The 72,089-nt window shown below is 31.7% G+C and overlaps 1 protein-coding gene across 1 annotated transcript; it reads left to right on the plus strand.

The window, feature by feature from the left end:
• Window positions 1–18,493: 18,493 nt before the first annotated feature.
• LOC125823074 (uncharacterized) lies at window positions 18,494–29,785 on the plus strand. The gene is made up of 6 exons (XM_049502488.1): window positions 18,494–18,917; window positions 19,477–19,585; window positions 19,692–19,783; window positions 19,870–20,128; window positions 23,359–23,502; window positions 29,450–29,785. The coding sequence occupies exons 1-6, from the start codon at window positions 18,571–18,573 to the stop codon at window positions 29,543–29,545; spliced, it is 1,047 nt and encodes a 348-aa protein (XP_049358445.1). The 5' UTR covers window positions 18,494–18,570; the 3' UTR covers window positions 29,546–29,785.
• Window positions 29,786–72,089: the final 42,304 nt, after the last annotated feature.

Here is a 72,089-nt window from a genome sequence, read left to right on the forward strand (position 1 = left end):
TTCGTGCAATCCTCTATAGTGAATGATAGGCTGGCATAGTGGGCACGTGCAAGCGTTATAGCGGGATGACAACCTCTATAGCGGGTTAGACCGTTATAACAGGGTAAGTCGAGAATTTATGCAGAAAGATTCAAAACCTCCTATTTTTTGCAACATTACATTGTTCTTGGGTTTGAGAGGGACAAATTAGGGTAGTTTCTACTCTCAATTTTTCACCAAATTCTTCCGTAAAGGTAAGTTCATTACTCTCCTATTTAGGCCATTTTTGATTGATTGTTATAAACATTTATTATTTTAGACCAAGAACAAGTCAAAGCAATAACAAGGGGAAAGTTCAGATCCTTTAGAGTTTTCAAGAGGCTTTTTAGTTTGATGTAGGTGCTGGGTTTTGTGTTTTTTAAATTATGTATATATGCATGTCTACTGGTTTATAATATCACTCGTGCAATGCATGTTGGAAAAAACATAGGGAAGGATATGAAATGACATCATGTCGATAATCTTATGCAATGAACTTGTTTACTTAGGTTTCAAATGTTATTGTTCATTGTGATTGTGATTTTGTAGGTTGTTTGTGATTGTTGGTTGGCTCTGGTTTCATGTCGGTACAAAAATACTAACGGTTGGCTCAGATACCACACCTGATATAAATACTAACATTGGTTAGTTCGAATATCGCGCTAGTATACTAACAGTTTGTGTGTAAATTCCGTAAAAGAATCGAATATGTGTATTGGTGATCATGTGGGATATGTTTCAGGTGTTGGTTGATTCATGATATTTTCACTTGGAGTCTATGGGTTGTGATTGTTGTTATATGTGTTGGCTTGTGTTTATTGTATCGTATTTGTTTGTTTACATTCATAGTTTGGAGCTGGCCATGTGTGCATTGTGGTTGTGTACTGATATTGAACTTGCTCTTTTCTTGTTTGAGTACATAGCATATTCAAGCGGCTGATACGAGACATTAGTTGAAGGAAGCGTGACCAATCGAATCAAAGGGTGAGCTACTCTTTCAGGCTGCAATGGGTTATTCTATCTTTTTTTGTCCTTCTTTTCGGACATAAACACTTTAAACTATTAGATTTATGTTTGGTTGCATCCTCATTCTTGAGTATTTAGAGTTTTGGTGCAATGACTTTCAGTTTTTAGGGATTAATTTCTCCATAAATTTTTTGACTATTAATTGAGTTTGTGGAGACTCAATCTTTTTAATTACTTTAAAATTGTTTTCCTATTATTTTATTTTATGACTTGCTTTAGAAAATAGTGTTTAGTTTAAGATTTGGGTTGGTTAATTCTTCCACCAAAGGATGAATGTGAGTATCATTCACAACGGCATGGATGACTAATGTGTTGACCAGTTTCTGCAGAGGCGAATTCAGAATTTGAAGACTTCAGGTATACTAATATTACATTAGCTCAAATATGAGCCTTAATCTAAACTTAAAATAAAAATAATGAGCTTTAAGCTAAACTTTAAAAAAAAAGAAAAAAAAAGGCTTTAGCTGAATTTGATCCATGGTCTCAAGGGTGGTTTCACTAGTTTATACCAATAACACAATGTCAATCTTATGTTTTTCATGGGTACACAATTAACTATATTCTAATTTCTATCAATTTCTCAAAATAGATATATATATATAAATATATATATATATATATATATATATGATTTTTTCAAAGTTGACGAGTACACGTGCAACCCTGAGATATGAGTCCGCCTCGGAGTTTCTGAATGATGTGTTGGGCAGTTTATTGCTATTCCTGTCTCCAACAAGTGAAAGATGAAGTCGAGACTTCATGAGTCCAAGTAGCATATATTATTATATAAATGTCGGACGTTAATTAAGTCGAATTTGAGATAATATTTTATTGATAATTTATAAAAATAAACAGCAACATTTATAAATTTATCTTTATCTTGCATTTTATACTAATCTATCATAAAGTAGTAATTTTGAGTCATTTTGTTTATTAGTTTAGATTTTATTGATACAAAAATTTAAATTGAATGATTTTACTAGAGATTAACTTCTTTCCAGATTAACTTCTCTTCATGTATAGTGGTTAAGAAATACATCGTCGGTTCATTTTTAGAAATACTTATTTTATAAGTATAACATAAAATTTAATGACTTTGCTACATTAATTTTCAAAATTGAGTGATCTTTTGAGATATTAACTCGAAAAAATCTCAATCAGTAAGAACAATAAAATGCTGACAATTTTTATGTTTTATCTGTTTTGACGGGAAAATGTAACCTTAAGAATTACAATCCTCTAATTTTAGTGTTGCTGGACATGAATTAAGACCTGTTCTTGTACCCCCGTGTCTAATAGTCTGCTTGGATAGGTAAAAAAAAAAATAGTTTTTAAGTTAAAAATAAAAAAGACAAATATTAAGTGACTTTTAAGTAAAAAAAAAACAAAAAGTAGGAATCCTACTTTTGGTTTTTAAATTTTCTTAAGTCATTTCAAACTTATTTTAAGTTACTTTTAACTTTGTCAAACGTTTTGAAAAGCTAAAAATGACTTAAAAAGTAAATTTAACCAACTTTAAGTCAATTCAAATAAACTCATGCGTTGTTGTCCTGTAAAGATAATTTTGTAAGTTCACATATTCTGGCAACTTTTAGAAATATGAAAATAATATTTGGAAATATAAATCAGATGAGCATAGACTGGCCTATTTAGATAAACTTTAAAAATTATGTTGGAAAATATTTTTTTTAGGAAAATATTTTTTGAGAGACGGGGGAAAACTAATTTTTTAACTTTAAAAAACGCCTGTTATTACTCAAATACTTGAGAAGCCAAACAACCCGTTTGAACTGGTGAAAGGAGAATATAAAAGAAAGACTTTCATGCCATAACCTCTCATTTTGCTTGTTTAAACGGAAATCTTTATTATTATTTTCATTCAAATATATGCATGATACTCCCTTTTGTTTCTTTTTAGTTATCATATTGTAATTTTCAAGAGTTAATTTAATTAATTTTCAACGCTAAATTAAATTATATTTATTCCATATTTTTAAAATAAAAATCTAGACATTCAAAAATTATATAAAAAGTACTACAAATTACCCTCTCTTTTTAATAATATATATATATATATATATATATTTGAACTTTGATCGAAATTGCTGTAACAATCCAAACTTTGGGCAAGACCTATTACCTCCGGCACTATTTAATAGTGTATTTTAAAGTCATATAAGTGCCCAGCTGGACAAGTTACTATTTATGATGATGCAATATTTATGATGTCCAATAAACACTTATATATCTTTAAAATACACTATTAAATAGTTCAGGGATAATAGGTCACGACTAAAATTTGAGATTGTTATAACAATTTCAATCAAAGTTTGGATATAATTAAAATTCATATCATTTTAATTCTAGAAAAAGAAATTGTGTAAAATAAAAATGAACAGAGGGATGAGTATAGTTGAACAAAAAGATACATAAATGAGGCGATAATTGCTTGGTAAAGAACAAAAATGACAACAGCAATATTTGTTTCACATGGCCAAAAGTGTAAATATTAAAAGTACAAGGACTAGCTAGCATTAGTGATTATTATTATTAGTATGGAAAAGGATCAAAATTACTCTCAAACTATTCAAAATAGCTCATATATATCCTTTAATTATGTTTGAGATCAAAACTATCCTTGTCGTCTATGTTTTGGACTACAAAATACCCTTAAAACATTATTTTTGCCATTAGAGCTGATATGACAGTCCACCCAGGCAATCCAACATGGCAAAAATACCTTCCTCTCAATAATGTTGTTCTTCCTTTTCATCCCTATCACAAAAAGAAAATCTAATATAATTCTTCTATTGTTCTTGTTTGAGTTGTTGTTCCTACTTTAGAACTCCAATTTCAAAGTGTGCTGAAGTTTGTTTGAGGTTGTGATTGTGTGTTGAAGGATCGAGTTCATTGTTGGTTTTAGGGTCATGGATTCTCAAAATCGATTTTTAGATTTTCAGGCTTTTAAGAACTCTTTCATATATTTTTTATATTTTTTTGGGATTTCAACTCAAATCTTCAAATATCAACAATCAAACTAAGAAATTAGTTGTTAAATGTTAATTTCCAGCTTCAATTGCAATATCCAAGCAATTTTTAGTAACATTCAATTAAATCTCTTCAAATTTTTGCACTTCAAAAATCTACAAAATCTAGAAATTTCTCACCAACAAGCTTTCAAATGAGTAGTTATTTTCGAGTTTCAACACAAAAAGAATGACTTCAAGAGTTCTTCAACATTTTCAACCTTGAGAATTAAATTTTCGGTCTCAAATTCGATGACATAAAAAACTCAAACAATGAACTCGATCATTCAACACACAACTACTATCTCAAACGAACTTCAGTGCACTTTGAAATTGAAATTTCAAAGTCCAAACAATAACTCAAACAAGAACAATGAAAGAGCTATTTTTGATTAAAAAAAAATTAAAAAATTGTGATAGAGATGAACAAGGAAGAACAACACATAATTGAGAGGAAGGGATTTTTGTCATGTTGGACTACCTAGGTGAACTGTCATGTCAGCACATATGGCAAATATAACATTTTAAGGGTATTTGTGGTCCAAAACAGACAACAAGAATAGTTTTGTTCCCCAACATAAATAAAAGATATTTATGAGCTATTTCTAATAGTTCGATGATAATTTTAACCCTTTTCCGTTATTAGTAAAAGATGAAATTTCATGTCAAAGGAATCAAGAACAATTATAAAAAAGAAGGCAAGATCCACCGGAAGTCCACAAATATGTCAAATTATTTTAAAGAACCTAATTACCTCAACATTCAAAATAAAATTATGAGGAAAAAAAGATGTAAATTCTAATTATATTTAATGGACTAATAGAGAATAAAATAAAACATATTAGGATAACAGTTTGAGGCGTATTCAGGAGAGGGTCATCAAGTTCACGTGAATTCATGCTTCCTTTTTGAAATCATTTATAGAAGTGTTATATATTTTTAAGAAATATTTAAATATAGATGTGTGAATCCACACTCAAAGTTCATATAATGTCGTGTGATTATAATTGGATGCACCTCTCTATGTGATGTTAGAAATTTGAATATTTTATCTATCTTGTTTTATTTTCCTTCCTAAAATTGGATAGATAAAAAATATTTTGGACCTATAATTTTAAAATTTTAATATTTTAATATTTTAGTGACAAAAGCCTAATTATTAAACCGATCAAATTTATATTTTAAATTTACTTTTTCAAAACAATACTTCCATCATTTCAAAATCATGAATACGCTTCTGATAACAACTATATTTGTATTGCATGACCAAAAGTGCAAATATAGTAAAAGTAGAAGGGTAAGCTAGCATTAGTTATTAATCTCCCAAAACATAGTGGAATAGGATGAGACAAACTTTCATGTCAAAGGAATCAAGAACTATTATTTTTATTATAAAAAGAAGCAAGATCCATTGGAAGACGACAAATATGTCAAAATTATTTAAAAGACAGAGAGTAGAAGATGGTGAAAATAGGAAGGGACTTTATTATAGCCTATCAAATAATTAACAGTGGATGGGACTTTATGGGACTGGGAGTACCGCAGCAAACAAACACATGTGCACCTACTTCGTGTAAGCAAGCCGTATATATTTGATAATAATAGGGGCCATTGTCTTTTTATCAATATGAAGGGGCGGATGAATTATAATATGTGGAATCGGTAATTTTTGTAGAGAATAGCAAAAGAAAAATATAATGGATAAGATATTCTGCTAGCCCAAGATCGTTAACTAAGATCGGAAGATTCAACTAAAGAAGAGGAAGGTAGAAGGTTAAAGGAAGAATTTGGAAAGAAGAATTTTGTAATTGAAAGAAGACTCTTTAATTGGATTTGTTTTTTTTTGTTTTGTTTAGACTACTCTATGATTTTCTACAAAATATCATCTCTAAAATATCTACAAGAAAGTTCTAGTGAACTTATATTCTAGCAATTTCTCTAGAATATCTAGATATTTCTTCAACATTTTTCTATGTTTCTACATTGGGATATTCTAGAGAAATCTATGTTATTCAAAAAATCATCTTTAACTTTTTTTCACACTCCCCCTTAAAGTGTTTTTTTGAAACTACGTACCCCACACTTGTTGTGGAAGAACTCAAACGAAGCTTTGAGCCACGCCTTGGTGCAAATCTCAGCAGTTTCTCCAGATTCCTCTTGCTTCTTCAAATGATAAAGATTCTTTATCATCAGTTGATCCATGTAGATTATCTCCTTGTTGAGTTCTCACACTCCCCCTTTCTCTTAACTTCTCGATAATTATATTATCCAGAGAAACACTATCAATTTCCTGGGAAGTCTCAACATCAACATAGGATCCACTTCCATATTCTCTTATCATGTCCTCGATAAATTTTTTAGTAGCTTCCGAGCTTTCAAAAATCATATTGTTTGCCTCTGAGACTTCAATATTAGCTTCTTCCTCTATTTGATCTCTATCTTCTCTCTGCTACCAATGTTTGATCTAAGCTAGTGATTGACCTCGATATGACAGACGATTGACCAGATACTTCAATTTTCAATACATTTCTGTCAATGCTTTCTTTGTTAAGGTCGCCACTAGCACATATACTTTTAGATATTGCATGTTCAAGATTTCTTCGATAACAACTACCATATCACCACTATAAACATCTTCAGATGTTTCTTGCTTCATACTGATGACATTATTGTCTTGCTCCTCCACGTGATCAACCGTATTATATTTTGAATCCTCGATTCAGTCTCTTTCAAGATTGATGGAAATCATGGCATCTATTGTTCGAGCCTCAGCTACTAAGAACTTTTCCCACTCTTCTTCTTCTTCAGCAGCAACCTTTTGATCCATATTACTTTCCTTGGCTCGGCAATATCTTTTTATGTGTCCTATTTTTCCACATCGATAGCATCTGGGAAGCTTCTTACCATAATAATTAGAAGGTTCTTCCTTTTTTCCAGGCAAACTTGAACCACATGATATTTCATATTGCAACATATCTCTTGATTTTCCTTTAAAGTTCCTTTTGTCGGCTACAAGAGCATTGCCTTCTCCTTCGACAAATACACCAACCAATTGTTTGTCTAGTAATTTCCGTGACGATAACAAATTCTCAAATTCCTCCAGGGATGGATATTGAGTCCATTCTTGAAGTGATGACACAAATGGAATATATTCTGGTTTCTGACCACGAATGACTATTCTTGTTATTCATGCTTCAGAGATAGCCTCATTCGGAGTCAACAAAGATATCTCAAAACATAAGTTCTTAATCTTTAGAAAATACTTGGCGATAGAAAGATTACCTTGAGTGGTGTTGGACAATTCATTTTTCAGTATCTGTAATTGAGTTCCATTCTTCTTGTTGAACAACTGATAGAGGGTCTTCCATATTTCATAAGCTGATTTATACCTTATAATATGATCAAATAAACCAGAGGAGATTGTCCTCTTTAGAATGAACTCCACCTTCTCATTAATCTTCTTCCACTTCTTGTATACACTGCTATTTTCCGGTCCATCAACAGGAGGACTTGTGTTACTCCCATTCATAGCATCCCACAAATCCTTGCCCACAAGGTATGATTCCATACATGTTTTCATATTTTGTAATTGGACTGATTCAACAACTCCATCCCCAGTCCATTAACACAACAACTTAAATTCATCTACACAAACTAGTTGAATTTATCAACAACCCAATCTTGAAATAACACCACAAGCCAATCTACGACTATGGCTTTGATACCATGTAGAGAATAGCAGCAGAAAAGTATAATCGATGAGACTTTCTGCTAGCCCAAGATCATTAACTAAGATCGGAAGATTCAACTAAAGAAGAGGAAACTAGAAGGTTAAAGGAAGAATTTGGAAAGAAGAACTTTGTAATGAAAAAAAACTCTTTAATTGGATTTTTTTTTTTTTTTTGGTTTAGACTACTCTATAATTTTCTACAAAATATCATCTCTAAAATATAAGTTCTAGTGAACTTATAGTCTAGCAATTTCTCTAGAATATCTAGATATTTCTTCAAGATTTTTCTGTGTTTCTACACTAGGACATTCTAGAGAAATCTATATTGTCCAAAAAACCATCTTTAAATTTTCTCACAATTTTTATAGGAAAAATATATTTAATTATGTCTTAATTTTCTAAAATAACAATTATTTTGAAATATCTAGCCATTTATTACAAGAATAACAAGTAAAATGGTTCGGAGAGAATACTTCATGAACACTAGTTTGGTTTCTCGATATTTATAACTGCCGATGAAATGAGCATAAAATTCCTTCGAAATGCTTGTACATAAAGAAGTTTTCGCAAAGAGAATGAATTGTTAAATGTTTTTTCGTGTCCCTCTAAAGTGAACATATGGTGAAAAATCTCTATGTATAGTTAGTTAGATGATCGTTTTGGATAAAGTATGCTATTAGTTTAGATTCTACCAGATGAATTTAATCTTAATGGTTGACATCAAATCATTGCTAGATTACTTTAAAATAGTGATGATATATATCATGATAGGAGTTATGATCGGGAACAAATTCAGCCTCCATCTGTCTACTTAATTATGGGATTGTCGTATGAGGCTTGTCTAATACGATTTATATTTTTTGTGTGATTGTGAGTTATTGCACAGTGAACAAGGTAACCACATAGTGCTCACCCGATGAACTGAAAATGTGACAAAGATTGTGGGTTCGCATGAGGTTTTCCAAAAGAAAAAATGTTGGGAGTTATTTTTTTAACAAAAAAGTAAAATCATTTTTTGGGATATTATCTCTAATTCCAAATGTGATTTAACGACGAAACTATATATAGTTGACTTCAATTATTGAAAGTAAGGATCCATTTGGCTATGAGATTATTTTTTGCGAATTTATTTTTTACTTTATTTGAAAATAAGTATTTGATCATGAAAATTTTAAATTGTATTTGAAATTTGAAAAACACTGATCAAAATCTTGTTCACTTTCACTATACTGTTTTTTTTTTCAAATTTTTCCTTAATTTTTTTTATTCTTATAAAAATGACCCTATTTAAATTGTATTTCATATTTAATCTTATTTAATATTTTTAAAGAAAAAATACATTCAAACAATCGTTATTATTTGTAAAAGTTATATTTACAACCCCACCCTAAGGGGGTGAGTTCAAGTCATCAATGGAGAAAAAACGTGAGAGCTCCCAAGGAGGGGTTAAAAAAAATATAACTTAGTATTCAATTTCAACTTCAATAATTTCAAATAAATTGAAAAAATATACTTATAATATTATGTAATAACTTGTATATGGTATCTAATCTATGACATTATGTAGCTATTCATTTTGAGATATTACTCCTTTAAAATAGATTTTATTGTATATTTCATGTAAATTAGTCAAGTTGAGTAATTTTGCTAGTTTTTAGAAATTGCGGGTGTAAATCATATTTAGAAAAATATATTCAAATTCTAAATATTACTTGCAAAAACTATAATCAAACACAACTCCAACTTTAAAAAACTTAAATAAAGTAAAAAATATTTAATTTTCATGGTAAAAAAACTCCCACTAAATAAGTTTCTTTGCATCCGTAATAAATGATAAAAGAATTGGTGAATGCGTTTTCCCATTGTATGTTTGACTTGACATTTTTTTATCCAAAGAAAAAAAAAAATGATATACTCAATTTGAATGTTTGGTGTTTATAATCGGATATATGTAGATAAGCCAAGCCTGAGCCCAAAACTATATTGACTAAATTTTTGTTTTAGTTCAAACAAATCAAAATTGCCCTACACTCCATACATATAGCTTGGTGAGTTGAAAGCCTCCTTACCATTTGAGTATTCGTATAAGTTCTTATAAGGAGCAATTTCAAACAAGAATATATCTCCTAAAATATGAATATTTATGTCTCATTACCCACTATGTTAAAGGCCTTAAGAGTCTTCATTCCAACACCACAGACCATTCGTAAACTTGAGTTCCGCATAAAAAGTTATGATCATCTTATTAGAGACACTCCTATCTGCTAGGTTCCCACGACTTGGCTCTCAAATTGTGGGATAGCCCACGAATCTGGAGATTGACTCATGTGATTGATCTAGAGAGTGGCAAAAAGCCACCTATAGGCCACGACTTGGCCCACAAATCGTGGGACAGCCCATGAGTCACGGGGTGGTTCCTGGAACACCGTTTCTATAAATTTTAAACATATTTTAGGGGTACTTTTGTCCTTTTCTTTCTTTCTCAAGCCTATGCCACAAATTTTTAATATCATTTAGGAAAGTATATCAGATTTATCACTCAGTTATCTCCTATTCTTCGCTCTTAACTCCCAAACTTAAAATAGACCTCAAGACTAGCTCAAATTAAGGTTCCAGTCACATCCCGCACCAGAACTCTTGTTCTCTCATGTATGTAAGGCTTCAATGAGATTATCCTTTCACTCTCATGCCAAAATTGTACTTTCTTTCAAAAAATTACTACATAATGTTTAGAATTCAAGTAAGGCCATTACTCAATTTATGTTATTCCATCATAAGTTTTTGTTTCTGATTGATTACTTGGTTTTAAACCTTATTGAATCAGTTCAACATGATTTCAATAGTTTCTTTAACCTTAATAATTTGCAAGCCTAAATTTCGCATGGCACAAGTTTCAATTTTAGCATAAACTACTTGAAAGATGATTTTGAACAAAGTCTCACACTTGATTTAGACTAATAAATAATTTTATTTATTTATGATTATATTGATATATACAGATTATTTTAGAAGAAATATTTAGCACGAAGAGGAAATGAGTTTAGAAAACTCACGTCCTCTAAATATGTGTCACCGTAAAATTTAATCAAACCGTCAATAGTCGGCTTCTATAATCCAAGAGGCTTAATAGTGAGTCCACATTAGACAGACATGTTCTATATACTAGCAAGGTATAGGCAAACCTCCCAACTTGGATTATATGTTGACAACTTAAGCTCACATGATATTTGTTAGTTGTAAGAAACTCCCCACTAAAAGTATCTTAGAGTAGCAGTTTTAGATGTGTTTTTAACTCAGAGCTATAGAAATAGATTTACTTTTACAAACTTTTAGAGCAGATTACTAAATGATCTTTATACACTGATTTGAAGATGTTCCTTTACCCATTCCATATATTCATGATTATCAAAACTCATTAGTCATTGAAAGTTTGTTCCTATCATAAATATTTTATGTTTAGTGTCACCTTACATACAAAGTACACTTCACATACTAATCACATACTTTATTCTGTTTTGTATCCTATAATGATGTAGATTCAGGTGTTCACTCTCAAATTCATGGATATCAGGTTACACCTTTTCTATTCAACATTTGGTGGATCCTCATCATTCCAGGACTTCATGGAGTAGTCAATAGTTAAATTATTATTTTATACAGTATTTGCTTTTGAGGGGGGCCATGCCCCGGCAAACTTATTTCATTTCATTCCAGTCAGTAAAGGTTTTATTTTAGACATTAGTTTTTCAATTTTTTCATGAATTTTTAGTCATTTCATTCAATTATATTAGTTATGTTTTAGCTTCCCCTTGCAATTCATAGAGTGTTAGTTTAATCACTAGCAACATGCCAGTATTAAGGATCTGGTTGTGATCCCTTATGATCCTAAGTATCGGTCACGCGTTGGATGTGGACTCAAGTCATGATAGAATTAAATTTGTATTTGTGACTAAGTAAAGTGTTAGTGTGTGAGTTGAGGTTTTGTTAAGTATAAGACTAGAGTTATTAGTCATATCTGAGTAAAATAGTTGGAATAAACTAATGTGTTTGGGGTGCATTCCTTTGATTATTAAGTTATAATCTATAACCTCTATTGAAATTTAGTGAAGATTGCCAAAAATCCTACATATTATAAGTGATGATTTTTACTACCTTAAGCAAGGAGATTTTTCACGATGCATCTATGTGTTCTTTACTTTGTCACATATTCTTAGTTATAGTTGTTGAACCTAATTCAACCATATGATAACTATCACCTAATTGGATAGTTGGTTAGGGTGATAAAGTATTTCAATTGGCATCATAACAAAGGCTTTTCATCTAAGGATAACTTCTTGAAAAGTATTTAAATGGCAACACAACCAACTGTTCAAGAAGGATAGTCCACTATCGGACCACTTTTTATCAATGAAAAGTATGGGAAAGAACTGGATGCAAGACTATCTCATTGGAGAATATCATAACTTGTAAAACGTCGTACTGGATAGACCTGATACTTATAAAGTTGAACGAGGATGGAAAGTGAGGGGGGGGGGGGGGGGGTTAGTAGAGTAGTCACTGATAAACCTACAATAATAATTAGAAAGTCCAACAAAAAATCTAAGTTCAGTTATCTTCATGAGTGCCTCCCCTCTTGGATACTTTACACCTATCTAACAACATGTTCCAAGAAGTTTACCTACTACTGGGCAAACTCACACTTCTCATATTTGATGTAAAGCTCATTTTTCCACGGGACCTGGAAAACCTTATGCAAGTGCTCCATATGCTCCTTTTAAGGTATTGTTGTAAATGGCTATGTCATCTAGGTACACTAATATAAACTAGTCTAGGTAAGGATGTGAGATCTTGTTCATCAACGTGCAAAGGGTCGCAGGTGCATTGGTTGAGCCACCAACCACTCATAGGCTTTATATCTCAACACACACATCATTTTTGGCTCATCCCCTTCCCCTATGCAAACTTAATAGTAACCATTTTGAAGATCCATCTTGGTAAAGTGCTTGGCATGTCCACGTCTATTAGACAAGTCATCAATAAGAGGGATAAGGTTTTTGTTCTTTATGATCACTTTATTAAGCGCTCGATGTTCTATGCATAAGTGTAATTCCATCTTTCTTCTTTTGAAACAAGACTAGAGCTCCATAGGGTGCTTTAGATGGGGAATATGACTGGAGCTCCATAGGGTGCATAAGTGTAATGACCCATCTTTCTTCTTCTACCTCTTGTGCATCACAAACGCCTTTGAACATTGATAGCTTAGGAGCCTCAATATTGGCCTCCTTATCTTTGTCGGATGTCGTGGATCCTCCAGCTTCAATCTGTTCCTCAAGCGCTTCCATCTTGGACTTCATGGTCTCAATCGTGCTTAATGCTTCCATAACTTGACAATTCAAGAAAGTGATGGTTTCCTTCATTTTCCAGTTTCGCATGCTTATGCCCATTCAATTCTTTTCGAATGTTGTCATTTTCATCAAGGGTGAAGTCCTTAAGAGTCTTGATCTTTTCATTGACCTCGTTGAAACTTTTATCAAAAATCACTACTAAAAAAATTGCAAAAGGAGACCTAAAAAACGAGACCTCAAAAATAGGTCGCTAAAAAGAGACATGAGGTCGCTATTTGTATCAATAACTTTTTTTAATCTTTTTTTAACAGGAGACCTGGTGAGGTCAATTTTATAAAAAAATCTGCCTAATTAATAATATAAGCGACTTATTTTAATTTTTTTATTTTATAGTATGTCTTTGTATAAAATATGCGACCTCACGAGGTCGCTATTTGTTAAAATAAAAAATATTAATTTAGGTTTAGATACCTCGTGAGGTCTCATTTTATTAGTCAAATTTGTTAAATAATATTTTAAAATAAGAGACCTCATGAGGTCTCTTATTTTTATTAAATTAAAATAAGAGGCATTTTTAATTTAGTTCATCTCCTTTCCCGCTCTTCACCTAAAAGCTACAAAAAACCCTAACTTGTCTCTTTCCCATAGCTTTACAGATGTGTAGCCTCCGGTTGTCGTCAAGCCTCTCATCAGTTTGAAGTTTCAGTTTTCACCTTCGAAACTCACTCGGTTTGAAGCTAAAGCTTTCGTCGTCGATTCAAATTCTCGGTGTCGATTTCTTTCTCTGCAAATAAAGGTGAATCTTTCAATCTTTAAACCAAGTTGTAACTATATTGTTTATTTATTGCAAGCATCCATCAATGCAGACTCTCTCTTTCAATTTGTTGCAAGAATTAAGTAGATTTTGTGATTCTCATTTCACTCCATGAACATATAATTAACTTTGGGTTTTACTCTTGTTCTATCTTAATGTCATGTTTTTACTTCTCATGATGATTAACATGAATGCTAGCAAGTTTTGTATCATATAATTTAGTAGAAGATACATGGGTAGTAATATCTATGAATAAAGAAATAAAATTTGTTATGAAGATTTTCTATTATATTTTGAGACTATTATACCTTATATCTCACTCTAAATAATTCCTAATAATCATGTGTTGAATTCTGATTTAAATTTAGAACTAATATCATTTTGGTTCATGTCTCTGTATGTATTTTAGTTGTTTTTTAACTGAGGAGAGAAAAGTTATATATATATATATATACACACACTATAGTCTATAGATATAAACCATCGTACAATAATGAGGAGAGGAAAGTTAAGAAACCATTGTACCGAGAAATGTCCTTGACCCTTAGTAGTGCCTATTGGCTGCATCATCATCATCATCATGCTAGCTGAAGCTGCTGCCTCAAATGCAAGAATCCCCTTAATACTACTAACTGGGAAGATGACTTAATTTCGTGTTTAAAAAATTCAAATTTTGTGTGTTGATGGTTCGTAGTTTGATGTATAATAGGAATAATTTTGATCGAGCGGGGCTAAGTCCTGAAGATACATGGGTAGTAATATCTAAGAATAAAGAAATAAAATCTATTATGAAGATTTGTATTGTATTTTGAGATTATTATATCTTATATCTCAATCTAAAATAATCATGTTGTGAATTCTGATGCAAACTTAGAACTAATATCATTTTGGTTTATGTCGTTGTATGTATTTTAGTTGTTTTTAAACTGAAAAATGTGTGGATTAGATGTTTTTGCTGATAATTGACAATTAAGATGACTTGTTCTTTGTTTATGAGAAACTAAGATGACATATGGATTTACCTATTATTTTATTGGTTGTAGAATGAGAAGAGGAAAGTTATATATATACTATAGTCTATAGCTATAAACCATTGTGCAGTAATGAGGAGAGGAAAGTTAAGAAACCATTATGCCCAGAAAGGTCCTTGACCCTTCTATAATGGTGCCGCCTTACTACTATTTTTTTAATGATGTATTCTATTTAGATTTATTTAGGGAAGTGGACATTATTTGGGACAAATTGTTGAGAGAAGTATGCTTTTGTAATCACCAAAGATACATTTATTCATTTGCACAAGGCCTCGTTAAGCAGTCCCTACTAGGATTGTTACAATTTGATTTTCAATAAATTATTACATAATTTAGTGTTTAACAAATTCAAATTTTAGTGATCTTTATGTAGATGGATTGGTAACTCAGGTTGAGGCATTCAAGGCAACACATAAGAAAGAAGAAAAATCCCGAAGATCCAGACGTGTGGGTTGAGCCGCGAGCTGAATTGACCTATGTAAGCGTCTAATTTAAACTAATAGTTACTTATTTTCTAAATTTATATTCTAATAATAACACCATTCAATTTAGAATCGATATCTTTAAGCTTTGGGGGATTTATGACAAACTCAACCAGAAGAAAATCGAGGTATGCCACTTACCCAAGAACAGGCTGAGAGAGTGTGGCTAGACTTGATTGGTGGGCCGAGTAGATATGGGTATGCCTATGGCATGCCACAACAGACCTTTCGTGAATATCATTCTGAGTTTGAAGGCCTAAGTACTATGATGATGAATCGATGAAGAAAAATTTGGCTATGGAGCAAAAGATAGCTGAGCTATCTAGCCAAGTCGAAGATTCGTGGGCTAGGGAAAGGCGGAGGGACATAGAATATACGGGTCTTAAGTCTCAATTAGATGCATTACTTGCTTTAGGAGGGATTCCCCTTTGTTCCAATGATGTCACTTTCCCTTCTCGACCCTCTCAGTCTCAACCTACTCGATATCCAGTGTATGGTCAACCAAGAAATATGACAGGTAAGTCTAGTAGTGAAGAAGAAGATGAGGATCATGTGGCAAACACACTACCGCATTAGTGAAGTTTAGAGTCGTAATAGATAATCTAAGTTCTTTACTTAATGACTTTTTTATGGGACTTATTTGTTTTGTGAATGCATGATAACATTGAAATCCTATTATATAACTTATGAATTTTATGATTTTTCGTTCAATTTCAAATTACGTTGAACGTGAGTTGCATATTGAGTTGATAAGAGAATATTTAGTAAATGTAATGTATCAGTTGATTGTTGGAAGCTCTTTGAGCTTGATTTAGCTAATTAGAAAGGTATTGAATTAATATGATAGGTGATGAGCAGCTGCAAAAATAGTTACAAGTTGCCAGTTTTTTTCCAAAAAAAGAGACCTCATGAGGTCTCTTTTCTGCATTTTATATTTTAGAAATGCAGTAGAGAGACCTCATAAGGTCTCATTTCTGCAGTTTGTTTTTTAGAAATGCAGTAAAGAGACTTCACGAGGTCTCTTTTTGACAATTTCATTTTTTAGGCTATGAGATAAAGCGGCCTCGTGAGGTCTCTTTTTTAAAATATAAAATAAAAATAAATAATATAATAGTGACCTCATGAGGCCACCTTTATGTAAATTATGAAATTGCGACCTAATGAGGTCTCTTTTTAATAAAAATCGAAAAATTTATTGGTGACCTCGTGAGGTCTCTGTTTGGCGACCTCATGAGGTCTCTACAAAAAAGCCACCTACATTATAGCGACCTACCATTGAGGTCTCTTTTTTCAGAAAAGAGACCTCATGAGGTCTTTTTTTTAAGTCTCTTTTTACAGTTTTTTTAGTAGTGAATCTCCACATGTTGCCTTGTAGTGTCAATCTTCATGATCCATTCTATTCCAGGCGTGACGTCTGTGGGCAACTCCACATGTTCGTCATTACTCTCTTTAGTAGTCGAAGGTGAGTGGAATGTCAGTGCTTCTCTTGATGTTGGGTCGGACAACAATTAATCATTTTTTTATCATTCTTTCTCCTATTCCGGTGTTTCTTCCCAACATCTTGTCTAACATTGGCGGTGCTAGCAGCGCTAATGTCTCTCTTGTTTGTCATTTTCTAATATTAACCTTTGTTGTGACACCATGTTATCACAGACTTAGACTTTCACTAAGCATACTATGTGTCCCTTGACAACACGTTCACAAATTTTTCACAATTTTGCAAGCTCAAAGTAAGATTTTCAATACTAGATCGGTAAGAGAATGTTGAACTAAAGAAAGACACAAGAGGATTGCTTAAGAAAACTTTTATATTGCTCAATACTTGAAAGATTTGCTTGATGGTTTTACAAATGAATGTTTTTCTATTTATACTACTTATGTAGGGGTTAATAGATAAATAATAATATTGTTATACAAGTTCCTAAATAATTACAAATAAGACTTTTTTCTAAAATACTCTACATAACTAGAAGATTCAAAGAACCTCATATGCAAATCCATGAAATTCTAAAGTTTTTCAATGAATTCTCCATATATTTCTAGAATATTCCCCCAAGAACTACTCTTCTTCCAATGGAAGTCTTCTACTTGGATAACTTTATGTCACATGATGCCTAGGTGCATGGTATGATGATGTGGTGGTTCATCACACCAAGCTCCGGAAAGAGCTTCATTATCCATCACTCTCAAGTTATTTTTGAACCAAACAATGTGATTTTAGCATACTTTAACTTAGAAGAGGATTGATTTACTTTTGAATACAATAATTGGCTCAATTAGAATAAACCACATGATTATTTTAAAATTTGAATAAAATCATTAAAGTGTTAATTTAAGGAAGAAATTATATAATATGGCAAACATGTGAATGTGATATTACTATACACAATTATAGTTTTAAAAAAATACACTTTATAGCTATAATTAGGGTTTTATCATAATAAAAATCTCCTCGGTCGCTCGCTCTCCTCCTCCTCCTCCTCCTCCTCCTCCTCTTCCTTTCTCTATAATTGGCAAAATATAATTGTATCAGATATGTATTTATAATATAAATACAGATTATGTGATAGTGATACAAATACAAATGGTAACCGTCAACTACATAAACTATTTGCAGTAATACAAATCAAATATTTCAAGGATACATATTTTTGTCTCTGATTTCAAAATACAAATGATATATTTCAATGATAAATTTTTCAAGGCAACAGATGGTAGCATATACAAATATAAATACAAACATATAAAGCAACAAATACAAATACAAGCACATGGTAACACATAAATACAAATACACAAGATAACATATAAATACAAATACAATATTAATATAATTATATTCGTTGATATAAATTGTATTAGTTAATATACTTAACCTAATACAAGTGATTTATATAACTTGATATAATTATATTTATTGAATAAATACAATTGACTTGTATTCACAAATAATTATATTCGAGATTCAACAAATATAACATGTATATTCAACCTCTCTTGCTGGCCTCTTTCCTTTCTTAACGTACGTGTCTTGTCCTTCATACTGAACACACCTTGGGTATCTGGAGTGCATAAGAGAAGATACTGGGAAGGAAGAAATGGAAGCTCTACTTGTAAGAAAACTGGGCGACCCAACTCTGCCACCAAATGCCTCGGAGAATTCATCACTCGATCTCTCAACCTCCCACCCTATTCCTAATTTGGAATCGCCAACCTCCGTTAGAGTTCGAATCAAAGCCACCAGCTTGAATTTCGCAAATTATCTCCAAGTCCTTGGCAAATACCAAGAGAAACCCCCTTTACCCTTCATCCCTGGCTCCGATTTCTCCGGTGTTGTTGAAGCCGTTGGCCTTAATGTCACTAAGTTCAAAATTGGAGACCACGTTTGCTCTTTTGTTGCCCTTGGCTCATTTGCTCAATTCATCGTCGCCGATGAATCCGACTTGTTAGTTCTTCCTTATCTCTCTTCTGTAGAAAGCTAGTTTATTTAACAGTTTTGGAATGATCTCAATTAGTAGTGAAATGATTTGGGCCCGATTGAACGCAGTGGCGGAGGCAGCATGTAATGAGGGGGGTCATCCGACCCCCTCGGCGAAAAATATTACTATTTATACATGGTTAAAATTATTTTTTAGGTATGTATAATAGATGTTGAACCCCCTTCCACTAGTTCGTGTGTTTACTTTTCAGATTTTGAACCCCCTTATTAAATTTTCTGGCTCCGCCACTGATTGAACGGAATGTCAATGTATTTGGATGAGTTACATAATCCAATTTAACTAGTTTGAATTGAGGTGTAGTTAATTGATTGACTGATTAAACAATTGAAATTAGTGTAGATTGTGCTTGGTACTTGGTGCATATATATTTCAAAATACACTTAAACTTGCTAAAAATAGGAAGGGTAGCCGATTGGTCTTTGTATATGATACAAACTAGATGTTCTCTTTTCTGTTTTGATTCAATGGTTCAAAAAGTGTATTAACTTTGTTTTGTAATTGAAGGTTTCAAGTACCTGATGGATGTGATCTAGTTGCAGCTGGTGCACTTCCTGTTGCATATGGGACATCACATGTGGCTCTGGTGCATAGAGCGCAGCTGCGTCCCAAACAGGTATGTCACCTTCCCTGTTTGGGCAGAAAAGGCTTATGCCATTTTGTTTATAATTTATTGTTTATACACCTGAAAGCATGCGACGTATATTGGTTACACGTTGTAGGTTTTACTGGTACTTGGAGCAGCTGGAGGCGTTGGGCTCTCGGCAGTACAAATTGGGAAGGCTTGTGGTGCGACAGTTATTGCAGTGGCTAGGTACTTGTAGATTCTTGTGTGTACAAGAAAGTTGGTTTAAGTTTTTTTGTACTAAAATTATCCTTGTCTTGTCTGTTGAATCTTAGGGGAAATGAAAAGGTGCAGTTTTTGAAATCTTTAGGTGTTGATCATGCAGTAGACTTGAGCAGTGCAAACGTCATTGAAAGTGTCAAGGGCTTCCTGAAGTCAAGAAAGCTCAAAGGGGTTGATGTCTTGTATGATCCAGTCGGTGGGAAGCTTACAAAAGATAGCTTAAAGCTATTAAATTGGGGGGCACAAATTCTGGTTATTGGATTTGCAAGTGGGGAAGTACCTGTCATCCCAGCCAACATTGCGTTGGTGAAGGTATTGCCTCTTAAGCACCCTAATCTTTTTTCCCTTTTACCCATTTGGTTCTTTCCTGGTAATGCAGTTAATTGTACAAGAAATGTTAGTGCTCAATAGAAATGTATTACTCTAGTTTGTTAGTATCTTACCAAGATGTATCCCTGTTCAGTTAATGAAACTCCTCTTCCATTGCAACTTGATGTCTATGTTAGATCACTTTGTAGTTGAGAAGGCTTCTTAAATCGTAATGTTAAATTGTGAAATCTGTAAGTCTCCTCTTTGTTGTCTTGGAATTGAATGGGTAGAGAACAGTAGTGAAAATGGTCTTGATGGTTATGTAGTATGTGAAGCAGGTATACTGGAGACACAGGTTAAAGAGTTGAAAAGGCTATTAAATAATTATTGGAGTTCCATTTTCAAAATAATAATAAGAATTATTGGAGTTTGTTGCTTTATTCGGTCTGTAGGATGCTATATCATGGATTAAGTTTGAACTCGTGAAGCCTGTGAATTGTTGTTATCAGACTCATCTATGCATGTGATTCAACTTTATATGTGCTTCAGCTACCATTGTTGGTTACTAGTGCAGCAATTTGTCGAGTATTTTCATTTCCAAGTAAAGATCTTCTAACGATACAATGATACATGCATAGATTGCGTTATTCTTAGATCCCACACAAGTTTGTCTCTTTATGTGCAGTGTTAGAAGATACCTATCTGATCATGGTGCCTAGTGTTGCAAGTTTGGAGTAAAATTTGTGAGAGAATCAAGCCAGATCTGATTTGCTTGAGCTGAAATAAAAACTTTATATTAGGATGTGCTTGATTTGGTCTTCCTCAGTGGCTTATGAATCAAATTCCGCTTCTAGATAATTTTGGACGAATGGTAGAATCAAGATTTAACAGGCAACTGATGATGTTACTTGTTAACAAGGGAACATGCATAATTAGAACCAAAATGGTGAATAAATGAAGAACAAATATGCAAAGCAACTATTATCAGACCTACTACCACAATGGACCCACAAAATATATAAGGCAAAAAGGGAGAAACTTTTTTTCTGATATCAATAAAATGGGCCTCGGCCCAACATAATTTGCCCCAAAACAGAACTTTTTTCTGAGTACTAAGAATCTGTTTGGATTACCTGATAGGTTTCTAAGTGCTGAAAAACATTTTTAAGTGCTAAAACTGATATGATATATAAGCAATTACTTGTTTGGATTGAAGTGTTCACACTGATAATAAGCCATAGATGTGTTTGGTAAAAAGTGTTGTTAAAATTGTTCTTTTGTTAAAATGGCAAAAATACCGTAGCAAATTTCTCAATAAGTTAGAAATGTAAAATTATATTTGTAAGAAAAAGTCGGAATAACAAATATGGAATGGAAAGGAAGGTAGGACTTTTTGTTTTCAAGAAGGTATTTGAGAATTTTTAAAAATATTTAGAAATAAAATAGAAGAACGTTTGATCAAAAGTCAAACCAAAAGTGCTTATAATCTAAAAAGCCATAAGTTGGGAGTGACTAACTTATGGCTTTTCCCGATTTAATTTGTTTGAGTGTTTACTAGATGCAAATAAGCAATGTGCTTATAAGCAATTTTAACCAGCTTATAAGCTTCGCCAAACACCCTCTAAATTACAGCTGGGCAAGAGGTGATGTTGGACTTGGAAAATAGGTTGCTTTAGCTCCTAGGAAACTTCTATTACAACAACAACATACCCAGTGAAATCCCACTAAGTGGGGTCTGGGAAGGGTAGAGTGTACGCGGATCTTACCACTACCTCGAGGAGGTAGAGAGGTTGTTTCCAAAAGACCCTTGGCTCAAGTGCATCAAACCCAAGTAAAAAAAAAAAAAAAACAATGAAGAAAGCATAGTCGTTAATAAGAAAGGCAATGTAAAGTCTACAAGAAAGAAACAATAACAGTAGTAAAATATGTGATAATTGAAACACAATACACAACATATGGCAAGAACCACAAAGGTACGACTAGTACTACGACAACACTAACAAGCCTAAACCTACGCACGGCAAGACAACATTTATCCCTACTAACCTTTTATCCTAATACATGACCTCCATTCCTTTCTATCTAGAGTCATGTCCTCGGCGATATGAAGCAGCCCAAGTCCTGTCTAATCACCTCTTCCTAATACTTCTTTGGCTACCTCTACCCCTCCGGATACCCCCTACAACCAGCCTCTCGCACCTCCTCACTGGGGCGTCAGTGCACCTCCTTTGCACATGCCCAAACATAGGCAGCTTCTATTGGGTGAAGAAAAAGATAGATGAGAGAAACAGATGCTGAAGTTTTTCCATAGTATTAAGGTTGAATACTTCAAGAGCAATAAGAAAGTGCAGCAGCAAGAACCAGTGATTATGATATTTATTGAGGTTTAGGGGTTGGTGGGAGTGGGAGAATACTGAAAGAAAGTTTGGAGAAAAGGGCTGCAAGAAGAAAGAACTAGTGGACCAGAATGGGACAGAGGAGAAGGGTGTAGCAAGAGGTAGAAAGATGGAAGAAAATGAGAATAATTTCTTATAGCAGCCAATTTCCAGGTTTTATCTCTTAGAATTGATCATGGGGTTGAAGATTGGAGCATCTGTATAGTATCTTACAGATCTTGTCCCGTATATTCTTCTTACTTGTACATGCCCCAATTGAGATAATCTGCTGGTCAAATTGTGTAGCTCTGAATTAGACATGTCCAAGGCTGCTAAGTTGAGTTAAGCATGTTGTGGGCACGACTAGCTCCTTGTACCTACTAATTAGTTTCGATACAAGTAGTAAGTTCAAAATTCATGTTCACAATATAGACTGTGTCATAATTCAGACCACGTCTACTATGTTGAAACATGCTAGTAGCATAACATTTCGCAATCTCAAAGAATTTTAACAGTCGAAATTCACGGTATTGTCACAAGAGGATGGCAAGACATATAAAAGTAACTGCTTTCTTTTAAGACATGTTGCTCCTAAATAATTGCATCAGAGGTCTCTCCACCTTTTGTTTCATTATATGAACTAGCTGCTTCCACGTATCCAGGAGACTAATAATACAAGCAGCATGAGCAACAATTGACTTTTCTTACTTTTTTTCTCTGTTTACCCCGTCACCCCTTTTCTTACTTTTTTTTAATCTCTGTTTATCTCCCCCCACAAACCAAAAGAAAAAGTAGAAAGCATATTTGTTTTCCTTGTATAGTAATAGCATAATTTTTTCTACAATTTTCGTTTTTCAGAACTGGACAATTCATGGACTGTATTGGGGAAGCTATAAGATACATCAACCCAATGTGCTTGGAGATTCTCTGAAGGAGCTTCTATCTTGGTTGTCTAAGGGTTTGATTACAGTCAACATTTCTCATACATTCAGCCTGGCAGAGGTAAGAAGCTATAGCCTTTATTACTTATTAAATCCGTGAAAAGTAAGAGAAGGATTCTGGAAATGTGTAGGGAAATTAGTATTTCATATTTGAAAAGGCTGATGTACAATTCACCTGAATTAATTTTGGCGAGCACAAAACCAGTATATAAAACTAAAGCTCGTGCTTGTCAAAGATAGTATCAAAGATGGTCGAACCCACGAGGATTAGGATAATTTTATGCTAATTGAGAGTGATTAATTACTATTTGAGAATTCCGATTGTTGAGGAAGTTTGATTGTTATATAAATTAATTAACTAAGGAAGAGTAATGGCACACTTCAAGTAGACAAATATAATTCAGAGAGGATGAATGAGTCATGTACGAATCCACCTGTTGAATAATTAGTGATTTTGGTCACCTTCACCAGCCTTCGTAAAGTAAGAACGTTTCTTGCAAATACATTCAATCCTTCTTGTCCCTTCTAATAATCATACTCCCTTCGGATATACAATGAAAAGAAAGAACAAAAAGTATAAAACATGAAGGTAGTGTTCAATGATTCCCTATAGATTTACAAATATTGATTTCTTTCCGATATCTTTGTGACACTTCTAGAGTTGAATTACTAATTCTTTCTTGCAATAGAATTATATACAACCGTAGAACATCTGACAACGAATTAAACAGTGGAGAAACTCAATCATCTCTTACAAGTTACGATTAATAATTTAATATCTCCTCAAGATATCAAGTGAACACATGAGAAAAAGACGAAGTAATCACTAATCAAACCATAGGTTTCATCTTAACTCAACTACAAAAAGTTTGCTCCATACGTTGAGAAAAATCAACCATTGCTATATTAAACATTGACAAGTTCATGATTCAAGAGAATAGAAGAGAAGATGAATCAAAACCAAGAAGAAACTTGTGATAAATCTTCAAACTATCATCAAAACTTGGAATTTTGTGTTCCTTTTCTCTCTTTTCATCCAAAAGATGCGTTCTGTCCCCTCCGCCCTAGCTTCCTCCAAAAATCCCTTTCTATATCCCCCTTGCGCAGAGCTAAAATAGATGAGCTGAAATTCTGCATTCTAGTTGCACCGTCGTGAGGACCAAAACTTCACCACTGCGATGGTCATGGCTGGTTTACAAATTCCTGAAGGAGTGTCGCAGCGGTCAAAACTTGACCGCTGTGACGATCCGGGCTGTTTTGCATCCAATATTTCTTCAGCTAATTCTTTTTCATTTCTTTCATTTCTTTCGCTTGAATCTTGTGTATTTTCTCCTTGTCTCCTTCATTGCACACCTATCATTAAAACAACATAAATAGTGAGGAATTACATCATATAATACTCAAAACTCAACAATTCTTATATCAGAAAAAGCATTAATACACATATAGATGTGACTTATCAAACTCCCCCACACTTGAACCATTGCTTGTCTTCGAGCAAAAACAAAGAACCCCAGAAAAACAACAGTTGAAGGATATCAAAATAAGTTCAGAGCTTTGTTTATCAGCAAACTTGACTTAGATCTACCAAGAGAATTGAACACCATCTTTTCTTGCTCATAGTCACGTGTTCACAGTGAACTCTTGCGTCTCTGGAATCCCTATGCCTCACCAAACAGATTACCCCAGATTCACAAAAGGTATCAAGCCAAAAATTGCAAAATGAAGGGGAATGTTCAAGAACAATGACACTCACACTCAGCAAAAATTCTTGTGCCACACAGAAGAGTACCATAAGCTTGCTTATTTTGTTCTATCCACTAATATAGGAGTTCTCTAGTAAAGATCAAGTAGGGCTTTTCATTTGGTTGTAATGTGGATGTTGTAAGACTGTCATATGAGAAAAAATATTCTTTTCTCTCTCATCCCCACGCCTACTGTTTTGACCTAACTTTACTTATGCCTCCACCGCTGGCCACCACTCCATCGGTCCCGGTGGTGGGCCATACCCTGATTTCCATCCTTATTTTCCTCCACTCAAATGCCAGTTATTTCTTCCACTTCCCAAAATCCTAATGCAAAGTTTCCTACAGATTCTCAATCCCCAACCTCGTCATAAACTATGGTGCTTTATTGAATCCAAACAATCTGAATCGGTCTGTTTTACCTACAAATACTACTATTGAGCCTATTCCGTTGAGACAAGTTGAATATGACAATGGTGTTCCAGTAGATTAATGAACAGAAGCTGAAGTTACTCATATGAACATTATCAAACACTTGCCATATGCAGTGATTGGTAAGTTTTTGTACGGCTAGCCTGATATAGAAGATATAAGGAAAGGAATACCTGTGTAGTGTGGTATCAATGGTACTTGTCGCATAAGAGTTTTGCGCAACAAGCACATACTTATTAGATGTGCTCTTCTGGAAGACTTCATCAATTTGTTTTCCAAGCATGCATACTACATCAAGGATAAGAAGGTATAGCTTATCAGATATTCAGATGTGCCTACTAATCTATAATTCGACTTTTAGAGTCTCTAGATAAACTACGCAGGCTATGGCATGAATCTCGTTTCCTAATCTTTTGCCTACATTCTTTGTAAAAGAATCTTTATTCACATTAGCCTCAGCAGTGGGTAAACTATTTCACTTAGATATTGCCACCATTAGTAGAACCAGCCCTAGTTGTGCTAGAGTCCAGGTTCAGGTGGACCTATTATCTAGTTTCCCAGAGTCGGTGAGAATGGAAATTAAGGCTGAGGCCTGAGGCTATGGGACTTATTCATACAAAGGTTGTCAAATTACACTACAACTATCTTCCTAGTATTGTTCTGAATGTAAGTTACAAGGCCAAAACACAACCAATTGCAGAGTATTGCATCCTGAGTTGAGGCCGGCCCAAAGGGACACCTTTGATGACTACGGCAAAAGTTACTTTCTTTTTCGTCCTTATGTTAAACAATCTGGTTGTCAGACGTACTGATAGCATGAGTTTAGAAACTCAGGAACAAAATAGAGAACTTAAGGGTGTGTTTGGTATGGAGGATAACATTTCCAGTTTTCGCATGTTCAGTTGGACAAAATTTTGGATAACATGTCCTCTAGGAAAATAAGTAAAATAACTTCCTTAATGGAAGTAGGGTAAACGAGATCATTGTCTCCTTCCAACCCACCCAACGACCCCACCTCCACCCCTTTGACCATCCCACAGCCCGCCGCCTCCGAGGCCCTACACCCCACCCCCTCCTACTTTCATAGTATTTTGCTAGATTACATATAAATGATCTTGTGATAATATATTTTTGCTTACTTCTTCATCAAAAATATTTTTGCTTACTAACCAAACACTAGAAATAAGTAGGATATTCACTTATTTTCTAGGAAAACATTTTCCGTCATACCAAACACACTAGTATTACTCATTACTTTTTTATTTTAGAGAACCCTAAAAATGTTAAAATTAATTGGGATTATATGCTATAATTCAAACTTAAGGACTCAAACACCCGCTAACCTTAGAAGACAAGGACAAAAGATGTTAAATTGTTACTACTATATTTTTTTTTTTGAGACCGGTAAATTCATATTCCTCAACATTAAGGACATGCTGGACACCATCAAAAAGTGTTAGATTAAAAAATATAGAAAAAAAGATACTTACAGAGATCTTAATAAATCTACAAACTGATCTATATCCTCTAAACCTACTTCTTTACCCCAAAAGTAGAAAGATATTATACAATTCTATTCAACTTTCTGGATGGAATTGGATCTATCTTCATAACACCTCCCATTTCTCTCTCCAAACTGTCCACCAAATGCATTGTGGGATGATCCTCCACCACTTCTTTTGACTTTTGCTGCCTCCTCTTTTCATCCAGCAGCTAATCAAATCTGCAGTATGCTCCGGCATAGTCCAACTTGTCTTTGTTATGTTGAGAAATAGAGACCAAAATTGTACTGTAAAAGTGCAGTGTAAAAATAGTTGACTGCTTGTTTCATTTGTCTCATTGCATAAGAAGCACCTGGAAACTATGATGGCCCTTTTTTTCTTCAAAACTTCTTGTGTCCGGCATGCTCTTTTAACCACCAACCAAGTAAAGCATTTTTATTTGATATCAGATAAATTTATTTGATACTACTATATATCACATGTTTAAGTTCAAATTGTTTGATATCAGATGCATTTCAATGTACAAAGTCCCTTAATTTGCAATTACTAGCATAATTTCTTAGTCAAATAAATTTATGTCAATGCAAAGGAGCAGAAACAGAAGGATTAACTGTTATTTACAGGTTTGACTTTTTGGCTTTCTTAAGAGATAAGTGAAATGAGAAATCCCTATTCAACGCACTTGTGGTAGAACAGAAGTAGTTTAAAAAATGGCCCTACTTTGGTTTCCCCCAGTTCTCTTTTTTTTTTTAAATAAAAATAAATTGTTCACTTAATTATCTTCTTTTGATAGGTGAGAGATACTTTTGTTCATGAAAAGAAGCTCAGTACCTAGTACCTGTGTTGGCGGGAGGTAGCAGGTACGTGGTGGAATAGTTGAGGTGTTGATAAGGATCCCAATTGGGGATGAATCCAATCGAAATTAAATGCGGAATTAAACAATGCAAAAGTAAGATAGATGAGAAATAAGGGAAGAAAGAAGGGCTAATTGAACATTTAACCAAGGAAGTAGAGACTTGGGATTCAATAGAAAAGAGAAAAAACTCACTTGACATCAAGAGCAAAGTCTTCAACAATCAACAATGGGATCCACCTATCAAACTAAGCTACACTAAGCAGCTTAGTCTAAGCTATACTTAACCTAAAGGGATTCCACCCTTGAACTACAAGCTTCGAAGCTCTCAAATATTCAATTCATCATAATCTTTATAATCTAAATCTTTCAAAAATACCAAAGACTACTATTTCTACTCAGAAAATAAAGAAGACTCTTTCTTTACAATTTTACTCTTAATGAGATAAGGGCCTTGTTTGGTTGTCTTCTTTTGTGAATTCTTGAATTTAAGAGATGACCACTTACACACATAGCCTTTCTTCTTTCTTTTCACTTTGGTGGACCTTCCACACAGTCTTTATTTGGTGTCTATCAAGCTCCTCTAAAGCTTTCATGCTATCCATGTTGTTATCATGTGTGTGCAAGCTGGTTCAGACACTTGCGTTATCAAAACAAAAATAATAATGATAAAAAGAAGCTCAGTACCATCATTATGGATTCCAGAAAATCCAGCGCTCCATCAAAATCAGAAACAAATTCGAAATTACACCAAGTGTTTTTAAAGACGAATACATCCGCTTTTCAGAACAGGAATAATCTCCTCCCCTAAGAGCATCTACGTTTTCCTTCTAGCTATACTTTGTCTACATAATACATAAGCAAATGGTCTTCCAATTGCTCCTCGGTTTTTTCTAGTCTTCTAACCCTTCAAACTACATAGAGCTTGCTCAACATTAGCTGGCATAAACCATTGAATCCCAAAGTTAAGTGTTCACTTTGAGATCATTAAGTGTAGTTCACTTAAATGATGTCAAAGTGGTAGTTTACTGCCTCATAAAATATAGATCAACCAGCTATGACTTTTTCAAGGCGTTAGGGAGCTAGTTCATTGTTTATGCTCTTGGAAAACCTAGCATAGTGGTTTCCACCATGCCTTGGCAAATTTAGCTGGAAACTATGGTGTTCTTTCCCTACGTCGTCAAAGTAAGGAATATCTTTTAACTAACTGTAATCATATAACACCTCCAACAAAGCAACCACTTGTTGGGATGATTATGCGACTTAGAAGTCATCATACAAAATAAGTGTAAAATTAGGAAACTGCATTATGATAATCATCTGAAAGGGTTCATGGTTAGTGTAGGTTTTTTTCAGAAGCTATGTTACATATTTATGTCACTGGTGTGTTTTTAAGCTTACAAATATTGTAGAGATTTAGCTTTTGTTGATTGTTATAGGATTGAAACAACGCACATTATTGTTGCCTTTTTGCAGGCCCATCTTGCTTTTACTGCTCTCAAAGATAGGAGAGCAATTGGCAAGGTGATGATAACATTCGATGATGGGAAAATCGTCAAGTCCAAGCTTTAATTGTAGTGATCGACTAAGAATGACTCGAGGTGCAGAAGATTTTCCTGCTGCGTGACTATCAAGATTATACACCATCCTATGGCTTTTCGTCACAAGGAGGTACTGCAATCAATAAATATGTGGAACTTGTATTTTGTATTAAAGAAAGAAAGAAATATAAGGTAATAGATGCTATTGCAACGTAAAAATAAACATACATGAAAATTTGAGTGAAACAAAGTATAATCTAGCTTGAATGTTTACTTCTTTCCTCTTCCTTTATGTTCAAAAATCATTTTCAGAATGTGCAGTCCTGTCATAATTCAAATCACATTCTATCAAGCACAGGTTTTCTCCATCTCAGAGAATCTTAGAGTAGAAATTTCTCAATCTCAATATAAATAATATTAGCTTCCTGCCCCCAAGGCCTAGCTCGAGTGGCAAAAGGTGGAGGATTTGTGGCTTAGGTCGCAGGTTCAAGTCTCACACCATGCAATGCAAAGCAAAGCCTGGTATTTAAGTGGAGAAGGGTATAGGGGCGGGCTCATTATCCATCGAGTTTAGAAGGCTGTGATAGGTCCAAAGGGCGGATCAAAGATGGATTTCTCGGTTATAAATAAATAAAATAGTACTTCCTAACTTCCTTTTTATGTCACGTCCTTTACAAGTAGTTGTTGAAGAAACAATAAAAACCATTTGCTAGAATTGCTAATATAAGTTGTTTGTGTCGAACTCGTCGAAACCACAACCAGATTGATGTTGGAGAAGCTAAATACAATCAGCAATGTGTAATATGCAAGGAAACAAGTCATGATAGGCGTACTCATTTAGTGTACGTGTTTTATTCAATCAATAGAACTATATAGAAAAAGAACACAAGGTTATTCAAAAGTAGCTATAGATGTCAAAACAATGTTATATCAATCTAAACCATAAATATTCATATAAAAAGGTTGAAAATTATTTCTTATAATGTGAACCTCTTTTTTTCATATTTTAATTTCCATAATATAAGTAAGAATTATATAAGGTGAAAATATTAATTTTAAAATCTTAAATGTTAGGACATTTTATATGGTTCAAATAATGAAAAATTTAAGAAATAAAATTTTAGTTAATTTTAAAGTATTAAATATTAAGAATTCTTACCTATTATAAAAAAGAAGACGTAAAGATTTGATTTCAAGCTTCTAAATGTTAGGATAATAATTAAATGACAATTATTTGAGAAATTAATAAATAACAATTTTTTTTATTATGATTTTTTTTAATGAACGACAAAAAAGTTCAATCTGCATTTGCAAGGACCTTTATGCTTTTAAAATAACATAAATAGATATGTTTTGTATATATTATAAATAACTAGTCTTCTTAGGACAAATAAAAGGATTTGCCTCTCTCCTCGAAAAATAATAGCTAGCAAATGTATATATTTTATATATCAAATATAAATATGCATATCATATATATGAATATATGCACCAACCCGTTCTAACAAGAAAAAAAAAATCCCATAATATATATGACATGACTATTGTATAAGTTTTTGTATATTTTGGCTGGCGACCGTAATTGATCTTTACCATCAGGCCAAAAATGAAAAAAACCAACAAATATAAAGACTTACATAAATACGAACTAAACAAATGACAATTTCTTTAGCAAATAACCAACAAATTCAGTCTTTTTAACGAGGCCGAGTGATCTTCTTTATTCGCTCGATCAAAGTTAACATCGTCCAAAGCATGATAGATGTCTAGTAGTATTAGGATGTACAAAATAGAATCGAAAATTGAATTAAACTGTAAATTTAGTTAAATTGACAAAAACAAAAATTGACTAATGGTTTGGTTTTACTTGATTTGGTATTGAAAAAAAAATCAGACTATACTTGGATTGGTTTGATTTTAACTATAAAGAAAGTCAGTTGAAACCAAACCAATCCGAAATTATATATATAATTTTTAAAATTTATTTTATATATAAAAGTATTTACTTTGATATAATTTCTAAATATTTCTTATACTTTTTCATATTTTTATCTTTTAACATATTATTTCAAGTTTTGAGACTTAGAATTTGGAATGGTCCCATAAAAGTTGTAATTCATAGATATTAGTAAGAGAATTTTACACAACTCTCAGGGGTCATTTAGTTTGAAAACAAGTTATGATGGGATAAGTTATATTGTGATTATTTATTATTGAGTGTTTAGTTTGTTGTATTCAAAATAATATGCATTGCATAAATTTTAAGAACAAGTTGTTTGTTTACAAAATTACTATTCACTTTATTTAGTTTTTTTTATATATACTTTGCGAGGTTTAATTATCCATTTTTAAAAATAATTTCCTCTTATTTAGCTTAAATAATTTTGTGTGCACTCCTACAATGGTGCCGTATGTATTTAAAAATAAAACTATTTTCTTATTTAGCTTAAAATAGAATTTCCATCTTGCGTTTGTTAAAGTAAAAGAGGATTTATGAGAAATCAAAATATAAATAAACATAAGAATTAGTCAAATAAATTTATAAATAAAAATTATATTTATATAGTGTAATATCTTAATAGAAAAATATGAAGAATTATCATAAAAATAATGAGTAGTGAATATTATTATACATGGTATTAAAAAATCATGTAGGGAGGGTGGGGGTGGGGGGAATCCGGAGGACATGTGCTAATATTTTTGTTTGGTGAAAAATCAAATTTATAATAAGATTTGTACTATAATTTTGTATTACATAATTTATTTTTAGTAATAGCTTTTTTTGTAAAAGAATTGTTTAAGATTAAGGAGGTTGAAGACTTTTAAAAATAGTTATACATAAATGTGAAAAGTGGGGTATAAATAGAGTTTAAAGGGATATATTTGTCATTTATGTATTTTATCCCGGGATAAGTTATCTCGGGATTACTATACCACCCAAAGGGAGGGATAACTTATCCCAATACTAATTATTAATTCTGGGATAAGTTATCCCCAAGCTATGCAACCAAACAAAGGATTAGAGGCTACTTAAAAATTATCTAGGGATTAACTCCCCTTATCCATCACACCAAACGACCAGTATTAAGAGTTAATTACATCATATCTCTACTCCTTTTCAAATTACAAAAATTTCTTAAATTTGATGGAATCCGAATATGTCCCAAAGTATTTTGATACATCGCGTCCTATAGTTCCAAATACAGCGCTCAACGTCCCGATTCATCGTGTCTCAATTTCGAATACATCACTCAATGACTCAATACATCGAGCACGTCCCCATACATCGTGTAAAGGATGCATCTGTAACATCCCGCCTTAGAAAGAACTAAGTTTAGAAAGAACTAATTTGGAAGAGCTAATTTGAGAATTTATCAAGTTATGCTTAAGTTGTGAGTTTTTGGTCAACTTCAAACAACCATAACTTTGAGTAAAGGATGAGTAAGGTGGCCCATACGATATCAAATGAAAGGTCTTGGAATCTCCTTTCCAACGCCACTGAGTTTGCTAGATTTTGAGTTCGGATGAGGGAGATATGCCCGTTTGAAGTCACCATGTTCAATTAAGGAAATTTACCCAAATTAATGAGGGGTATTTTGGTATTTTCCTTACCCATCAGCTTTAAATGTTTTTAGTAATACTTTAGGGGTCTAAACTGATTTGGGTCAGTTTTCACAATCCTAAATTACGCTTAGGGTTTTAGAAGAGAGTTCAAGAGGAGAAAATAGGAGAAAAGGAAGAACGATCAAGATTTCGTGTGAATCGAGGATTTGTTTCGTCAAATCGAGGTATGCAAGCTTTCATAGTGATGGGTTCGTTCACCTACACACCAATCATGAGTTTCTTTCACGAATTTCATCTACAAGTTTGGGTATATTGAATTCTTAATGAGTAAGTTTGAGTTTCGTTCTTTGATTAATAAGGTTTGATGAATTTTTAGATGAATGTTAGGAGTTTGAGGGTTTTTTTCGAGTGTATTTTCATGTAATTAAGTTGGTTAAACGAATCTAACAGAGTTTGAAAGAAACCATTCGATTCTAGGTGAATTAGGGTCTAATATCAAAGAAGAAAATTCATCGGAAAGTTCTGGGTAAGGGCTGGCGCGGCGCCCCAACAGTGCGCCAGAAAATATGTTCTATAGTTTAGGGGTTGGCGCCAGAGTCGCCTGCCCCCACTCTTTTTTTTCGTCGGTTGGCTTGTCTGAGTTCTTTTAAAGGATACCTTCACTCATTTATGATTCTAACCATTCTAAACTACATCTAAACATTGAGAGATCATTCATAACATGAATCATAACCCTTGAATTCATAATTCAAATTCAAGGTAGAGGTAAGAGTAAAGTTTTGAGAGTTCTTCCGAGTCATGTTGAAAAGTCTTTTACAATCTTTTAAAACTTGTTTTAAGACTTGAGTACTTGAGTATGAGGATGAGGAGAGTTGAATTTTATTTATTAAAATGAATATATGGGAACTAAGTATTCCAAGAGTAAATGATTTTACATTTAAAATGAGGAGGAAACTTTGATTTCCAAATGAGTTATGTGGAGTTTTGAGTACTATCTCTTTTAAGAGAAACATTTTGAGTAATAATCTCAAAGTTTGAGGATGAGAAAATGGTTTTAAACATATGAGTTGAGTATATATTTTGGGAGTAGTATTGAGCACCGATATGAGAACGAATTCAAACAACTCAAAGTCTTCATAAACCATGTAGCCAACATGGGTAGAAAATATCATATTTTTTAGATGATTCCTTATTGCTTTTTAAGCATAGCTTAGTGGATCCCCTTAGTTGAGGATGTCTTATACTCCGGCAAGGTATAAGACAATTCTAGTAGCATGGGTGAGACGTTATATCATCACATAGCTCATATTGATGGTTGTCGGGTAGAGAATCTCTCAGATTGAGTTATTTTGTATCTTTATATGCAAATTGAGTTATTATTGTATTTTTAAATACTTTGAGTTATTATCTATTGTTTTAAAAGCTTTCTTTATAATGCATCTTTATTACTGTTTTATATTGGACTGAGTTGAGCATCCATGAGTTTGAGTAAATTTTGAGTATCTTTGAGTATTCCTTAAGTTGAGGTTGAGTTGAGATGAGGTAAGTATGTTCCTTTCCTTCCAGTTCAAGCTTATATGTCTATGCTTTAAAGTTCCCCTTACATGCTCGTACATTCAATGACGCCATTGGTTTGCATCATTTTATGATGCAGATACAGGTAATCAGGATCATCAATCGGCGCTCCGTTGATCCAATCGTGTTTCAGCTAGAGTTGGTGAGCCTCTTTGCTTTCCAGAGGGTTTCACATTGAGTTTACATTGTCAACTTTGTTTATTAGAATGGCATGGGTCTTGTCCCGACGTTCATCTCAGTTAGTAGAGGCTTCATAAACAATAGTAGTTGAGGAATCTTTTCATTTCTATTGTTAATGTTTAAGATTTGAGTTGTTCATTGGCCAGTGAATGTTCTAATACATTATGAGTTATTTCTTTTAAAGACTATGAGTAAAATTATGTTTTGAGTTCATTTATTGATGAGTAAGTCTTCCACTGAGAGTTGAGTCAGGCCAAAGGTTCGCTTGGAGCCAACAATAGTTCTCGAGTGCCGGCCACGTCTAGGGTCTAGGCTCGGGGAGTGACAGTATCTGATCAATACATCGCGTAAAGTGATGTATCTGAGAATAGGAGAAAGTAGAAATTTTTATAAATTTTTCAAATGATAGGGAATTCAAAGAATATGGTAAAATAAGTTGTGTATTTAGGTAACTTTTCCTATTAGTAACTCTAATAAAGCCCAAATCAATATCAAATCAATACTAATGCTAAAAAAATAAAAAATTCAACACTAAAAATGACAATAATGTTAAATATTTGTTCTTTAGTTTTACATTGGTTTAGACATTTAAAATACATAAGCTAATTTAATTATTCTTTAATGTTTAATCATGTAATTAATACTTGTTAGGTAATGATTTACCACTTTTAAAGTATGATCATTTTCATTATAACTTTTTAATGACACAAATATGAAAAAATCTGAGGTTAAAAAAATTGAGTTGTATTAGTTGGTTTGATTTTATAAATTTAAAAATTTTACACAAATGATTTGACACGATATTTAAAAAAAGAATCAAATCCACTTGGTCATGTACACACCTATCTAGTATATTTTCATTTCTGATAGTACTTTTATAGAAAAATTATGCAGAATAGCAAACATTTAGCCTATATATATTAGGTACTATAGTTATAGTTTAAGAACATTGTAATTCGCGGCTACGGTTTCTCCGATTATTCTTATTTGCCTGATTTGTATAATTTGGTTCCTAATTGTACAAATTCAGAATTTTGTATATGCTTATCCTAGCTATTTGTATACGATTTATGAAAAAAAATCATAATAAATTACCATCTTTGTATATTGTCAAATGAAATATACAAATTGAGTTCTAAAAAATTCCTAAATGTCTAAATACATAATTTGTATATACTTACCCTAGTTGTATATTCACAAGCGAAATAAACAAACAGACAGAAATATACAAACTACAGCCTCCATAGCAAATGAAACTATAATTATAGAGCACAACTATCGAAACTATAGCTATAAAGCCTTATTATGTGTATTATGTTTGCTATTTCTAAAATCTTCTCTACTTTTATTAGGCGTTGGATTATTAGTGGTTCATCTTTAAAGTTATAGGTGTAAAATGTCAGTAACAATTCTTGTGGTACAATATCTACGTTTTAACCAAAATTCCTTCTTTCACAATTAAGCAAGACCCTATTTCATTCGGCTGACTTTCTTAGAAGCTTTTCGATCTAATTATATCAATGACATAAAATTTTATAAACACACAGTTTCGTATATAACTCAACCCATTAAAATTTGGGAAACTTATATAAGTATATTACATTGAAAAAATATTTACCATTTATAGCAATAACATTTTTTTTCACTAGATCACTTTTAATATATTTGGAAAAGGGTCAAAATTGCCCCTGAACTATGTGAAATAGATCACTTATACCCTTCGTTACATTTTGGGATCAAAAATGTCCATGTTGTTATCCTAAGAGACCACAAATACCCTCAAGAGTTAACACCCCAAATTTTTATTGACGTGGCAAGTCATGTGGGACTAATCCTTCCACCTAGCGTTGCCAACTAGGATTCACTACAAAAGTACTAGACCTTTAGCGGCAACAACAGTCGCCACAAAAGCCCAGAAAATCGTCATTAAAAGTTTTTAACATTAAATTCTAATTTTGTGCTTTTTTTCATTGTTTTTAAAAAACAAAAAATGATATCGATTAAGTAGGAGTTTGAAGACACTGTATGTTTTATTTTTATGTAATATGTAAATGTATAAAATGTACAATGATGCATTATATAGTAGGAGATTTGAATCGAGAAGTATTTTTGATGATTTTTCGTAATAATATTGTATGTTTTTAATATTAATATTGCAAGTTATTTATTTTAGAAAATTAGGTTGAAATCGAAAATTAATGATCATATTTTTTTGTTGAAAAAATAGGTTTAGTAGCGAATGGTTGTTGGAGCCTTAGTCGCCACTAAAAGTCACTCATAACCTTTAGTGGCAATATTTTGGAAATTTGTGGCGACTTTGTCGCCACTAAAGGTCAAGTTCTTTTGCAGTGAATCTTAGTTGGCAAAGCTTAGGTGGAGGGATTAGTCCCACGTGACTTGCCACATCACTAAAAATTTGGGGTGTTAACTCTTGAGGATATTTGTGGTCTCCTGGGATAACGGCGGGGGTATTTTTTATCCCAAAATATAATGGAGGGTATAAGTGGTCTATTTCGCATAGTTCAGGGGCAATTTTGACCCTTTTCCGTATTTATAATACAGTTTTAATATATATTACAAAGAACAATTTATTATTCACATATAATACAAGTTTTATTGATAGATAATACATTTATCACACATTTTAATACATTTATAATACAATTGTGTCAATTTCTTACCAAACAAACATAATATATTTTTAAAAAACAATTATAATACATATATATTGCATACATAATTTACTTTTAATACATATTACAGATTCAACATAATATTGCTATATATTGCTATAAATAATAAGAAATAAAAAATATCACTAAAATCAGTAATTATTTATTAAAAGGTACTATCTAACTAATTTTTCCTTGAAGTTTTTCACCCCAAATTAAGACTTCTTCGGGCTTTAAAAATTGTGTGGCACCTTCAATGACGTGTCCAACAACTTTTAGCTCTTTTTGGATACATAAAAGTTGATTTTCCAATAGACAAAGAACACCATATATATATATATATATACTAGACATCGGAGCCCATGCTAGCACGGGCCCAATATGTATCATTTTTTGTTTCAATTTATGTGACAAACACAAAATTAAAGAGGTAATCAAACTTTAATATTAATTTTAAATAGTTTAAATTTTTAATTATTGTTAACTATGGTAAAAAGAAATTTATGTCTTTTAACATTCTAAATTGCTAATTATTGTTGTATGATTTGTAATATCTTTTACGCAATTTTAAAATAATAAAGGTTATTTCTTCTTTCTCAATTTATGTGGTACTAATAAAATTTCGAGATTCAATCAATTTTTTTGTCTTTAAAATATTCTATTGTTAATTACTGTAAATTATTGTACTTTCTAAGTAATTTCAAATAATATATATTATTTCATTTGTCCAATTTATGTGCCACCGATAAAATTTGAAGAGTTAATCAGATCTTTTACATATTTTTATATCTTTTGAATATTTAAGTAAATAATTATTGTGATTTATAATATTTTATACAATTATTTTAAAAAAAAATAAACAACAAACACAACGAATTCATCATAGGAAAATTACCAAAGCATCCTTGAATACATCAATAATGGGTCCCACTTTTTGTTTTGAAAAATATGCATATTGGGAGGATATTTTTGTCTAAAGTGGAAATAGAATAAGTATAAAGCATTAAAGTCTTTTAAAATTTTAAATTGTTAATTCTTATTGTATGATTTGTAATATTTTTATGTCATTTTCAAATAATAGAGGTCATTTCTTCTTTCTCAATTTATGTAGTACTAAAAAAAATTTGAGATTCAATCATTTTTTGTGTTTGAAATATTTCTAGGTGTTAATTACTGTAATTTATAGTACTTTCTAAGAAATTTTCAAATAATATATATTATTTCATTTGTCCCAATTTATGTGTCACCGGTAAAATTTGAAGAGTCAATCAGATCTTTTATACATTTTTATATCTTTTAAATATTTAAGTAATTAATTATCGTGATTCATAATATTATATACAATTATTTAGTATAGTAAAATAAATTTAAAAGAAACAAACAAAACAAATTCATCATAGGAAATTACCAAAACATCCTTCAATACATCAATAATGGGTCCGACTTTTTGCTTTTAAGAAATTGCACATTCGAAGGATATTTTTGTCCAAAGTGGAAATATTGTGTAAAAAATGTGTATTTATTGTGATTTTGAATGTTTTGTGGGGTAATAGGACGCACGCAAAGTTAAGGTGTCTTTTTGAAAATCTGGGACAACTTCAAGTATCACTTAATGTTTTTTCTCAAAATCTAATTTACTTTCGTAAACTATGTGTCAGATCAAAATCAGACTAACAAATTCAAAAGGAATGAGTAATAAATAGCTCATACAATGACATATTTATTATTTAACTAAAAATCTTGTTAGCTTTTGGTTGAAAGCTAACAAGATAGTTACAATGTAACTAAATACTATAAAAAAATTTGCATTGTGGCTTATTATATATATATATACCTTTTTTCATTTAATAGATTAGTATAACAACATAACACGTTTTTAAGAAAAATATGATCCGATATTGTTAAGTATTTTGATTTTTTTTTAGAACACCAGGATAATCCGTAGTTGTTACAATCTCTGTCAAGGCTTCTGTCCTTCGGGTGAGCACTTTGTGCGCATCGGATAAACAGAGGCGTATCTAGAGGGGGTGCCGTGGGTTCACGTGAACCCACGCTCCCCTCTCTAGATCATGTATAGTAGTGTTATATTTTTTTTAAAATATTTAAATATAGATGTGTGAACCCATGTTCAAAGTATATCATATAATAATGCGATGATGATTGGGTGCACCTTTCTAAGTGAGGATATAAATTTAAATCTTATATCTATCTTGTCTCTGTGAGTAACACCTTTCCAAGTGGTTATCGGTTACACTTTTGACGTTTCAGCTAATTTTGCTTTTGTTTTTTTCCTTTAATCTTTCAAAATTTTCAAGTGTGTTACATTGAAAATTCCTAAAAAATTTAATATTGTAAATTTTTTATATAATTAAATCAAATGTGTATATTAAAATTTAAAATTAGTAGTATTATACATTTTGAACCTATAATTTTTAAAATTTAATGGTTCCGAACTAAAAGTCAAATTGATCAAATTTATATTTAAAATATATTTTTTCGTAATCGTGCACCCATCTAGCCGAAATCCTGGATACGCCTCAGTGTGTAATAGCCTGCAAACCACACAGAGGATATAAATCGCACAACAAGCTCGACTCAAAAGGCATTGAGGGGGGATCGATCCTGAATCATCCGTGTGGATAACCACCCTTCAAAGTCCAAACCAACTGAACCATCCCAAGGACATATTTAGAATTTTTATTTGAGTAATAATTTGGTGGATTTTTTTTTCATTTTTGTGGGTAGAAATTTATAGTAGGCAAAATTCAATAATTTTGTATCATTATGTAAAAATATAGTATAACCATTTCTTATACATTATTATTATACATATTTATACGAGATTAATGCATTGTCTTCATGACTAAATGTATAAAGTTGTGTATAATTTTGTATATCATGTGTATAAATACTACTCTATTGCAAAAGCAAGTTAGTTATGCATGTATAAACTAAAATATGACTACATTGATATAATATTTTGTGATGTAATGTATAATTTTTAAAAATATCCCAATATTTATTTATTATTGCAATGAGTCATCGTTAATTCCCCCTTTTCTTGTATTTTTTCTTTTTACATCCCCCACCCCCACCAACCCCTTACACTTACTTCAAGAGAATGTATTGTCATTGTATGACACCAAAATTGGTCTGCCAATAGACGGGCCAGAGGTTACAAAGAGGGATACTGGAAGATTTTTTTTAAAGAGAAAATAGAGATGATTTTGTGTTTTTTTAAGTTACGGTGAAGTGGTAAATATTTATTTATTTTTAATTAGAGGTACGAGTATGAAGTTATCTTTGATACAGAGTATTTTACCTCACAAAATGAGACTTTCTAGTGAGAATTCAAATTAGTCAAATGAGATTTTCTGGTGAAAGATTTTAGGTTTGAGTTACGAGTATAAAATTGTCTTTAGTAGAGAATGTTTTACCTCACAAAATGAGACTTTGTGGTGAAAATTAGAATTAGTCGAACCTTAAAAAAATCAAATGTATATTAAAAAATCCTTCTGAGATTGAATAGATTATACATTTGTTATTTATACCAAATACGTATGTACACGTACGTCATTTAATCACGATTAAGTAATATAATGATGTAACAACATGCATGTTAAGTGATAAAACGTACATAAAATACATGTATCAACTGTTCGTTGTCGTTCATGTAAAAATCTTAGGCAATTAAACAATTCCCTGAATATGTGGAGATTGTCTTTTTCAACTTGCTCCAATAAATGTGAACAGTGTCACACATTTTAGGGAAGTAAAATAGTAATATTACTACCTTATAATATATATTTTTCTTAGCTGCTTTATTTGCCAAATTTTCTGTTCCCCACCCAATTTATCTCTTAGAAAACCATAATTACATTTTCAAGAGATAAATTGGGATGGTCGAAATATTTTTTCCTGAAAAAATAATTTTAAAAAAAAATAATAAGAAAAATGACTTTTTAGTATGAGTAGAGAAAATAGATTTCATAAAGTAGTCTTTCAAGTTTATTGTCTCCTCTTCATCCCAACGGCATCTAATCCCTATCTCTTGATCATTCCAACCTTCGTCACCAGGGGTGGAGCCACCTTGAGTTTAGGGTTCGACAGAAAATTATACTATTTATATATGGGTAAAATATTTTTTTATGTATATATAGTAAATGTCGAACCCCCTTCAGCTAGTTTGTGTGTTTATTCTTCAGATTTTGAACCCCTTGATGAAAATTCTGGCTTTGCCACTGTTCGTCACCCCTAAACTCCCACTACCCACACCATCCCAACCACCTTAGTGTTTTTCAAATTATATATAAATGCTGAAACAAAATATTTTTTTATTTACGTATCAAATATTAAAAAATAAAATAAAAAATTCATTCATTTTTCATAGCAAACATTTTAGTTTCCTTCCTGCCAAACACACCCAAAATGGGCACGAGGACCCATATGGGCATGATACAAACTAAATCCAACCATTTATAGACACTATAATATATACACTTTTTCCACTAGAAAATGCAAGTTGATATTGAATCTTAGCTTGTTAATGAGTAGGGGATTGAAATCTTTTAACAAATGGCCATGATTATCAAAGAGACTATACATACAATTGCTCTCTATATTTGAACTCCACTCCTAGTATCAATGGATAACTTATTTGGGGTCAAATTTCAAAACCAATCAAAATGTACTGATTTCAAATTGTCTCATAAAATCTCGTGTTGATCATTGTGGGGCAACCCAATATGCTAATTCTTATCGCTTTATTTCGGTGGCGAATCTAAAATTTCGTGCGAAAGAAAATTTTTATTTTGTGGGAATTACCTCTATTGATAAACTACCTTTCTTACTCGATATAGGCCACTTCCCACTTTATTACAAATTATAAACTACTATATCATATTTCCTCTATTGTTGAAATTTTCGAGTTCATATCGTCAAAGTTGAATCTGAAAATTATAAGTCATATTGTTTGTTAGTTGATAGTATCGATTAGATAGGTTGTTGTGTTTGAGTTCAAATGGTGGTTAAGTATTGATTTTGTAAGACTTTGGGTTATCATGAAAATCAAATTAGAAAGGTAGCTCATTATTATTGAACAAGCTTAAAGAAGTGGTCATTAGGATTTCGAACATATTTTTTGTGAAAAAGTTCGAGTGCATATTGTTATATATTTGTTGGAAATAGTCTATACAATTTGAAGTCGTTGTGGAGATTTTGATTGGGTTTTGAGCAAGAATTGCTATTGAAAATTACAAAAAAAAAAAGATAAATTTATTAGTCATTATAGCTAGTCTAGAGATGTGTAACACACTTTTATACAAGTTTCTGTATTTTATTTCAATTATTCAAAGTCTAAATTGCAATGGCCACAAAATCAACATTTTGGGGACCAAATTTAACAAATTATTGGTACAGTAAACTGAAGCAGCATGCATGTAGGTAAATAATATAAGCTAAGATCATCAACAATAGATAAGACTACTCCTTTAACTAGGGATCTCAAGTTTAAGTTTTGAATATGAAAAAAAAATTTAGCTTTCCCTCTGAATGAGTCTTACACAATACAAATTTAAATTAACCGGACTCTAATATGAGTATCGAACACCAAATGAAAAAAAACTACAAAAGAAAAAGAATAGTAGTACTTGCTAAGTGGGGATTGGAATTGTCAGAAAGAGTGAAACTTGGCCTGTGCTTTTGGGTACTAAAAGGAAAGTAGCTAGCTAGCTAACTGTACTACGTAAGTAAATAGTAACCAACCTACAATTTAGTGGAAGTTGCATTCAAATGACGTTAAAACAATATCTACTATTTTCTCCGTCTCATTTTATGTGACACCTTTATATATCAAGATCTAAATAAATCTATTTTTTATCATAAGTTTTTCATAGATCTTTTAAATATTTTGAATTATCAATTATTGTGACTTATAGTACTTTTTATGTAGTTTACAAATATATAAATTTCATTTCAAAAAATCGAAGATTTCATACTTAAATTTTTTAATCAAACTTAAATGATTTAACACTCAAAAAATAAAAAAATCATATAAATTGAGACAGAGGGATCAGAGTAATATTTATTTTTTATATCTTTGACAAGTTAAGGTCAAACAAACATCTATTATGATTCCACTGTTGTTCTGTCCAATAAACCAAAATGGCTGTGAAATATATGGGATTGGTCCCCTACCATGGCAGACATATCACACTTTCTCCTACTGTTGGAAAAACAAGAGGTTTGCTCAATATCTTTTGGGAAAATTGTATAAAATATTAAATTATTAATTCAAATTAAATGTTATAGCAATAGTTTATTTTAATTGTGATTTGTAGCAAATATTCTCTTTTTTTATCATCGGATTCGGTATACAATTAGTCATTTTCGGTATATAATTAGTCATTTTTTACATTTCGGTATAAAATGCGTTTGTGTTTGTATAAAGCGAGAGAAAAATGTATATATAAATACAAATACATATATTTACGTCTTATACACTTATAATTATATAAATACAAATTACAATGTATAAATGAATTTATACAAAATTGAACAATTTGTATAAAATTGAATGTTTGTAGCGAATTATACAAATCAAAAGTTTCATAGCTAACATAAAATTTATTATGGAGCGCAATTATGCAAATTATAACTATAACATACAAATATGATTTTTATGTTTACTATATGTGAAAGTTGCTCATTTCTTTATTAGTCAAATGTTTTACCGCCACATTGTGTTCATTTAACAATACATGGATGGATATTTCTACATTTATTGACTTCATTACTACATATGTATAGTATACTCAAATAGTTTTAAGGTAATGTAATTATTAAGTTTTTAGTAAATTTGAGGTTATAAAAGAAAGTTAAAGTGATTTTATGAATGAAAAATTTTTAGTTGAGTGACTTTTTATGAGAAAAAAACTCTTAATTGAGTGTTCATCTGAAATATTGTCTATAACATAATTTATTCAATATTTACTAAAGATTTCTACAAAAACAATTGAGAAATTTAGTAGTTTTTTTTTATCTTTTATTTGAGTGTGTCCATTTGGTTGTAAATGTTAAAGTTGAAACTTGAAAATTGAATTTTTGGAATTAAAATTACGTTTGGACTTATATTTTATTTGGAATTGAACTTTTCTAAGTGAAAGTGAAGTTTCTCATCTAGATTAGTTAACTTGAATTCTTTTTTTAAAACAGAATTTCAAAATTATGATTCATAATTTATGGCCAAATAAATATTAGAAGGCAAATTTCAAAATATAACCCGAAATCTTCGATCAAATGCTAGCGAAAATGGTTGATTAATGTTTTGTTATATTTTGAGAGTAGATTTGCACCAAGATGGGAAGTATAAGAAGACCATGTTTTTCATAACGCGCCTCGAATTGGCTATTTAATTTACATCCAAACTTTATAGTACAAAATCACCCCCAAGCCCATTAAATAATACAATGCAATTACATATGTCTGATAAATGTTATAAGCCCTCGTGACTCTTTTATCATCACACATCTCTTCTCGTGAGTGAAACTAGAATTTTAACTTTATTAACACAAATATATTGTTGTAAAAATCCATTAGGTTTGCTCAAATCAGCATACAGGCTATTAGCTTTGCACCTCTGTCCATCAAGACTCGGGTATTTGACAGTGGCAATATAAGGACAATTTCAGGTAAAAGCGGTAGTGTTGCTAGCTATAGTTCAGATGTGTCTCAAAAATGACCATTAAATATGGTCAAACTGTGAAGATCTGAACTTTACTGCTATGTAATAATACAGTACACTTGTATTGCATATTGAAAATAGGGTGAACATAATTAACCATGTCCCAAAAGCAACCTTTGAAGGACTTGAAAAGATGATACATAATCTTGGAAAATGAGCTCAAACCAATAAAACACATCTAAGGCCCCATATGATTGTTGCTTATTGGAACATATATCTGCTACTAGGATAGGGAGGTAAACTTTATATGTCTCTAATTACTTATTTATTTTTGAATTAATATATTTATTAAGAAAGCAATAATTAACGTAGTGAGTTTATCATTTTATTTTTATTAATTATGAAGTGGATGAATTAAAAATTAAAAATTTTCAAAATGTTCTATCTTTTTCAAAGTAATTAATTGAAGATATAATGAATAAAACAAATTGTTCTATCTTAATTTGTGAAAATGGACAAGTAAAAGAAAATTGAACAAATAATTATGGATAAAGGGAGTAATAATTTTGAATTCAATAAGGCAAATTTAATGTGTAGAATCTCAAACATAAATCAACAAAGTTTAAATCCTACTAGTGTAAAGGGTATTAAATGGGCATAACGACATGATGAAAGTAACTCCGAGCTGTCTACTGAACCATATGAGGACGGGGACAAATAGCACATGCATCATGCATGATACAAGTTCGAAAGCGGTGGAGTAGTCAGGAATTTTTTGGTGATCAGTTGGATTTTTTATGAACCAACATTTTTTTAGTATAATTTGCATGAATTTCATAGTGTTAAGAGTTTAATTACATTATTTTCTTATTCTTTTCGAAATTACAAAAATTTATTAAAATTTATGAATTTTGAATATATCACTGGACATCACTAGAGACATGTATCTGAGAGGCAGGGGTATATCAAAGACGAAATTGGACAATACATAGGAGAGGAATGTATTTGAGAGGGGAGGAGGGATATGGATGTATTAGAGAGTGGATAGGACAAGACATAGGCAGGGGCGGCTCAACGTAATTGGGGGCCTAAAGCGAAATTTCAATTTGAGGCCTAAACTATAAATAAAAACTTTGTATACATATTTATTCAAAAATTATTTTTCTTACACTATTTAGATGAAATTATAAGTGTGTAATATTGTTTTTTCAGTTATTGATTTTAGGTAAGATTTTATCAACTCAACATTGAAAAAATCATTTTAGTGAGACAATTATTATATGAATTGTTAACATAATTTTATAAGTAATAAGTTGACAAATATTAAATAAAGATAAGAGTTAGAACCATAGAATCTGATTCAAGAAGTTGATGACTTGGTATACATCATTTTAATATGTTTGTTGTAATGTTTGAAACTAAAATTTAAAAAGAAATATAAAAAATATTGTAATTAACTTTGTTCAACATTTTTCACTATTAATTCTTATTTAAAGTATAAAAGATGTGAAAGTGGGTAAAATAATATATTTTTTTATCATAATTAATCAATTTTTTCTATAAAAATTTAACACGTAATTTATTTTTGATAATAATTTGGGGGCCCCAAAATTTGGGGGCCTAAGGCATAGGCCTTATTTTACAAAGGCAAGAGCCGGCCTTGTACATAGGGGAGGGATGTATCCGAAAGGGGAAGAATGTATCCGAGAGGGAATTTTTTTTTAAAAAAAATTAAATGATAGAGATTTTAGAGATTATGGTAAAATAAAATGTGTATTTAAGTAAATTTTTTTCTTTCTGTAATAACCTTTTCTTGTTATAGTCAAGTGACTTTCAATTTCTCTCTTCGTGGCTCTTTAGTGCGTTGATATTCAAGAAAATAGCTCTCGACACGAGGGATATACAAGAAAGATTTGCTCTAGATCTCCAAGACTCCATGGTCATTTTTTTTAACATCGCTTTCTATTCTACTGGTGTAATTTTTTTCAATTATTCAACCATTTTATTCATCAAGTTCAATATTAACCAAATCAATTAACAATTTTATCTCCTTCGATGCAAATAAACCTTTTTTTAATGAATGATCTAAAAATTTAAAATCAAATAATATAACATTTTGCTAAATCATTGTTAGTTATAGAACGAGCAATCAATCAACAATTTTATTTCCTTCGATGCAAATAAACCTTTTTTTAATGAATGATCTAAAAATTTAAAATCAAATAATATAACATTTCGCTAAATCATTGTTAGTTATAGAACGAGTAATCGTGCATAAAGACAAAACAAATAATTTATTTATTTATCAAATTTTAATAAACAACAAAGTTAAACAAACCAAACTTTGTATTTATTTATTTATTTATCAAATTTTAATTAACAACAAAGTTAAACGAACCAAATCTTGTCCTTTTTTAGAAGGTTTTGAAAACGGTTGGTTGGAGATTTATATCTCCGTAAAGGCCATATCGTGGCACTTTTTTTTACCCTCTTTCTTGAACTCCTACTTTTTCGCTCTCTTGGTGACTTAAACTCATATTTTTATCTAAAGATTGAAAGTGAGGAGTGCTTATTATCCGAACAACTTCCTCTTGTACTATATCGTGGCGCTAATTTTTCCTTTTGTAAGAAAAAAATATTTTTGGAGTAATTATGAATACTGCAATAATCTAGTTTAGATTTGGCTCGATTTAATAAAATAAAAATAAGTCTTAATCATGAGGAAATTAATAAATATTTTAGATAATTACTTCCAAAATATAAGACAATCCCACAATTCTTAATAGCCATTTTTGAACCTAAAGAAAATTCATGTCATATTTTTGTTAAGTAATGAGCATTTTTTTAATCTAAAGAAAACGTTAAGGGCATTATAGATAACTTGTTTAGTTAAATTTCATGTCATATTTATGTTAAATAATGAGTTTTTTTTAATCTAAAGGAAACAATAAGGGCATTTTTAAATCAATAGGTGGAAGGAGGACATTTTTAAACTATTTACAGTAAGTTAAAGACATTTTTTGAGATTTTTTTCCTAAAAACAATTAGGGACGAAAAAAGCAGCAAAAAAAAATTAAAAGCAAGGACGGTTTTTTGTTACGAAAGACAAGTAAGAAATTTTTTAAATATATTTAAGAAAAATATCATGTACAACTAAAATTGTGAGATTAAAAAAGTATTTTAAAAATAAATATATGAAAGTAATTGGGAAAAAAATCTGAAATATATCCGAACTTTGGCCGAAATTTCTGTTACGATACCGAATTTTGGAAATGACCTTTTATCCCTGCACTATTTAATAGTGTGTTTTAAAGGTATATATGTGTCTATGTGGACATCATAAATATTGCATAATTTTAAATAGTAACGTGCCCATATAGACACATATACCTTTAAAATACATTATTAAATAGTATATGGGGGTAAAAGGTCCTCCATAAAATTTAGTATCGTAACAGTAATTTCGACCAAAATTGAAATATTTTTCAGATATTTTTCCCAAAATAATTAATTATCTTAATAGTGATGAAGACTTATCTCAACCATTAATTTAAATTTATGACATGCATGTGTCTGTCAACCCAATAAGAACCTGAGAAAAATGAAGATAAATGAAATGATCAGGAGTCAAATTCATCTGGTTTAACTTCTCTTTTTTTTCTTTTTTTTTATAATCATAAATGATTTATAATTTTTCTTGCTTAAGATTAAGGAAGTATTTGACAAGGTTAAAAATAATTTAAAATAAATTTAAAATGATTTTAAAAAGTTAAAAATCAAAAGTAGGCTTCCCCTATTTTATTTTTTTGGTTAAAATTAAATCATTTAAATTTTACTTTTTATTTTTTTTACTTAAAAGCTATTTTTTTAAATTAATCCCAACAGGCACTAAATCAAAGATGTAACATATTAACATAGAAAAAGATGCATATAGTATTGGTGGGGGAAATAGCGTTGTGATTTTGACTTGTTACCAAACACGTGAGACAAAACTTATCAATATAACTTTTTTTAGTATACAATTAACTACAACTGGATAAGGTATGAGATGAAATTCACAATAACAATGGTACTAATATACAAATATATATATATATATATATATATATATGATATTATAATATACTTTGTGATGGAATAAGAAGCTTTCACGTATAATTCTCATTTTTATGTACAGCTCATGACGCGAACTCTTTGATTTAGATATATCAACAACTTTTATTCTTGTATATATATAATACTATTCAAAAAAGATTTTGACATTTAGATTCCATTGGTTGTTCTATCCTATCCTTCATTTTTTATTGCTCAAAAGTTAGAATATTTTAAAATCAAGGGTAAAGGGTCTGATATACCCCTCAACTTTGTCATTTAGAGCTGATATGCCCCTCGTTATGAAAGTGACTCATATATACCCTTACCGTTATACAAACGGCTTACATATACCCCTACCGTTACAAAATGAGCTCAAATATACCCTTCATTTAACAGGAGTGAAAAAATTAGTTTTAAATTTATATATTTAACCTTAAATTTTTTTTTAAATCATTTAGGGGTATATATGATCCTTCTAGCAAAGTTCAAGGTATATTTTAATCTTTTTTCATACATAAATTATTATTTTTTGACTTCTTTGATTATCATTATTTGAGTTTCTTATTCTTATTTTATTTTTTTTGTTTTATTCCTTAATGTAAGAAAAAAATTTAAAACAATTTTTTTTGGCTATATTATAATTTATGACTATTTTCTCAACTATATTGTAATTTAGTTTTTGTATTTGGAAAAAAATTAAGTAATCTATAATAAATTTTACAAGAATATTAGTGAAACATAAATTAATTTGACCATCAAAATAATAAATCTAAATTAGTCTTTAAAACAAAAAAAAAGTCAAAAAAATATATGTTTGAGGAGGATTAAGTATTCCCATATGGGATTATATTTTGTTTAAAAATATTATTTAAAAGTTAAACTGAAATTATTTTTTTCACTTCCGTTAGAGAAAAGGGTATATGTGAGTTATTTGTATAACAGTAAGGGTATATATGAGTCACTTTCATAGCGTGAAGTATATCAACTCTAAATAATAAAATTAAAAGGTATATCAGGCCCTTTTCCCTAAAACCAACTAGCATGCATTTCAATGTGCAGTGTTTTCTTCTTCCTTTTTTTTTATACCAAAACATCAATCTACCTTGTTCCTATCTATTAGGACTCAACTAAGAAAATAAACTAACAAATATAGTAATAATAAGATATGGTTGTATATGAAGAAATCTAATGAAAGAATTGTTTGTATTATTGATGATATTGATTGAAATTGCATGTGCTCCTATTTATGGGAGAGAGTTAGCCGCCTACTACAACCAATACATGTAAAATTAGAGTTATATTCTAGCTATAGAATAATAGTACAATAGCAAGTATAGATTATTATATTGTTAGAAGAAGTTAAAAGCAACAGAAGAAAATTATATTTTTTTTAAGATCAGAATATTCCTGTTGTACATATTTTTTCTATATATTAGAAAGGACAGTTTTTTGATATTAAAATAAAGTTTGGAGGTATTAAAGTCTTTTAAAAAAATTGCAAGATAAGCTTGCTTAAAAATATTGTAAGTTTTGCATTGTTATTTGAACCTAAGTAAGAACTCTTAAAAAGATCTTTTTTTTTCTATTTAATTACAAACTATGCCCTGCCCATGGTGAATATGATGGATTCCACTTTCTATTTGCCATAAATGTTATTGAAGTCTTACAAAATATTTTGCAAGATAATCTTGCTTCAAAAAGTTGTATTTCTTGCTTTGTTTTTTGTACCTCAGCAAGAGTTTTAAGAAAAGTCCAATCTTTTTTATTTAATTACAAATCCTGCTATGTCATTGAAGAATATGATGAACCTCATTTTTCTATTTGCCATAAGTATCATAAGAAGTGGGCTTTGGTCCACTTCCGTTTTTTCCCTCTTCCGTTTGGCATAAATTTCATAGATACTTTCTCCGTTTCTATACAAAACAAGAAAAAAAATTCTTTTTCTCCTATTATACCTTTAATTTATTAATATTAAATTAATATTTTTAAAAAATATAGTGAGTAAATATGTTTAAAACTTTATCAATTAATAAGAGTAAAATGATAAACTCACTATACCAATCATTATTTTCTTAAGAGGTGTGTCAAGTCAAAATTTCACAAGTCAAAAGGGTCGGAGAGAGTACATACTTCATCCGTCTTTTACTTGTCCATTATTAAAAAATAATTTTTTTCTTTTTATTGTCAATTTTCATATATTAAGAATAAATTCTTTAAAAAAATTATTATTATATTTTTAGTATTAATTATTTAACCTATAAATTATTATTTTTAATGAATATATAAGTCCAAATATGACAAGTAAAAATGAGCTGACATAACATATAATGAGAAGAGATGATAGAAAGGATAAATAATGAGAAGAATCAATTATTGGAATCAAGGAAAATGTTATCCTCTTATTGGCTGAGAGTTTTCTTGAAAATCAATTCATATCCACTAATTATAATTAATAAAGTAAATAGTAAATGTTATCTTTAATTTGACTCTTATAATAATAAAATAATATTTTACTTGTTATTTTAAATTAAGAAAATTAACTATTTTTGCCTGACTTTATCATTATCATTAAGTAACTCTATAAAATACTAATAGTCAAGTTAAACTCCTAGATAATTGAGAGACTAAAATTAAATTAATTAGTAGAGTATGCACATTCTCTTTATTTTTATCCTAGTTGTTATTATAACAATGATATATTAATTTGACTCTTATAATAATAAAATAATATTTACTTGTTTATTTTAATAAATTAAGAAAATTAATTATTTTTGCCTGACTTTATCATTATCGTTGAGTAATTCTATAAAATACTAATAATCAAGTTAAACTCCTAGATAATTGAGAGTCGAAAATTAAATTAATTAGTAGAGTATTCACATTTTCTTTATTTTTATCCTAATTGTTATTTTAACAATGATATATTGATAATAAATTTTAAAATATAATTAATAAAATTATTCATATCTCATAAGTTTGATTAAATTTGATTTAAAAATTTATTTATTTATTATTTTATGTTTATATATGATTATTTATATATTATATATTATTTTATAGGATTAGATAAAAAGTAACAACAATACTTTTGTGGGATTAGAAAAAATGAAAATTACGATTTTATTTATTTTTGTGGTACATTTTTTGTATGTAGTGATTTAATTTGTGGAATAATTTTTAAAATTACTTTTCTTGGTATTTAATAAAAATTTTATTTTTATTGAATTAAAATGTTAATATTCAAATTTTCAATCAATATTGTACATTTTTTTGATGGGTTGAAATTTTTAATTGTTCTTTTTTAATTTTTTTTCTAATCTTACAAAAATATTGTTGTTACCTTCTTCTTCTTTTTTCTAATTCTGCAAAATAATAAATAAAAATAATAATACATAAACGTAAAATAAAATATAAAATTTGTTATGTAAAAATAAAAAACTAAAATTATAAATGAAACTTAACCAAACATATGAGATATGTTAATTAACTAATCAGAGATATATTAGTATCTAATATACACACATTTATGGAAGAGACATTTTAGAGCCTGTTTGGCATTGCTGATAAAAACTGCTTATTTTCATAAGCACTTTTTAAAAATAGCTTTTCAGAAAAGTGTTTTTGAGAAAAAACAATTTGTGTTTGACTAATTCATTTGAAAAGTGCTCTTTATAAGAAAATTGTGTTTGACTAATCTTTTTCAAAAGTGCTTTTGAGAGTCAAATTGCGATTAAGAGCAAATATTAATGTACTTTTAATATTAAGATTATTTTATTGAGAAAAACTAGTTTAAACATCTATTACAAGAAATTAATATAAAATTTTATTTTTTATTAAATTAAAATGTTCATATTTAAATTTTCAATTAATATTATACTTTTTTTGAAGGGTTGAAATCTTTAATTGTTATTTTTTTTTCTTTTTTTTTCCGAATGTTACAAAAGTATTGTTGTTACCTTCTTCTTGTTTTCTAATTCTGTAAAATAATAAATAAAATAATAGTACGTTAACGTAAAATAAAATATAAAATTTATTATATAAAAATAAAAAATAAAATTACTAAATGAAACTTAACCAAACATATGAGATATGTTAGTTAATTAACTAATAAGATATATATATATATACATACACACACATTTTAGTCTTAAAAAAATCTGCTTTTGCTTTTTTTTAAAAGCAGAATTTTTTAGCTTCTTCCCAACAGTAGAAAAACTGTTTCTGCTTCTATTTAGAAGCAGTTTTACATGTTTGTCAAACACTTCTTTTTTTCAAAAAAAATATTTTTTTTCTCAAAATAAGTACTTTTGGACTCCCAACAGTAATGTCAAGCAGACTCTTAGTCTTGAAAAAAGTAATTCATACTTTTGCTTTTTTTTAGGGCATCTCCAATCTTATACTCTATTTTACACTCCAAATATTGAGTTATCTATTTTTTCAGACAACCAACTCCAACTCAATTCTCTATTTTACTCTCTAAAAAAGAATATTCTTCTATCTCCTTAATATTATATTATTATTTCTTATTTCGTAATATAATTCATTTCTTTATTTTCCCCAAATAATCACTTTATATAATTTTCATGTGATATAAAATTATATTTTTTCTAATATAAAATTATATTTTATTCTAAATTTATAAATAACATAAATTGCAAGAAAATATTATATAATATACAAATCAATGGATAAATTCAAATAAAAGAGAAATACAATTACATAAACACTCAACTGTCAAAATTATTACGTTGCTCCCATAAATACTCTACTAATACATTACGGAGTTCAAAATGAGCATATTTGTCGTTAGTTTTTTTATGTCAAGCTAAAAATTGTTCAAATCAAAGATTTTCATCTACCAATGTTTATGTTGTTGGAGTTGGAGCCTCTACAACATCTTGAATTGGTGCATTAAGATCACATCCATCCTCAATTATTATGTTGTGTAGTATAATACATGTACTCATTATATCATGTAACATCTTCTTTCTCAAAAACGTGATGATCCTGCAATAATTGCAAAATGTGATTTCAAAACTCCGAATGCACGTTCAAAAATTAATAATAAAATCAAATTATATTACTGATGAAAATTAAAAAGAAAATTGAAATATTATTATTCGGGATGAAACTAGTATATATTAAATAATATATATTTTTAAAATATTATATTATATTTAAAAAGAATATGAATATTAGATATTTTAATGATACTATATGTAAAATAATATGTTAATTAGAAAATAATATAAATAATATAAAATATTGAAAAAGTGAAAGAGAATGTGAAAAGTAGTTCTCCAAACTATTCGACTCTCTAAAAATGAAGAATAGAGTCTAAAATAAAGAGGGGTTGGAGTGTCGATTCTCTATTTTTCTCTCCAAATATAGAGAATGAAGACTAAAATAGAGGTAGGTTGGAGATGGTCTTAAGAAGCAAAAAATTTTAGCTTCTTCCAACAACAGAAAAATTATTTCTACTTTTACTTAAAAGCAATTTCTTAATTTTTCAAAAAATAATATTTTTTTTCTCAAAATAAGTGTTTCTGGACTCCCAACAGATACGTTAAACAAGCCCTAAATATCTATTATAAAAAAAATAATTTTTATTTTTAGTAAATTAAAATGTACATATTCAAATTTTCAATCAATATTCTACCTTTTTTTTAGAGGGGCAAAAAACCTTTAATTGTTATTTTTCTTTCTAATCTTACAAAAATATTGGTGTTACCTTTTTTTTCCTAATTCTGTGTAAAATATTATACAAAATATAAAATATAAATATTAAACAATAATAATACACAAATGTAAAATAAAATAAATACAAAAATAAAAAATATGTTTTTAAAAAAAATAAACTTAACAAAACTTATTAGATTTGCTAATTAATTAATAATGGATCTATTGGTAAATATGTATATATGAAAGGGATATTGTAGTCTTGAAAAAAAAAATTGCTTTTGTTTTTTTTAAGAAGCACACAATTTTAGCTTCTTCCCAACAGCAGAAAAATTATTTCTACTTCCATTTAAAAATAGTTTTACTTATTTGCCAAACACTTAATTTTTCAACCAAAAAAATCTCAAATAAGTGTTTCTTGTCTCCCACCAACAATGTCAAACATGCTCTTAGACTCCTACCAACACTAAACTAGTAGAGTTACTACTCAATTATGTAATCATTCACGGCTGTTCATACTCTTAATCAAACAGTACTTCTGATCATTTGAATATTGTTGATCCTTACCTTCAATATTTCTTCTCAAGTTAGAAAGAGATGGAAAAATTACTCCTAGCTTACTTCGAAAATCAATAAGCACCTGTTTGTCAAAAGTATGGGTGTCAACTAAGTGACTAACTAGTCCTTGGACCTTACAAACTGTGTTAATAGTTGTCCGCTGGCTACTTTTTTTCGAACAAAATGATAGTTCATTTCTACATGTTTGGTCCTTAGTATGCATGGCTAGATTTATCATCATATATAAAGCACCCAAGTTGTCATAAAACAAGGAGGCATTATCTTAAGATAAACTCCAATGTCATGAAAAATGTAAATGATCCATGTCATTTTAGCTGCAGTGGCTGCCTTATCCAGCTTCAACACTAGACCTGTAATGACTCGATCGGTTATTTTTGGAAAGTTTAATGAATTTACCATTTTGCCCTTCTGATATTGTCCCTGGTTCTTCTATATTTGAATTTTGAAAAGTTGGTTTTGAATTTTGAGTTAAAAGTTAATAATTTTGGTAAGTTTTGAGTCTGAAAGGCTAAGTTGTTAAGAAAGTGTTTTTCGGTGTCTTTTGGAGTTTCGAGTCTCCTGAAATATGAAATCTTGTTTGTGAGAGTTGTTGGTTTCTGATTCCGAGTCTTTTTGAGGATTTGAGGTCTCAAGTTGTGAAATTATAGAATTTTAGCCTCTGGTTGACTTTGGTCAACATTTAGAGTTCGAATGCTTGGATTGGAATTCTGAGAGTTCCGTTTGATTCGAGGGATGATTTTATGCCTAGGTGAGGTCTTGGTTGATTTTTGAGTTGAAAGGTCTTGAACTTGTTTTAGCATTTTTAGACGTTGAGTTAGTTTCTTGTGGTTTTCACAGATATCGGGTCAAGGAGACCTCAGATTCGTGTTTTGACGATTTCATTGAGTCTGAAACGTTGAGTATAATTGATTTTCATATGTGGTTTGTGAATATGGAGTTTCAAACAAATCCCGAGGGCCTTTCCGTTGTTTAGAGTGTTGCTGATTTTCTAATGTCTGTGTTCTAGTGAACTCCACTTTTGCGAGGGGTGGCTCGCTTTAGCAAGGTTTGTTTCTCTCATGTGAAGGGTCAACCCTTGTTGACCTTTGCAATTGCGAAGAAACCTTTGCTTTAGCCAAGGTCGTTCGCTTTTGCAATGCCCACATTTTTAGTGAAAGCGAACCCCTAAATTCTTTTGCGACAATCAAAGAGGGTTTTTGGCCTATCATTTTGGGGTTTAAGTCGCATTTCACCATTTTTGAGTTTTGAGGTGGCGATTTGGAGCAATTTTTTTAGGAAAATTTTGGGTGACGATTCTAAACTTCAAATCTTCAATTACACCTTTATTATTGATGGTTGTATGTGCTCAAATCAAGCTTTTTAAATGAGAAATTTGGGGTTATCTTCGGCAACCCAAGAACTTAGAAAAATTGTGATTTTGAAGTAGTTTTGATCCCTTTTTCGAAATGGGTTTCACTAATGAGTTTCTAAAGTCTTAAACATCATTTTCAAGTATGTTTTCCGAATTCAAACCTCCTTTTTGAAATTGGGCTTTGAGTTAATTGACCCATTTCTCTATATAATTGATGTGAGAATTCTTTATTCCGATTAGTGATTGTGAACACTTGATTATTATTATTATTATAGATTATATGGCTTTGGAAGTGATTCGGAGGGGGAAGACTCAACTCTTGGAGTAGCTGTTGATTGATTTAAGTCAAATGATCTCCTAAACCTTGTATTATAATAGAATTTGTGTACTTTTTTGTTGCTTGTGTGTTGGGAGTAATGGGGATGAAGTGAAGGGTTTAATTGTCCACTTGATACATCTAAATGAATAAAAAGGGGTTGAAATGAAAAAGACTATGTGATGAACATGATGATGTGAATTGCCTTATTGTGACTCGTGTTGATTGTTTGATGAAATGTTTGAAAGCATGAATATGGACTTGAATTATGTGAATTGTTTTCTCTTGCATGTGGTGTGATATTGCATGTATGCATTGATTGTGAGCACCATGATGAGATATATGATGACTTATGATGTCAAGTCTTTACCGGTGAGTTTATGATGTCGAGGTCTTTATCGGCAAGTGTTGTGATGCCGAGGTCATTTTCGACAAGTGTTTATAAAGTCAAAAGAAAATGGTTCCGGCTAGTGATTCGATACGAAGTCAATGAGAACTGATTCCGGCTAGTGATTTGATATTGTACTGGTGGGAAATGGTTCCGGCTAGTGATTGATTATTGTGACTTGATGCATTTGATGTTTATGCGTGACTTGCTTGCTAATTGTGATTTATGTACTTGTTGCGTGTGAGTGAACTACTTGAATTTGAGAATAAGTTACTTGATTCGTTTGGTTGTTGATTATGACTATTGAACTGTGGATATTGGACCTTGTGAGTCATGTATTGTAGAATTGCTAGGTTGGAACGATTTTTGTGCAGATTGTAGTTTGAGGAGGTTCGTTTGGAGTGTAAGGAGTATTCATTTTTTAGCTAGATACCTTGTTTATTAGGTGTTTATTGGGTACCATGTTGTTGGCATTCACCCCTTGCTCTACACTTGTGTAGGTTCCGAACTCGGAGCCATATGATCTTCTTCTTCTTCTCCTTGAGAGGTATTTGCTTGACATCATGGCGGGCCCTTTCTCCATTTTCCCTAAAGCTTTATTCTATTTGAGAAACAAAAGAATAAGGTTTGTAATTATTTCTTAAATTTTACACTTTATGCAATGTAATGGCTTGTACACGTGACAACTAGGTTTTGGGGATTTGTTTAGAAAAAAATTTCTGCTTTAATTTGTCTTTTTCTTACTTTATATTTCTGTATATTTTTCATTTTTGTTGGTTTAAGGATGACTCTTCTTGATGGGAATAGACAAATGTCATCACGTCTATTTTTGGGTCGTGACAAATGGTATCAGAGCCCCGGGTTCATAGGTCTTATGTGTGCACAAGCCAAGTCTAAGTAGAGTCTTGAAGATCGATACAGGTTCATAGGTCTCATGAGTTCTTGACTTTGTGCTATGAGATGCTCGAGCCAGTGGGCATGGTGGATGTTCGTGGTGTCCGTTTTGTTGCACTTCAGCTTCATAGTAGCGCCAAAGATTAGTGGAGGACTTTTGTAAGGTCTAGACCAATTGGATCTTCCCCGGCAAATGAGATGTGTTCTCTAGTGCTTTTCAGGGCTGCTTCATTCCTTGGAGTATAAGAGATGAGAATCGTCTAAGATTTGAGAGCTTGACTCAGGGAAGTTTGTCTGTGACCGAGTGTGAGGCCTTTTTCTGTGAGCTTTCTAGGCATGCTATGACTAATGTTCCCGATGAGACAGAGAGAGTTCACAAGGTTGTGAGAGGGTTGAATTTCTCTACCAGCTCGTATATGTTTCGAGCAGCCATATAAGGGGATTCCTTCTAATCTTTTGTAAGCACCACCAAAGAGGCGGAGTTGATGCTTTTAGAAGAGTTTGGAGAGCCCTAAAAGGCCTGTCTTCTAGTAAGTTTTTTGGAGGTAGAGGTTCACATAAAGGTAGTAGCTTCTTTTAGCATTTGGACCTGTTCATAGTTTTATGCCAACAGCTAACAGTGGGCAGTCAGCCTGATGATCTTATGGTTTTGGTTGAGGTAGTCATGGTAGTTTGTCTAGATCACAACAATAGTTATATGTGTCGAGATCTTTCTTTACTTGTGGGGATCCAGGTCATATGATGTGATAATGTCCTCTTCGGACCCACTTAGGACCCCAGCGTACTTATTCAGCTACTCCAGCTAGAGATTCAGTTCCATTGACCAGGGGTCGAGGTAGAGGTCAGTCAGGTAGAGGTGGTAGGGGTGCTACAGTTCCATAAAGTGGAGGTAGACGCTCTACTCACACTGCAGATGAACGATATAACCTGAGGTTGACACTTTTGATGATGTGATCACATGTATCATCCCGGTTTTCCATTGACCTGAATTTGCATTATTTGATTTGGGGTTTACTTTCTCGTATGTGTTTACTTATTTTGTTTTGGGGTTTGATATGTTTTCTGATTGCATGTATGTGCATATTGATGTTTCTACACCAGTGGGTGAATTCTTAGTGGTGGATCGAATGTATCGATCCTGTCTTGTTTCTTAGGGCAGGAATGATACTTGGGCAGACTTCATCATTTTAGGGATGATAGATTTTGATGTTATTTTGAGTATGGATTGGCTCTCCTCGCATCGTGCTATTCTTGATCGTTATGCTAAGACTGTGACCTTCTATGACTATCAAATCAAGAGGCTAAGAACCATGTAGAACCTCTTCATTTGCTTCATCATTTGTCCTCACATTATCTAGGTGGAAAGACACACATCTTATTGCATCATTAGTTGAATTATAGCTATTGTCATTGGTTGAAAGGTGAGGGAAGCTGGATAATTATCCCCTGAAGTGGAGTTGGTAATGTTAGGTGCATGTATTTTAGATAAAAATTCTACAAAAATAACTAAGTGAGTAGATACATCAGATTTTGCATGATATTGATATGAGTGTACATAAGGCAATATCCTTTCATCAAACCTCATATGTCTAGACACATATACTTTTCTTGTTAGGGGATGGTAACATCTATAGACCTAGGTATGTGAATTCAAACATACAATTCACTATCAACTTATTCAGGTGTGTCTGTTATGTAAAAATAACGAATCTATTAATCATTTAACACTTCTCAGCTCAATTAGAAGAATTTCACTCTAAGACCTTTCGACACTTGGGTGGAGAATTAATTTTTTTTCATCATCATATGCCTCAAGTTAGCTATCCTAGTGATTCTAAGAAGAATCATTCTTTGTTAAATATTATAGCAACGGAAGAAGAAGAAAGTACGACAACAAAGTCTTCCTTTCGCCTCTAACTTCAACAGAAAACATCGAGATTCCACTGGTGTTTAAAATTTCAATGAAAGTCTATGAGGATGAGGTAGCCATGGACAGTATCCCCCATTATCGATCTTCAAAAAGCCGTCCAAGGAAAAGGAAAAGAGGAGTGAGAAAAAAAGAGAAAAGAAAAATATAAAATAAAAAAGTAGAATATATATATAACTTGTACATACAATCCTGCAAATCACCAATATACCATATTTGTGAATATATGTTGCACATACAAATAAATTTTATTTATGGAGGGGTATGTACCTGTGAATTAGCAAACAACCTATCAAGAATATGCACTAACGGAGCTTCTATGACTCTTCTCATTACCTTACTTGGTGTTACTGTAATATCTTTGTTGTTGGCCTTTATAATTTCATGCTTGAATTTACGATAAGGTTAGTCAACAGTGTGAGCCATTTAGAGTGAGGTTTCAGTGCATAGGTGTTTTGGTTTTATGGTGATATGTAATTGCACAACAATAATAATAGATGAATTATGTCTTATTATAGCAATGCTCAATTTAACTTGGCTATAATGGTAAAGTGGAGTTTAAACATTAGTTTTTACAGTTGGGTTAAAGTAACAGTGGTAAACATAATTGTGAAAAATGTAATGTACCAAGCTCAAATGTCGGTTACTTTTTGGAATATTGGATTCATCAAGACGCTACTCACAGGAATAGTGGAGATCACAAATCTGCCTAATGTGAGAAGAGCATGTTAATGTTTACAAACAAGAACTCTACTCGGTGTATATTCGATAAACATCTACGATAGACTGTTGGATACCTTTATAGATTGAGACTCTAACGTAGCATAAGTCCAGTGTAGGTTTATCATCTTTGTCACGACCCGAGAGCACCCCCAAGTCGTAACATGCGTATTCGACCTCTCGGAGGTCTTATACAAGCTCTTAGTATTCATCACATTAGATATGTAAAATAGTGCGGAATTAAAAACTCTTTAAATAAAATCCCATAAGACTCAAAGGTCACTTTTGAAAACATCATTCAAAAGTACACAAGCGGAATACTAAGTCTCTTAGCCATCTTAGACATAAACGTGAAAACATACTAGGGACACGGCCCTTTACAATCAAAAGAAGTCTATTAAGTCTATTACAAGAACCTTATCATAAAACTAGAATAGAAAAGTTTTGTCCTCGACATATGAGGACATACCACAAGATCTTGGAAGAACTTCAAGTTCCAAGCTTACTATAGAACCTGCTTACTTTCCGGAACCTACACTTGTAGAAAATAGAGAAATATGGAATTAGCACAATTAAGTGCTAAGTATGGAGACCATGCAAAAACATGCCAAAACGGACATTTACAAGAAATAAATGCTTTCATATTATTTTGATAAAACCTTCACTTCACAAGTATAAGAGACATAATACAAGTCAATGTTCACATATAAAACCATAGCCAACCATATACATACTCAACATATATTCATATACAACTCATGCTTAACTTCAAAGGAGCACATGCCATTTCATTACCATAGGACCTCTACCTAATATAACCTTAAGACACACTTGAGTAAGACAAGAAGTGACCGCCCATACAATCTCTTCAAGCACACTTAAGAGTTCCTCAAGATTACCTTAGATAAGGACATTTCCTTTACAACATAACCTCAATAGGCCAACATTCTTTAAGAAACCATTTAGGAGACATTCAAGCACATAAGGGGACTTTCATATAATAGTCGTTAGACTTAGGGAACTCACTTTAGTATCTTCAAAGCCTACTCGTGCCATGTGTAGATAGCATCCCATACTACTACCTACACGTTGTAGAACCTATCCAATAACTAGAGTGCACATCCCACATGATGGGAATAGGCATAACCGACATAGACCATACTAGCTAGGCATGGAATCCGGAGTCTATCCTACTCCGTGGAGGTTGTTCTACTTGCCAAAGGTAGAACTAGTAAGCAACCCATGTAGGCACATGGTTTAGGGGATGTCCAAGGAAGTTCATTGTGCTTAATCTCATACTCAACTAGGCCACCTTCCTAACCACATCCACTCGGTGCTAGCCTTGTTTCCCATAGAGTATTCAATCACATATGTACTTAGAGAGGGTTCTTTTTCTAGTTCAACCAACTCATAGTACCTCTTCCCAAGAAAGGCCCCATCTCTAAGTCATGGCCAATCAAGGTTCATAAGGATAGCTCATTTGACTTTCTTAGATAAGGATTTTCATGCCGTTCCGGCTCCATCCATCTCTAAGTCTATCATCTCACTCAAGAAGGGAACTTCGCCCTAAGGCCCATCCTTCAAGGTTATACATTTACTTAGGAAAGCTAGACTTATGAAAAGGCACCATTTCTTAGTTCTGCCGATTCAAGTCTTGGCCTAGAATTCCTCTTTTAGCATTTATAGAAAAGGCACCATTTCTTAGTTCTAGCCCACTTCACACATTCATGCATTCAAGACTTTAAGTAACAAGGAGGGACACTTTAGTCTACCAACCAAGTCACAACATTTTCATCTAAGGATACTTCATAATCCAACATCATTTCATATATACTTCATGAGAAAAATCATACTTTAAATCACAATGCTATCCACTTTACATAGGATCATCACAAGATCACATAAACTCATTCACATCATACCTTCACATATAGCTTCACATAAAACTTTACATATAGCTTCATATAGGACTTTACATATAGCTTCATATAGGACTTTACATATAGCCTCATTCATATATAATAATATAACAATACAATAACACTCATATAATGCCCTTCATGGCCTCAATTCACAATAATACAATACTCCAACATTATGCAACAACTTTCCCAATGCCTTCATGGCTACAATTCACAATAATACCACACAAGAACAAGATATAACACTTCCACCAAAGGTGGATTCAACCTACCAACAACAATCGTCATATATGGACATTTAAAGAGAACATACTTTTAATTACACTACAATAACACTTTGTACAAAATCACCTTATAACTGTAAGAATACCTTCACATATTTACCTTCACATAGTACTATAACACTTCATAACTTGATAACACTTTAATTCAATAGATAATGCCTTCAAGACCATATTCACAATACAATCCATAATTAAACACCTCCACCATAAGTGGATCAAACCAAGCAAGAACAATTATGTCAATAATATGAGATTAAATCAACTTACCATCCTCCAAAGACATCCTCAACATTAATCAATAGATATAGAAAATCATAAACATCAACAATACAATCTATTCTAAGCATAAATTCATCAATACCCAATCATTATCAACAAACCCATTTCGTAAGTCAAATATAGAAATTTGTGAAATCAAGGGTTCATGAGATTTTTCACTTGAAAACATCAATTTAATATCAACAATATCACAATCCATCATTTAAAACCATTTAATGCAAGAACCCTTGAGTAGAGTAACAAATAGAAGTTTTTCATAACTTTTGAGAATTTGAAAACCCTTTGAAATTGGTTCTAAAGTGAAAACTAGCTTTAGATAAAGAGCCACCATACCTTAGTATTGAGAAACCCACGAAAATTGATGCAAGAAACCTTCAATTCGAAACCCTAGCTCCAACTTCTTCTTCTTCTTCTTCTCCTCTCTTCTTCTCTCAAGAACCCTAACCCTAACTCTTTTAAAATGGAACAAAATGACCCACAATCAGCCTAACACAATAATATAACCTCAAAAGAAAAGATTTGTGAAAAGACCAAAATGCCCTTAAATTTCCGGACGGACTCCTTGCCAACTGCCCAACTTTCAAAGGGCATAACTCGCTCATACGAACTCGGAATCGAGCAAACTCGGCGGCGTTGGAAAGATCGTTCCAAGGGCTTTCCAAACATAACTGGAACTACTCCTGGATCATCCTGAGCTAGGAGTTATGACTGTTCAAAGTTGGCCAAAAACTCACTGATTTCCACACTTGGCCGAATTTCCAGATTTTGAACTTAGCCAATTTCCAGATTCTGAACTTTTTTTTCCAAAAGTGACTACTTTCAATTTATGCTTAAACTTTAAAAATTCATACGTTAGGCTCTAGTTTCACCTATCTATTTTTAGGGTCGTTACAATCTTTCAACTTTTCCAGGAATGCACTGTCATTTTCAGCAAAATCTCCCCCCATAGGGTGACTGTTGTATGCTCCATGCAGGATTATCAGTTAGAAGTGAAAAGTGAAGACATCAACATATCTCTCTATAGATGGTAGATTATGAATCATTGCAACTTACAACTCATTTGTAACAAGTATTTACCGTCTCTTGGAATTCGCATTTTGAATGAGGGGATTGACCAAAACTAAGACGCAAATCAAGTCGGGAAATAGGTAAAGTAAATTAGTGATACCGATTACGTAATGGAGCATGAAAATTACAACTTAGTCGTCTGGATAGTTATCTAGAATAACACCATTAGGTAATATATCAGCATCGTCTAGTGATAAAATTCATCAGAGAATTTGTGTGTTAAAACCTCATGGTCAGTCTCATTTATGATTGTGTTGTCTGTAAACGCCAATTCAACTTCTTTATGCACAAAATAGTAGTTGGGGTTGACGCACTCTAAGCATCATTTAGCAATGTAGTAACTATTATTTGGCTTCAAGGAGTCCTTCCATGTTTCGATATACTTATTAAGTAGTGTTGCTTGGATATTTGTCCCTTATTATTAAGCAAGGGTGGCATAAGTACAATAAACATGACCGATAGTACGATAACGTAAGTAAAAGTGTCAATGTTATTACCTCTTTATCAACTAATATTATCGTTCTGAAAGTCCCTTCATGCCTTGAATTCTTGTAAAGGTGTTATTGAACCCTTCAAATAATTAAGACTCTTATCACAGAATCAACAGATTTTTTGGTATCTTATTTATCAGTACACTCTGTTTTGCTAATTCCATTTCAGTCGTCATGTGGGCTAAATCTCGATGATTGCAGGTACCTAGGGAGATGAGTGCAACAATGTTAATGCCGGGTTTTTTTAGAATTGGCAAGAGATTGTATGTAAGACGAACCAACAATTGTCCGTAAAATTGTTGGGTTGAATGTGATGCATAACAGAGGGTAGCAGTAAGATGTAAATAGCCCAATCGTAAGGGCATAAGTAACATATATATAGGAAATCTGTAGTTACAATTGGCAGGGGACTGTATATACACAGGCAAACAAATTATAGTCAATGTTATTGTTGCCGCAATGAGAATGAACAAAGTGAATGATTCCATCTGGAATGTGATTCATATTGTGTTCTTTCAGAATGTAAGTTTAAAGTAACAAGGGAATGACATACAAAAGGGAATAACTTACAACTTATTAAATGGCATAGCATATGCATGGAATGTTGTGTTTGCGATTATTCTGTGTACAGGGAAAACAACTAAACTGGTGAAGAAAAAGGTTAGACGTAGTAAGGCAGTATACATGTGCGTCAACTGTAATTGTTGTGTGTTTGATGGGGAGAAGCATCGCAGTTTCGTAGTTATAAATAGTGGAATGTGATGGGGTGTGACTATTTGGGAATAATGGACAGAGGTGTTTCTTCATTGCACAGTAAGGAGAAGTGGTGTCGTTTCCGAATGGTTCTACATAGTGGACGAAGCGAACGAAGGGGTATGTTCAAAGTGCAACAGGTTGAAGTGGCGGCGTTTGCGAATGGGTGTATATATCACGGGGTGATATAGGGTGGGATAAGGGTAAATTAGTAAGAGCGAGACTGACCTACCCAAGAGAGAGAACACAAGAGTGACTCCCCCCTATCACAACAAGGCCAGAAGAAAAGAATTTACCACGACCTTATTTATCAAGCTCGGAACTAGATGAGCATTTTAGGTATTTGAAGTATCACTTGTAATGTAATAAGGATGAAGTCTCATTCATATAGTAATGTCCCTAGCTTGCGCCCTATTTGAGACTAAGGCGGATTTGACATTTAAGTTAGGAGTTGATGCTTTTAAAGTATTGTTACAAACAGATTTAAATGAAATCTATAGATACACTAGTGGTACCTTCAATGAAGCAAAAACAAGGTATTCCACAAATGAAAAGGAATTATTAGCAATTGTCAGAAGAATTAGAAAACTTTCAACTTTTTTATTACCTAAACAGTTTATTATCAGAACTGATAACACACAGGTATCATGACTAATATCCAACAGACTTCCGTCAGAACCACAGTACAGGAGTTTACATAGATGACAGGTTTTGTTATCATTTTATTCTTTTAAAATTGAGCATATTAAAGGAATAGATAACTCTCTTGCAGATTTTCTCTCAAGAAATGTCCAATATGGAAAATAGATATATATAGTAATATTACGTGGTAGACACATGCATATTATTACCAATACGAATTTGCGTGTGAGTTTTTAAAGATATATATTTCACTTTTAAAAAGGTTCAAGGAGTGATTGAACCACTTAGAGTAGTTATAAGTGTGTAGTTAAAAATTTGATATATATATATATAAATAATTAAAGTTGAAGGAAGAAATTATTCTTTTAACTCAAACTAATCTAGTGATGAATAAGAAAGGTGCTCAACTAACTACCTGAGGCAGCCTCAACTTTATTCGAAATTACAACAGTTAGGTGAAGCTGAAAAAGGGGTAAAAAGAGTCATAAATCGACCACAAAAATGGTCAAAAGTTGAACAGTTCCAGACATTTTAATTTAACCACCGTTGATCTGCAATGTGTATTTCACTGTCCTCCACCTCCTTTCTTCTTCACTCACTTGTTAATGCGCTCCAGAAGGTATGAATTTGCAGATGAAATGACCCCCCACATCTTCCATCTTTTTTTCACTTTTTTCATATGTTCTCTCTCTCTTTCTGATAATAATAATAATAATAAAGACTACTAGTCTTCTTCTTTATTTTTTTGTGTGTGTTATATATATTTTCTAATGTTGTTGTAAATGTGAAAGATTTTGTTGACAATGTCGCTTTCTCATACCTCACTCTCATGGCGAAAGCGACTTTTCATTTTCATTTTCATTTTCATCTTTGTGTATTTATACACTCTCCGTATTTAGTGCAACCATCACTTACCCCTTTATATTCCTTTCAATTTCTTAAATTTCCTTATCTCATTTCCCTTTCCTTCTGAATTTCTTTGTTTTTTCATTCATCCAAAACCATGTTTCTTCTCTCTATTTATTGCTCTGCCAAAGCGTTTTCCCCGTACCGAATAGTATTGAAGAGTTAGGGTTTCACATATACTGTGTCTATTCGCCGATTTTCATCACTTAACAGATAAGTATTTCTTTGATTTTCATCACTGAACAGTTCCTTGTATATAGACTCATTAGAATGGTAGATTAGAGATCTTTGTGTTTTTTGACATTGATTATAGGGTTTGTGGTAACAGTTGACTCTGCTTAGTTAACAGTTTGTGTTTGTATAGTGAACTTTTTCTATATGTGAAAGTTTTCCATGGATTTTGCTGTTCCATGTTGATTAATTTTTGTTTTGTCAAAGAAAAAGTAGCTATCTTTCTCAGGTTTCAGATGAGACTTTGGTATGCTATCAACAGTGACCATAAAAGTTTTTTTTTTTCTTGAAGAGATGAGGGGACAAGGGGCTTTTTCTTTCACAAAAAATTAAAATAGATGTACCCTTGAGCTATTATTTAAACATGATTTTGGTTGTGTCTATTGTATTCGTATTTCATTTTAGGCTGCCTTTACTCTCTGCAATTTGATTCTGAGATATAATGGTGAACTGTTGTGAACTATTACTGACTGGTTACATATCCTAATTTTTTTGGGGGAGTTGAATGTAAGCTGTGGAAAGGTAATATTGGTAGATTGAGGTTAGTATATTTATTCCTCGGAATCTCATATATTCTATTCGATGTATGATTTAATGATTTACCAAGGCTGTTCAGTTGAAGAAGTTAATTGTAAAAGTTTTGTGAATTGAGGAATGGTCCAAGAGAGCTTCCTTCAGCCCACTCAAGGAGGAGAAATGGGGTTGAATTAGCTGCCGACTCATTCATCCAACCGCTCAGTAGAAAGGATAGGTTTTGTGCTACTGTGATTGAGTGAATGATGCGGGAGATAGTTTTCTATCCCTCTCTTTCCTTGCTTGGACTGAAGGGAGCTCCTTTTTCCCATTCTCTTCATTTTCAAAACCTAATTTTCAATAATAATTCTGTTTAACGTATTGTGGTGATTTCCAGGATAAGATCTTTCAGTTGTCTGGACAATTTTAAGCACTCAATCACTTCTGTTTGAATCAGTCAATAGTTTTCTCTAGCATCTTGTTTGTAGTACATGTATATGCGCTAGAAATCTACTTCGTCATATGATTCCAAGAGTTATGTGTAGCCATTTCGATCACTAGGCAGTTGTCTGTTCGTCCTGGTCTCTACCACCATTATACATCTCGGTTAATCCCAATTGTTAGAATCTTCATATGGCTATAGTTTCATGTCTTATACAGTTATTCCGAACATCTATAATCATTTGTTTGCTGTCACAACTGTAACATTATATCCGCTCCTTGCAATATGTTTTACATGTTCTGTCTAAACTGATGAGGAATGCAGTACAGAACCACCTACTTACTTGCTATAGGAATCTCCTTTTTCCTCTACAGAGATATGTTTGATGTCACACATACCTATGGCACAAATTAAGACTTTTTCGAGAGATGGCTCTTGCGAACTGTAACTTCATACTTGAAATCTGTTTTGGGGAATTAGTATTTACGAATTGATATATTTCTTTCTTTTGCAACACATATATCAGTTGAAGTTTGAAGTAGATGTGTTTCTTGGCTTTAAATTTTTGAAATATATTTGCATGGCTGTGAAGACAGCAAAACGTGATGAGCACCATGTTTTTCTCCCTTTTTCTAGGGCAATGAGGATGACCTCATTGATATACATTGGTTCAATTTTTTATATGGCAAGTAGCTTGTGGCAAGTACAATTTTTATGTTATATTTTTTGCATTAATGAAATGCTCTAGTCCCTTTCCTTCAACACTTAGTACTATATTAATTTATTTGTAAATAGCTAGGTCATGCTATATATAATGACTGGTACCAATTGATTTTGCCAATTATGGAGGGGGGGACCTCATGGTTTAAATCCTGATTTAGGAAATCAGCTTTAGTTTTGAGATAATTTTCCATCATTATAATTTTTATATATAGTGTATTATAAGGTTGTGTCTGGCACTATTTGTCTAGGAAGTACCAATAGATTCTGTCTGTAGGGTGGTCCCCTGCCCCTTTTTACATGCAATCTTCATGCCTTCATTTTTTATTCATTTACTTGCTTTGTATGCATCTCTCTATTATAATATGATGATGCATTATTGATCCCTCCTCTTCCCACAAGAAGCCAGGCCTAGTTGGTGTTCTTTTAATTAATTTATTTTTATGACTGTGGTGTTCAGGCTAGCTTTCGTGCACCTCGATTAAGTCCACGTGATACCTACCATCTCCTATCAACAATAGGTATCAGGTAATGGGAAGAATCATCTAGTGTTTTTTGTCTCTGCTGAGTTTTGAACCTATTTGCTTATGATTCATTGCCTTGTCATATTGCCTTTTGAGGAAGAAATGTGAGGGCACTCTCCACCTTTGACCTACCACCTCTAACCAGTTGTGAGTTTGAGTCACTAGGGCCGGGAGCAAATATTGAGGCTCTGGCCTCTGGGAGGAGTAAAAAGCTGCAGTTAGTGGTGGTATTCATTTGATTTCTTATGTCCTGTTTAATAATGGCATTTCTCATTTGTAACAGAGATTTTTTTAAAAAAAAAGATAACAGGTTGCCCAGAAGAATTTTGTGGCTAATGTTGAGAATAGTATTCCATTGGGTTTGTGCTTCATTTGATTGGTGAAGGTGAAGGTGAAGGTTCAAGTAAAAGGTTGAGTGGTCCCCTTCTCCAACTCTACTCCAACCCCCATGCCCTCACACTGCACTAACTTCAATGCAAAATGAAAAAAATTCATTTTTCTATACAATATAATAGTGTGTGTCTTGTGGAGAACTTATATTCTACTTCAACATCTGCATGAAACTGTCGGCCATCATCTGTGCTTTGGTTGGGGTCTTCCTTCCCATTATTCGACGGTCTAAAAATATTGATGGTGCTTGTCATATTTTTCAAAGTTACTGCATTTTTTGATGAATTCGTCAATAGGTCATGGTTACTGATGAAGGATTCTATGAAAATAACGTGTTACATATTTAGCTAGTTTGGTGTGAGTACTGATAAATTTTTATATATATTTTTGGTTGTCACATGTTAATACAAGTTTTCGACTGGACAGACTTGCTGAAGCTGAACTGTTGAAATGGATTGATTTTAATTAAGTGATATTTGACCTGTTATTTTTCTTTATTCCTTTTTTTGTTTTCCACCGGCTGTTGGGTAACCAGGGAGACTCGAATTCGAGATTTTTGGTTGAAGATGAAGGATGAAAGAATACTTAACACTCCATCACATGTTAGGAGGCCCTTACTGCTATGATTTGTTAATAGTTAGTCATAAAAAGAGAGTTTGAAACTATGTGAAACTTTGACATAGGCTCCTAGAGGATATTATTTTTTCAAAGAAAAGACTCATCAATGCAAGATAATGAAGACTGTCTTGCACCCAAGTGTGTTCTTAATGGTCAATGAAGTGAAAAAACGGTTCAAATGTCCGTAGAAATGAAGATTATTGTCAGGTGATATTTTTTTTTATATGGCCCATATTTATTTTAGTGTGAGGTAGTAGGTGTTGAGCGAATTTATTGAGGTACAACGTAATTATTAACATAAATATAAGGAAAAAAGAACGAGTGCTAAGAAAGTATGAAGTCCCTTGTGAAAGAAGATTTGAGAAAATGTTAATAGCTAGCCAATTAGGAAGGTGGTAAGAATTAAATTTCTAATTCTTGGTACATTAATTTTCTTATTCTTGTGTTGTTAGGTACAAAAAGGATAAAATTAGGCTTAAGCTCATTTGTGTTGTACTTGAAAAAGAAGAATGTCCTTTGCAGACACTATGGCCCAGTTGGATTAGGATACTTTTGGAAAAGCACTCTATAACTAAAATGTAACAGAGTGACGAGAGGGAGTTACTTAAATGGTAAGTATTCTTCACTTTCAATTTTTAAAGTTGTTAATTATATGATATAGGGAAATATATAAAATCCCCCTCAAATTTGTCTGCATAACTTAGTTTAGCAATGCAACTTTACGGATGTTTTTTTATCCCCTAATGTAGTTCCAGTTGAATTAAATTACCCCCTAAAAGATGTCGTGGCAAGATTTGTATCATCAATTTTTTACGGGCGTGAAGATGAAAAAAAAAAAAAAAAAAACTGTTTCAAACTATGCACGTGTCATCTTCTCATAGGATGACAAAATAAATTAATTACTCCATATTTTACTATTTCTAAAAAATATTCTCTTTTTAATTCAAAATTTCTCTTTCTTTTATCCATTTTTTTCCTACTTTTTCTACCTTCCTCTTTCTTTCTTCTTTTTCAGTCCATCACACTCCGTTGCAACAGAGCATTTTTTTCAAATGTCTATTTTTTTTTTCTTTTTGTTTCTCCTTTTTAATCTTTTCTTTGTTTTTGTGTTTTTCTTTGACAAGAAACTTGATGTTCAGTTCTTTGACACGATTTTCGGCGACTTATTTTC

Source organism: Solanum verrucosum, unplaced genomic scaffold (assembly GCF_900185275.1).
Source record: "Solanum verrucosum unplaced genomic scaffold, falcon-dt-bn FXZP01000199.1, whole genome shotgun sequence".
NCBI lineage: Eukaryota > Viridiplantae > Streptophyta > Magnoliopsida > Solanales > Solanaceae > Solanum > Solanum verrucosum.

Coding starts and splice junctions, on each gene's coding strand:
- LOC125823074 (XM_049502488.1), top strand. CDS start 18,571: ATGGAAGCTCTACTTGTAAGAAAACTGGGCGACCCAACTCTGCCACCA. Junction 19,784..19,869: donor ACAGTTATTGCAGTGGCTAG/GTACTTGTAGAT, acceptor GTTGAATCTTAG/GGGAAATGAAAAGGTGCAGT. Junction 20,129..23,358: donor CCAACATTGCGTTGGTGAAG/GTATTGCCTCTT, acceptor TTCGTTTTTCAG/AACTGGACAATTCATGGACT.